Here is a 63,181-nt window from a genome sequence, read left to right on the forward strand (position 1 = left end):
CTCCACAAGAAGCAGGCAGTCATTACGTTATTGATCAAGCACTTTAACCACGCATTGATTAAATGAAGAGATTGTTTTGTAAATAGAGCATTAAAAACAGAGTTTAAATCTCATTGTTGCATCCTTACTTAACAACCTGTTCATTTCTGTTGAGAGACATGTTTATAGAGCGAATATCAATAAATTTTTCAGAGCTATACGTCTAATCCATATCAACAGAAACCAAATTTATCTTGAAAATATAATATTTCATAATTCGCTCATGATTTTTTATTATCAAAGAAAATCATGAGGCACGAACCTCATTTTTTCTCGCCTGTTTCCAATTATGGAGGTTAACTTTACCTTTGACCACATTGCTATGACCTATTTCCATCGATATGGTTCATGAGAATAGGAGGAAATCATTGAGTGCATCAATTGCCACCTATTCATATATTTCGCTTCCCAGCTGGCACCTTGGAACCTATCAAACCACAGACTTGGCTGCAAAATCGTGTATTAGTTGCAGAATCATTGTAATTCAGTAGTTGAAGTAAACATTAAACTAAATAATAAAGAACATTATTAATTTATGAAATACAAGACAATTGTATACCTTCCATGTCATAATATCTATAACTTGATGCCCAATGTGTGATTATGATGGCCAAAAATAAATAGATAGAGTGAAAAAGAGTGTAAAAAAGAAACAATTGTGAGGCTTAACAAGGAATCCAATGGTTACAATCTTTGGGTGTGATAGATTTATATTTTCAAGAAAATTTCTTGAAATTTTTTTGGGAAGTAAAGGAAGTTGAATTAAGGGGTATCATAGGGAAACCAGGAAAGATAATCAGCGCTAATGGTATGAGAAAAATTCTGAAGAAATAGCAGTGGGGTGTAATTGCACAATTATGCTCACTAAGGGTTCAAACATTGAAATCATCTCTTTCTCCTGATCTCCAAAAATTTTTGGACAATCATTCCCAGGTGTATGAGATTCTCAAAGGCCACCCACCTATTCATAATCATGAACAGGTGATTCATTTAATTCCAAGAAATTTTCCTCCAAACATCAGACCCTACAGATATCCTTATGCCCAAAAGAGTGAAAATGAATGTATGGTTGAAAAAATGATAGAGACTGGTACACTTCAACCTAGTCAAAGTTCTTTCTCTGCTCCAGTATTATTGGTGCACAAGAAGGATGGATCATGGCATATGTGTCCAGATTATAGGGAGCTAAACAAGATCATTATTAAATATAAATTTCCCATTTCTCTCATTGATGAATTTTTGGATGAATTACATGCATGAATTTACTTCACCAAGTTGGATCTTCATTTAGCATATCATCAAATTAGAATGAAGATTGAAGACCGAAAACAACATTTAGAACTGATGAGGGTCATTATGATTTTTTTTTTCATGCCTTTTTTCCTTACTAATGCACCTTCCACATTTCAAGGTTTTATGAATTCCACTTTTAAACCCTTCCTTATAAAATTTGTGTTAGTATTTTTTGATGATATACTAATCTACATCAAGTCTTGGAAGGATCATATTCAACATGTTGATAGGGTGCTCAAACTATTGGCGAAGAAACAATTTTATGAAAAACCCTCCAAATGTTTCTTTGGAGTACAAGAGGTGGAATATTTGGGTTATATTGTATCTCATGAGGGTGTTAAGGTAGACCCTAACAAAATTACATCCATTAAGGAATGGAAAATCCCCACAACCATAAAGCATCTTCGAGGACTTCTTAGGTTGACAGGGTATTATCACAAGTTTGTTAAGAATTATGGGAAAATAGTGGCACCTCTAACATCATTACTAAATAAAGATGCATTTTCTTGGAATCCAGAAGAAACAAATGCCTTTGAACATATTAAAGACACAATGTGCCAAGCACTGGTCCTAGCTACGTCAAACTTCACAAAAACTTTTATCGGGGAATGTGATTCTTTAGGAAATGGAATTGGTGTTGTTTTAATGCAATAAGGAACACCCATTTCTTTTGAAAGTCATCCAATCAAAGGAAAGTATTTACACCAAAATGTTTATGAGAAGGAAATGATGGCAATACTACATGCGCTAAAGCAATGACGATCTTACCTAATGGGAAGACACTTCAAGGTAAACACAGATCATGATAGTCTTAAATAATTTTTGGAACAAATATTATCTTCATAAAAGCAGCAAAAATGGGTGAAAAATATGTTGGGTTACGACTTTGAAATCATCTACAAAAAACGGAAGGAAGATGTTGTTGTAGATGCACTCTCAAGAAAGGATGAGGATGTGGATGCATTGCTTTGTACCATTTATATTATCCAACCTAAGTGGATAACTAAAGAAAGGGATGAATGGAAGAATGATGAAGAGGTTTGGTCACTCATTCAAAACTTGCTGCAATATTCAAGTACATCTAATAGATTTAGCTGGAAAAATGATTCATTACGGTTCAAAGATTGCTTATATCTTTGTAAGAATTTCCAACTCAAAAAAAATATTATTTTGGAATTACACACCTCTCCCTTAAGAGGGCACTCAATATTTTTAAAAACTAACCATAGAGTCAAGAAGAAATTTTTTTGGGATGGCCTTAAATCTGATATTCACAAATTTGTGGCAGAATGTTTGGTTTACCACCAAAATAAAGTTGAGACAGTTAAGACCCTGGGTCTGCTACAACCTTTAGCCATTCCAAGTTAGCGTTGGGAGGAGGTATTAATAGATTTTATCACAGGTTTACCCAAGTCTGAAGGAAAGAGTGTCATCATGGTGGTAATTGATAGACTTTCAAGTATGCCCACTTTGTGCATTATCTCATCCTTTTAAACCCAGAACAGTTGCCACTGCATTTATGGAAACAATTCAAAAGCTTCATGGAAATCCAAATATTATAGTAAGTGACAAAGATTCCATTTTTACTCAAAAATTTTGGATGAAATTATCTTCTTTTCTTGGCACTCAATTAGCTCATAGCTCATCTTATCATCCTCAATCTAATGGGAAAACTGAGATAGTGAACAAATGTTTGGAAGGATATCTTCATTGCTTTGTATCTAACAAACAAACACAATGGTTCAAGTGGTTACCTCTAGTTGAATGGTTGTATAACACTTCCTTCCATACTACAGCAAAAATGACCCCATTTATGGGACTTTACGGATAGCATCCACCATCCATCACATCATATTTAAGAGAAAATTTTAAGGTTCAAGCAGTGTAATATCACATTGAGCATCAACAATAAGTTCTCCAACTCTTAAAGGATAACCTCACTATGGCATGGAATCAAATGAAACAACAGGTAGATCAACATTGCAGTGAAAGAAGTTTTGATCTAGGAGACTAGGTATTTTTACGGCTAAAACCATACAAACAAATGTCTCTCAAGAAAGCTAAGAAGGATAATAAACTATCACCCAAGTAATATGGTCTTTACAAGGTGTTGCAAAAGATTCGTACTATGGAATACAAGTTGGAGCAGCCTGCATCTTCCCGAGTACACCCAATTTTCCATGTTTCATGATTAAAGAAGGTTATAGGTGACAAGTTTCTAATTCAAACAGTGTTTCCAAAACTTGACAAGTAAGGAAAAGTCATATTTTACCCTAAAGCAGTCACGAAAACAACAACCCGACAGCTACGGAAAAGAACAATTTCAGAGTATCTCATTAAGTGGAAGAACTTACCCGCTGAAGATTCCACATGGGAGGATGAGAATTTTATACATAAGCATCCAGAACTACTCAAGCATTGAGGACAACACTTTTTTGAAGAAGAGGGGAATGTTAGGTCCCTATAATACAAGTGTATCCCCCTTATTATGATTGTTGCACCCATATTGTTATTATTGTGCCCCATAGAACCCCACTATTGTTATTGTTATGCCCTTACATTATTATTGTTATGTAGGCTCTGATTATATTGTAACCCCTTAGACTCCTATATATACAGGGGAGGTTTTTTAATTTGTATCATCTAATAATTGTTCATTTATGTAATGTAAAGTAGGTTTCCCCCTCGAAGAGGATAATTTTTAAGTCAATGATCTATCTATTTGTGATATGGTTGCATAACATAGGTGAAATGTGCTTGGCTTCCATACAATACATTGATATCATCCATCAATGACACACCATGAGAGGTTGTTGGGAATGGGATCCCCCAAGGAAAGTTTTGGCGCTTAGAGCCCATATTTTGGTCCAATTTTGTAATTCCACTGTAAAGACTCCGCATTTTGTGGGCGCAGAGCGCGTAGTTGTTAAAGAGTCATAGGGCTGTACAGCCTTATTTTGATGATGTAATGTTAGCTGCAGAAAATCTACCCATGGTCCGCGGACCATGGGATTGTATAAATAGAGCTAAGCTCTAAGTAGTTAGAAGAATAAAAAAAACAATTTCTAAGCAATGAAGATGTATGCAAGATAGCTCTGAAGTGTAAGTCTAAGTTTTGGGTCGTAGCGTAGGTAGAGGCTCTGCAGCTGAGTGCGTATAGGCCTAGTAGTCCGCAGCTGAGTGCGCAGAGGCCTAGTAGTCTGCAGCTGAGTGCGCTGACCCCTACAGCTGAGTCTGGAGGGCAAATCGAGTCTGTAACCGTCAGGAATCATTGGTAAAGAGAAGTTTTCTATCATTCTGCATATTTATTTCCTATTTATGCATCTGTTATATTGGGTATGAATTTCACTTCTAATGCTTATATGATGTGTGAATGTGTATAAATATATTGGTTAAGTGAACGCAAGTAAGAACATTTGTTTACATGAAGCTAACTAAGATCTGCTAATAAGATAAGTAAGATACTTAACCTAGTTTGAGAGACAACGCAGATCGTTGCTCTAGCAGCGTGAAAGGACTGCAGCCCTTGGTTAGGGCTGTGCAAAAGCCAATTGTAACACTTCGAGAAGGTACTGAAGGATAGAGCAGAGAATGAAGCCACATGCATGAAGGTAGGTATAGTTGGAATTAACTAACATCACAACCATCTCAAGAGTGTCGAAACTTGGTTCCAGCATCCCCCCATACTGCTTCAGGTGAGACTTCAGTCCGCGCTCCGTGGGCTGATGCCGAAAGGGCCAGTAGTGTAGGGATTTTTTTGGCTAATTAACGCTGAACCTGGGTCAGGCCCCCTCAAGCCAGCAAATTGTTCCATTGTCAGGACTGAAATCTGCATAAGAGATGTGCGATGTCATATCATTGGAATCCAACTAAGAAAGAAATCGAAGGCTAGTTGGACAGAAGAATTCATGAGTTCGCAGCAAAGGAAAACAGAAACCCGCAACTGTCAAAAGAACAGTGGTTAGATAGCTACCTGTATATGGAGATCCATGAAATCTTTTTCATGTCCTTCCCTACTGAGCTATACGAGTGGATCGCGAAGCTAGTAGATAGCCAAGGAAGGTGGAAACTTGATGGTCCTATTGTGTGGACCCCAAAGCTAGTGTGAAGATTGGAAGCATCAGAGGATAAGATCATGCGCGTCATCGATCATTGGCTCGATCACATTATAGGAGGATTTGTTACTGAGTTCATGGTTGACACCTCAGTTAGCTACAATGAGGCAGAGCAACGCTTTCTCAAAGGACTGCGAGGTAAGTACGTAAAGTCTTTGAATAATTGGATTAAAATGTTGTTGTGCGAAAAGTGGGTTATGAAGTTACCTTGATGTTCACGGCTACGCAAAGTGGAAAGGTTTACAGGAACGAAGGAAATAAGGGTCCAAAAAATAGCCCCTTGAATTCACCTCTGCGAGGGGACGAGGAAGAGCTCGCGAAGGTCTCTCTGTGAAGTGCTATCCACCTGATAAGACAAAGAATCCCGCGAATCCCACTTTCTTCCATACCACCACTGGCTTCACCACCATCACCTCCATCTTCACCCATACCACCTCCACCACGACCGCAATTCAATATTGCGAGCACAGTGAAGTTTCCTTTGTTCAAAGGCTTGGGAAATGAGGATCCGGACCAATTCTAGTTCGTAGTGAAGGTTGTATGGGAAGCTCAAGGTGTTACAGATGACCATATAAAGAAAGAAACATTGGTTATCACCCTACAGGATCGCGCGTTGACCTGGTATATTAGGTACTCCAACTATAACCCGAATGTGAGAGTAGCAGACATCGAAGCAGCACTGAATAGGGAATTTAGTAGGCCTAAATCTAAAGTGCAGTCAATTGTTGTATTCAAAGAAATCATGATGCTACTAGGTGAGATGCCTTGGGAACTAGATCAGAGGTTGAAATGTACGATTCGTGAAGCAAACATGAATCTAACAGATGGACAACATAGCGAGTGGTTTATAGCTTTGCTACTACCACACTTGAGGAGTGCACTCTCGCAGCAAAAGATAACAACTCAAGTAGAGGCCCTAGATATTTCCATCAGACTACATGAGACCCCGATGCAAGATCCTAATCTAGGAGTTCAACAGATTCATGTGCAGCTGAAGAATTTGTGCCTTGAGATGCAAAGCTTGAAGTAGGATAGGACGGTTTGACCAGAAGTGCACAAAGAAGTATGGTGCGTGAAATGCAAGAGTCAGGGTCATGAAAAATACCATTTCCCGATCTTCACAAGTTACCTTCTAGGAGGAGGACCGATGCCTTAAGGCCAGAAGCTCAAGTAGGACCTAGCGTGGTGCCTGCTTTTTGGTGCGCTATTTGTCAAGTAGCTGGAAAACATGCCATAGATAACTGCCACTTGTTACAGAAGTATATGCAAACTCCGCAATAGTTGTTCTGTAACTTTTGTAGGTTGGTGGGACATGATGAGCATACTTGCAGGAGCTATGAATTGATGATGGATAGAAAACCTGCCTACAGAGCTCAGGCCGAAATGCGGCCCCTTGAATAGAATGCAAGAATGGCACGGACAGGATTTCAGGGGCACGGAAGAGGCCTACATGGAGGAGGATCTGGTAGAGGTCGCAGACAGTTGATTTGATACAATTGCGAAGGGCCAGGACACTATGCCATTGATTGCACTATTCCAATGCACTCGTCGTGCAAGTATTGCACGTTGTTTGATCATGAGACAGAAGATTGTCCTACGTTAATATCTAGGATCTGTGACAAAGGAGCGCTACCACCTCCCCCGACTCAGAATCTGCAAAAGATGAGGTCTAAGCTGTGCGAGGAAGATTCGAACATAAATATAGTGCTCTGAAGGGGAATCGTGATGGGAGGTGACAAGGGAAACAACCGAAAGACAATACCTAGGTTCACAAAGCCCCGACGAAAGAAGCTAAGCTTGATTTGGAGCACGCTCGAGAAACCTTCATGGAAGCTAAGAAGAGCTTCGCTGAGGCCTCCACGTCAGGAAGCAAAGATAAGCTTGAGCTGGAGATGGATCCCGCCATGCTCACAACTTTCCTGGAAACCTATATGAAGTTACTGTGCAACAGTAAGGTTGTGAAAGGGTTATAGGAACTTATCAACATATGTGCTAGGACCGCACCAAGAGAACCGTGTGTAGTCTGGAAGATCAGAAAATATAAAACAAGGACGGGGTGTGAAATGAGACTTACCGCGTAGATCGGAGAATATGAGATGGATCAAGTCATTCTAGATTTGGGATTAGATGTAAATGTTCTACCGAAGAAGACATGGGATAGAATGGGAAGACTCATGCTACAATGGTCTCCAATTCAGCTGAGAATGGCGAACCAACAGAAAATCATACCCCTGGGGTGATTGTAGGGAATAAATGTGGATATTGAGGGAGCGAGCGTGCTGGCAGATTTTTAAGTGATAGAGATTATTGATGACAACAATCCCTACCCCGCGCTCCTGGGAATTGACTAGGCCACTGATATGAATGGGGTAATTAACCTGAAGAAGTGGAAGATGATCTTTGAGAAGAAGTCACTGCGTGTAACAATACCCCTGGATCCTACTGAGGGATCGTACTATACAGAACCGATCCGCGACTATGAGAGTGATGATGATCAGGACTGCATCTACAAGATAACAGCGTGAGACCAAGACTGGGTGAATCCCACCGCGGATAGGTGGATTGCATGGGAGCGCGAGAGTTCCTGCACTTCGGATTCTGACGAAGAAGTAGAACAATGGCATAATTGGTTACACGAAGTAACTATGTTGAATTGCAAAATGATGACCCAATCGTTGCACTGCATATCGACATAAGGGATCTGCCTACTTATGATGGTCTAAATGAGGTAGATACGTTCTTGGATGCATTTGAAAGGGAGGTGCTAGAAAAGCAACGCTTCCAGGCCCAGGATTGGGTACTACGCACTACACCTGCAAGATGGTGGGGTACGCACAAAGGAAGCTTTGATGATTGGCGCGAATGTAGGAGAATGATGCGAACACAATTTGGGAAGCCTAAGATGTGACTGACAAACAAGTATGATGGGCAGGATAATCCATGCACGCATTCGGCCAAGTGGATGCAGGTCTATGAAGAAAATCCCCAACCTGAGCAGGTGCACCTGTACTCCGGGCTAAAGTACTTGGTCAATACGCCTGTGTTGGGGGGGCGAATTTGCAGATGGCTTTTATTGTTCCAAGAGTATGGCTTTGAAGTTGTTGTGAAGCCTGGACGATTGAAAACAGGACGATCACCTGTCGCACATAGAGACAGGGGAGGAACCTACCCGTTTGGAGGAAGGATTACCTAATGTGCAGCTCGTTGTTGTGCACGTAGCGGATGGACATTTCAAAGATATAATACACTTTCTCACAACAGGAACTGTTCAAGAAGCATACTTTGTCCAGCAAAAGAAAGAATTAGTGGTAAGCGCAGTAGATTTCTCGTCATTGTTGGGAATCTATATAAGATGGGGAATGATGAAATACTTTGAAGGTATGTACCTAAGTTTGAATGAAGCAGCATCCTCACAGACTCTCATGGGGGCACCGTGGCAGGACATTATGCAGGAAGAGCAACTGGGCAGAAGATTCTACGCATCAGGTTGTGGTGGCCAACCCTTCATTAGGATTCAAAAGCATATTGCAAGGCATGTGATGTATGTCAGTGGACAAGAAGGCCATCGCGGAGGGTTGAAATGCCTTTGAATCCACAAATGACATTGCAACCTTTCAAAAAGTGGGAAATAGATTTTTTAGGACCTATTAAACGTCAAGGAAAGACAGGCACGAGGTATATTATCACTGCAATGGATTATTTGACTCGTTAGGCAGAAGCACAGCCGGTGAAGGATTGCATGGGCATGACTGCCACGAAATTTCTATTTGAACACGTACTGACGTGATTTGGATGTCTAGAGATCTTGATGAGTGATCATGGTACACACTTCCTGAATGAGATGATCAGCACACTAACGACGGAATTTCAGGTGTAGCATCAAAATAGCACACCTTATCACCCACAGGCTAACGGATAGTGGAGGCATTCAACAAAGTGCTTGAAAACGTGTTGACCACTGTATGTAATGCGCAGAAAAGTGATTGGGACCTACGCATACTCGCAATGTTATGGGCTTATCGGATGACATGCAAGAAACTGATGGGACAAACACCTTTTAGGCTTGTCTATGGAGTGGAAGTCGTAACGCCTATGGTATACATCCTGCCTAGTTTGCGCACAATAGCGCTTATAGGTATGATGGAACAGGGAGCCCTAGAGGAGAGGCTTGCACAGTTGGATAAGCTTAAAGAAGAATGATTTTTGGCTGGATTTAACCAGCAAGTCCAAAATTAGCGTGAAATGGCATGGCACGACCGACATATCAAGTTGCACACATTCAAGGTAAACTATTTGGTTCTTTTGTATGCTAGTAAGTTTGATCAATTCGCAGGAAAGTTCAGGATGCAGCAGGCACAGGCGCTCAAGGAACAGGTGGATGCGGCTCGGCATAAAGAAGCGGTCTTAAAAGCGTGCCTACAGCCATGTATTGATGAGGCATATACAATTACATCCTCCATTGAATCAAAGCTCGTGCAACTGCAAGCAACTCAGGAGAGGATTCATGCTAGCAGTTCAATAGCAACGGTCACTGAATAGTGCATCGAGGAAGTCCAGCAGGCAGCCGCTCAGTGCTCTGCCAAAGTTGCAGTGATCCAAACAGAGCTGGGAAGTCTTCATGCTAAGATCTCTGCACTTGTAGAGTGACTCGAGGGCAAGTCATGATGTTTGTGTTGGGGGCCTGTTGGGCGCGAGATCCCCCAAGGGAATTTTTGGGGCTTAGAGCCCAGATTTTGGTCCAATTTTGTAATTCCAATGAAAAGACTCCACATTTTGTGGGCGCGGTTGTTAAAGAGTCATAGGGTTGTCTGCCCTTATTTTGATAATGTAATGTCACTGTAGAAGATCTACCATGGTCCGTGGACCATGGGATTGTATAAATAGAGCTAAGCTCTAAGTATTTAGAAGACTAAAAAAAACTATGTCTAAGCAATGAATATGTATGCGAGATAGCTCTGAAGTGTAAGTCTAAGTTTTGGGTTGTAGCGTAGGTAGAGGGTCTGCAGCTGAGTGCACAGAGGCCTAGTAGTCCGCAGTTCAGTGCGTGGACCCCTACAGTTGAGTGTGCAGGGTGAGTCGAGTCTATAACCATCGAGAATCATTAGTAAAGAGAAGTTTTCTATCATTCTGCGTATTTATTTCCTGTTTATGCATCTGTTATATTGGGTATGAATTTCACTTATAATTCTCATATGATGCGCAAATGTGTATAAATATATTGGTTAAGTGAGCGCAAGTAAGAACATCTGTTTAGACAAAGCTAACTAAGATCTGCTAATAAGATAAGTAAGATACTTAACCTAGTTTGAGAGACAACACAGATCGTTGCTCTAGCAGTGCGAAAGGATACTTAACCATCTCAAGGGTGTGGAAACTTGATTCCAGCATCCCCCCATACCGCTTCGGGTGAGACTTCAGTCTGCACTCTGCGGGCTGATGCCAAAAGTGCCAATAGTGTAGGGATTTTTTTAGCTAACTAACGTTGAACCTGGGTCAGGCCCCCTCAAGCCAACACAGGTTCATTAAAAATACGGTGTTTCAAAATCGTTATTGAGTTCTATTATATGATTCCAAGTTCAAGGATTTTTAGGGAAAGACCTATCCCAGGTGGTTAGGTCCTTATGAATTGAATAGGGTCTTTGACAATGGGACTGTTAATATGAAAACTATTGACATATAACAAACATATTTTCTTACCAACAAAAACCATATTTAGTTGTATCATAAGCTATCTTCTAAGTATTTATTTGTTCATATTGTCTCATATTCAAATCTTGAAATTTTGGGGGAAAGGATAATCTTCATGCACCGTCAACCACTTAATCCTTTTTTGTTCACTTAAAAAATGAGACAAATAAAAATAAAATAAATCTAATGGTGAAAACCCCTTTGGGGCATGGTTAGAAATGTATCGATCGAAAACCAACTTACTGGTGATCAATACATTACATCTTTTCTTAGCAGTAAAAATTTCATATTTTCAGGTGCTAGTACATTTGTTGTTGTTACAACTAATTTTCATATAGCTACTAAGACTAAAGACCACATGTTGTTGTTTATGTTGATACTTTAATCAATAAATGTTATTGATACTATCATTGAAAACTAAGTGTGGTTACATTTGCTATTACATTTTCTCAATTCTCCAATGGAAATTGCTAATGTTGAAGAAGTAGCATTGCTACTGCCACTACAACTGCACAAAGGGACCCACCAAATATGTCTGTCGTGAGCTCTACTAGTGTGCAATCCTAGTGGATTCAACATTTTTCTAATCAGTCGTTGTGTCATCATGATTAATAAGTACTTAACATGAACTATCTCTCATTACTCATAATATTGTGTTTAAGTCTGACATGAACACCCTTCCATAGTGGTCGAGGATGACCTCCATTTTAATTGTGGGTGGGGGGAGGGGAAGGAATAGCATTGTGTTGTCATATGATATACTATCAACACTAGAAATTGACATGATGGATAATTAATTCTTGTATACACAACACCATGTACAAAAACCATCCTTCACTCACCACATGTCATTGCCATCACTCCGCCATGATTTTTCAAAATTAATCCATATATTTTGGACCACCTTCCAATTATGGAAACTCAAGTACCAATTAACACTCTATTGCAGCTAACATGCCAAATTTTTCAAAATTCAACATTCTTTTCCCAAAAATCAATTGCATGTTACAACTACTGCACATATAAAAACACTTTGCATCAATAGCTAAAGCTATGGGGGGGCTGGTTGTGTGTTAAGAGTTTAACTCAACTAACGCATTGAAAGATTATCCAAAAACATATAGAATTTTTCAAAATGTATGATTGTTTCCATATTTCAATAGGATGTGTGGATTTAATGAGGATATTTCTATGCAGTTTACACAAATTTTTACAGAATAAGGCTCAATTGTGAGGGGAATTCAAGTAGTAGTTATAGAGGAGGTCCTTGCTAGGGTGACAGCCTTTCCTTGAATAAGGACACCATGGTTCATCAAGAAGACCTTTTTCCCAGCAAAAAAAGTTATTTTTCTACAAGAGGGTGAATAGATAAGAAAAAAATAAAGGGGGTGGACATAACCTCACTCTATTGTAGCAATTAATGCACGGGTGGTGGACAAAAAACCCTCTCAAGTTTCCCAGAAACTAAGGAAAACAAAGTCAGGTGACTTGAAATTGTTCATAGATGCATGCAAACATATCATGTTAATATAGGAATTGAAATATCAATAGAGAAGGATTGCCTACTAGTATTTAGCGCAAATCCACTGGATTTTTTAGTGTGACAGAGAAAGGATCCTCAGCCAACTCTTAGATCACGACCTACACATAAAAAAGACATGAAGTGACCTTCACATCATATGAAACTTTAACAATATAATACATCAACATATAACAACATATAATAGAGTTAGCATGCATCAATGATAAACATCAGTCTCACCATTGAACCAACATATACAAAAATAAGGTATCAATATCATCACATAGACAAAACAGGAGAAGATCTATATTATCAGATGTGAGAAGAATGAATAAAATCATGATTTCTATATCAAGTCTACCCTTAGCTCCTAGCTCCTCTCTCTCTCTCTCTCAAAAACTTCTCGACAACATAACAGTGCAGAATTGTGATCCTAATTATTGTGGCCAAGCTCCAATTTATAAGCAATGGGATGCTCAATCCTTGCCAATTTCTTCGTAAGTTTTTTTTGGGAAAAAGGTAGATGTTGCCTCTACTTTATTGCTCTTTCCTTCTTAGTTTGCTTTTGTTAGGATTGGAAATTTCCTTTGACAGGTCTGAGGTGAATGTTTCTGAATTTTTGGAGTCGACATTGAGTGTAAGATGGAGTGTCAGTGAGTCAACTCACGTTTTGACATTCCAAAGCTCAAAAAAATCGAGTAACGTGGCTCTGTAAGAAAAACAGAGTGTTCATTCCTAGGTTAACATGTTCTTTTGGGTAATCTACCATGTTAGCACACTTTATACATGTTTCTAGGGTGAGTTACCCTGGAAAATGGGCCTATAACTTAGGTTTTCTTCCAAGCCAAAGTGTTCTTCTCCTCTGAGATGATGAGGAGGTCATTTTCGCTATAACAGATGCCCCCGAAAGTGTGAGGTCGGAGAAGAATATAATGGCCAAAAAAAAATACTTCGCAAATTGTAACTGAAGAGAGAAAGCATCAAAGCTTCGAAACTGAGGGATTCTTGAAATAAATAAACATATGTTAGAAATATATAAACATGTCCTGAGTCAGGCATTCCCATGTGTAGTATCAAAATCAGAGTGATTTCCATAGAAGGTATGATGTCATTTCCACCAATAGGCATAATGTGGAAGCTTGTCATAATTTGATCAATCTAATGAGTTGTTTGTTGGTGTCCAAGTATGAATCATGCAATTCACCCAATCCACATTTAATTTTCAACCTGGGGTTCTTCCAGTTATTTCAAGGCTATTGTACACTATATGTGCAGGCCACAGTTTCCCTACCCATCAGTGAACATTAACTATAAATTCATTAATGTGTAACAACAAGCAATATTGTAACAGCAAATAAGAGTAACAAAAGGTAATAATTGTAACAACAATAAGAGTAATAGCAATAAGGACTCACATAAACACATTGATAAACATTCACAACAATAATAAACTCACATAAATAAACCTAACACACATCTAATCCAGCAGCACCTGGTCAGGAGAGTGGGCCCAACTCCCTAATCAAGGTTGTGGCGAGATCAACGAATCACGATATGCTTAGAAGATCAACTTGTCATTAATAAAAGAAATATTACAAGTATGTTGTTACAGACTCAAAGTTAGAGTATTTCTCTTGTAACCTTAATGACTCTTAACAATGATAGCTTTCACAACCCACAACTCTACTTTATACAATTTGTCAATAATACAGCTCCTAGAATTATGGCACTATCTACCCTTAATTACATGGTGGTTTTTAGAACGAAATAGAATGTTAAAAGATAGCAGTGTGTCAATCAAAATATTGATTCACCATTGCAGCCAGTATTCAAGGATAGTATTTCCAGCTTTGATAGCGTCGTTCAATGAATCACGGTCCTAGTCAATCTCTCTTTAAATCTGCAAAAATAACTGAATTAGTAATCCACTTAGGTAATAATCCCCTATGACTATGCCTCATTGACCAATAATCCATAAAGACGTGACGAAAGGTATACCTGTGCATTTTAAGATATCAATTAACCACTATTGGCATGAAATGGATAAAAAGAATAGGGTAAAAGGGTGAGTAAAGTATGCAAATCTAGCCACCAACATCTCCCCCCGACTGGCCTTACTGCATGTCCTCATGCAATTCGTCGCCTGCGCAAGTCTGGGTTAGAGTTGTGATGATTAGCGTGAAGCTATGAAAGATCGTATTTTTCAAACTTGTTCTTGAAGGCTTATACCCATCTGTTTGGATGACTTATTTCCGCCAATCCTCACTTACCTCATAATTTGGAGTGTATTGATAAGCTAGCAGCCAAATGATGGGAAATCAAAACCTCAAACCCATCCATCGGAACCTAAGAAGCCGCATACACACAATATACCAGGGTACCCTGTTTAGAGCTTGACCAAAATTGGGGGCCCCAAAGGCTCACATATCCTGACAGCTAATGACAAGAGCATCCACCATTTCTGGCAGTTGTCCTGGGCCTCCTCCTGACAAGTGAAGATCTGTTTTGTGCATATATCAATGCACCATTGCTGAGTTTCCAACATCTATTCTTTCCATCCCTCAATCCCCAAGAGGGTTTTTTGTCTGTTGTAAACATTCACAGACTGACAATTCTCCATCTGAATGACAAGTGACCTATTTGCCTGATTTTCTTCAAACATATCAAAAGCCTTTTTCCATTTAACCTAGTTGACTGTGTAGGAGGTAAAGGCTCTCAGTTGAATGTCTCCTACATATGGCACTAGGTTAAATGATTGATCATTTCCTAGGAAGTAGTCATGCATGTACAACTCACACATCAAATGCTAATCCAAAATATTGTGGCATCTCATGATGTGTAGAAACTGCATTGAATCTTCCATATCATGATTGAGCTCCTGGTAGACACTTTCTAAACAAAATAATAGATATTGTTCATGGAAGAACAAGGCATAGCTATGATAAGGAGGGAGGCAATCCATTGGTTGTTCTACCACGGTAAACATCTCTTCCTTATCGGCCTTCAATAGCTTCACATGTTCTTCCAGTCCCTCAATTCACTTTTGTTGTTTCTCTTGCTTCCGCTTTTCCTTTTCTATCTGTTCTATGTAGCCAGAGACTATTTTTGCATCTTTCTCATGAATTTTCCTTATTGCTTCCCGGTGTGCTTCTAAAGGAATTCTCCCTCATTGAAAGCGAGTTGTTGTAACTTGTCACTTCTAAATTTCTGCAGACATGACAAACTCTCGTGCCTCGATCATATGCAAAAATGACTATGTCTGTGTATTCATTGAAGTCGTTGGCCTATCTTTGGTCTATGTTGCTACTAAAACAGTTTCAGGCCAGGACTTCACAACATTTTTCTTATTCTTTCTCACTTTTCTTCATAAGCTGATGAGCACCAGTATTGCAGCAAGAATGTTCCAACCCCTGGGGCTACTAACTTTACTTATTCAACCTGGGGTTCATACAAACTTGGAGGTGACAGTGTTGTATACACAAGTAGATGCAATGGGTCCACTCTTTGTCACTATTGAGCTAGCGATAGACCACTATGGTTTCTCAAACTAGCCTTCTATTGATTTATAAGAAGTTTGATTACCAATGGAGAAAGGGGAATTTTACCCTAATTGAGAGAATTGAAATATTGTCTACTGCAGTAATGAAAGACTAAAATAAATGCTTTAAACACCCCACTCATCTAACTATTTTCTAAGAGATCTTGCTTCAGAAGAATTCTAAGCTAACATGTGTGTAATCCTAACTATCCTAGGCATGCAATCTGAGATAATCAAACACTTTACTGTTGTGCATATGAATGAACACAATAACCTTTTTTCCTTTTTGTCCTTTTTGTGAAAATATGAATGCTAAATCTTCTTGGTGGTATGGAAGGTGGGTTAGAGATGGTTGTGAAGGGTCAGATGGCTTGGGAGGTAAGCAGGGGTCTTCTCCTAACTTTTTGGATGCATTTTTCATAAATCGGCCTCAAAACAGGCCACTACAGGTCGTCCTACAGGATGTCCTAATGCACCTACAGGATGTCCTATATTCCTATAGGATCTGACTGAAATTATAAGGAGGGGTTTGGAATATGTTATAGGGCTTAGTGAAGGTGAATGATGGAATAAATCAGGCAAGGGAGTGGCTAGAACTTCCTCAGAACTCAAACCAAAGTTTGTAAGATGGTTGGATTTGCTCAAAAAACATGGAAAGTTGTTCTTATCAAATGATAAAATGGTTGGTGGACTTAGTGGATTTTGGTGATCATGGATGGATGAGGTTAGGTTGGGGCTACTGATATGAGATCTTCTTGCACTATTGAAACTCCTTCAATACACACATCACTGGCATTTACCCATGAATCATGTCAAACAAGAAAGATTCCCAATCAATATAAGAAAACATAATTCCATTATTTAGTTGCCTAGTTCATGCATGGAAATACTTGTAGAATATTGGGAAATACCATGAGATCTAATACAAAATTGGAGATATCAGAAATAAAAACTAAAACCTATTCTTGGAAACTGAAAGGATGCTGGCCTAATTAGCAAAAAACCCTAAATTCCATAAGAAATCAGAATTCTGTCTTTTTGGGGATGAATAGGAGTTTTTCCTCAAACCATGGTCCCTGAAGGGAGGAGTGAGGCCATATCTACCTGTTATCTTCCTTTTTGGTATTCCTTTATCTCTATAAAGCTATTGCTAAAGCTATGCACAAATGGAAGCAAACTAATCAAATTCACCACTACTTGCAATGAAACAATGCCAAAATCAATCCAACAATTAATCTATGAAATAACCTAAGCATACAAGTACAATAAGAGGAACCTCTACTACTAGGGTTGGGCCCTAACCCAAGATCTTCATTCTCATTATCATATCAAAAAAGTACATAACAGTGTTTTGGCACAATCATTTAACTCGAAAATGCTTAGTGCTCTTACATAAAAAATCCGAACCCTAATGAGCATATAGGCCTCCTTATTTATACAACTGAAGTCTCCAACAACTTCCTTAAATCTAGGAAGGCTTGGCTCCCAAACTCAAAATGAACTGGTTCTTAACTATCACTGGCTCAGCTTCCAATGGTCTCCATGACTCGGCTACTTGCAACTCCGAGCTAGTGTGATTTGATTGAGGGATATTCGAATGACTGAGGATTTAATGAGGAATATCCATCTCCTATAATCTCTCCTTCTTGTCTCATTCGAGTTCCTGCACCTTAATTATCCAAAATTGCCATGATTTGTTCCCAAAAACCTGCAATCAATGCACATTAGACCACTAGACATAACATCTTACTTTTATTCATCTCATTGAGAAAAATACAATTAAAACATGTAAGGAATTATGATAAGAGTTGATTTTAGTAAGCTTGGAGGTGTATTAAGGTCCATATAGTTACCCAATGATGAGGCTTATCATAAGCACTGCAATCGTTTCCTCAATTTCATGATTTCTATTTTCAACTACATATTCTCTATGAATTGTGCCTGATATCTTTCCTTAAGAGGGGATCTCCTTCTCGCACATTGCTCAATAAACTCTTGTTTCACAACTACTTATTCCATAGGTCTCACAGCTAGTCTAAGGCCTGGCAGGTTGATGTTGACAAAATCATCAACCGATTCTTGTTTTACTCTGATTTCTTTCATTTGTTCCTCGACTCGGGGAACAATCCCGCCATCTCCTTCTTCAGGTCTCAAGACCTCTACATCTTCCCTCTGTGCTTCTAGATTCACTACAGGGTCTTATGGGGTAGTGTCTTTGACACCCTCCTCTTGTAGTTGCTCTGTTGCCCGACCGTCCTCTTCCACCTATACAGGAATAGTTCCTAGACCTTGCAGGCTATTTTTGTCAGTAACATCCTCTTCCTTTTTCTCAGGAATGGTTTCTAACCCTACGAGTTAGTTTGATCAACAGCGTCCTCTCCCATATGCTCAGGAATGGTTTCTACCCCTTGCAATTTAGTCTTATCAGCAACATCCTCCTCCATCTACTCAAGAATAGTTTCTAACCCTTGCAGGTTAGTCTGATCAGCAGCATCCTCTTCCATCTACTCAGGAATAGTGTCTAACCCTTGCGGGTTAGTTTGATTAGTAGCATCCTCTTCCATCTACTCAGGAATGGTCTCTATATAAGTAGTATTAGCCATAGATTATTCATTTTTTCCTTCAATCGGCACTGGTTCTTATGTGACAATGCCAACCTCCAACCCTTCAATTTTCTCAATTCTTTCACCAATCGACACTGGTTTTTGAATAATCATGTCGATAATGGTGCCCTTAGCTTTCCCAACAAATTTCAGGATTGGGGGAGAAGCTTCTTATTTCTCCATGTGTCTAGAGGAATGGGTTTTCCTTGCCCCTCTTAGAAAAGATGCAAGAAAAGGAGAACAAGTAATAATTTCATCAATTTTTGTTCTCTCAATGCCTATTGATGCAAGCCATCCTTCCTCTTATTTTATGTTCACCGGTTGTTCTATGCTCCCTTTTTCTCTTCTTGCATGTGCCTCTTCCAAGTTGTCCTTCTACCCAGCAACCAACATTGTCTCTTGTGGAGTGGTGCCGACTGCGGCCCCTGTTTCCCCCAAAGGTTACACATTCATTTGAACAGGTGGTGCTGGTTCTTGTGTGACAACACTACCTATATTTTCAACCATAGGTTCTTCAACTGTTTGGATAGGTGGTGCTAGTTCTTTTGTGTCAGCACCACCTACATTTCGACCAGAATTTCTTCAATTGCTTGGAAAAGTGGTGTTGGTTCTTGTGTAACAACACCACCTACATTCTCAACCAAGAGTTCTTCAATTGTTTGAATAGGTGGTGATTCTCCTCTTAGATTGGCAGTCAACGCTGGTTCTTGTGGAGCAGTGTCAACTGCACTCTCTTCTATCTCCATTGCATCTATCTCTATTGGGCCAACGGGCGACGCTGGAACAACTTCATCTGTGGCCTCTTCTTCCATTGTTACATCTCTTCTTCCTCCCCTACAGGCAACATACCCGCAAGTTATTCCTCTGCCAGCTCGGTGAATTTTGGCCAAGCCATAGAGGTTCAAGACAAAGCATGCACCACCAATAATCTAGCTAACCCATGATTTCTGAGAACCACTAATGGTTGTCGAGACCGTCAGGCAGATTGCACCATTATGTGGAGGCTGCTCCATAGGAAGCATGGGATGTCTAAAGCATGAACCTACGCATGTCAAAACCAAAGGCGTGTAAGGAGTTTGAAATGATACTTAAACAATGTAGATAAATGACCTTCGCAGGTAACATACCTCATAACAAAATACACCAACTCACCCCATGGATATGGTAGAGATTTACGATCATACCCTCTTCCTTTATAGACCATTGTCTCCCTAGCTTGCAAAAACAATTCCGGAAACTTCGGGAGAGGAGAATTCTGAGATAACCATTTTCAACCTGCTCGTTGTAATCCATTCACAATTGAAATAGCTTCCTCTGTGATAGAAATATGCAACCCACGGACTCTAGAATGATTTCCTTCTAGGTTTAATGCAAAATCCACTGTGATGGTTTCATTAAATCCTTGTAGTCTCTCAAAATACACATGCCACCCTACATCCAAGAAGACTTGCCTAACATCTACATTGCATCGAACTTGCTCTGTACTCTCTGGTTCATGTCTCATAGCCTGTCCAGCCATTCTATAATGGTTATGTAACAGCACTTCGGAGTAACAATATACCGTCGAGAAGGAGCGTTGGAAGGTAGATTTGCAGTGAGAGTTGTGATAGCGATGGGGTGCAGTGAGAGTGAAAACTAGGAGGATAACGGTGAAATATGGAAAAATCATGGTGATAATGGATGATAATGGACGGTAATAATGGTAATTACTTCGTAGTGTTGGAAAGGATCGTTCATTAGTACAACAGTACTAACTTCAAGTCCCAATGCATATGGGTATCGTGCGAAGTATGGTGGAAAATCATGGAGTGAATGCGCTTAGCACAAGGTTTAATAAAAATAATAATGAGTCATTATTATAGTATCTTTTCATTCATTATAGTACCTCCCCTAAGGGATGACCATTTGCGGTCATATCGAGCCATGTCACATGAAGTATTAATCAAATCCACAAAGTCAATCGGGGACATACCTGGCGACTTACCTTGACGGAGTAACAGCAGCGGACGTGTAACAACATCGGAGGGAGTAACATCACCCGAGGAGTAACAGCATCAGAGGAGTAACAACATCTAGAGAGTAATAGCACCCGAGGAGTAACAGCGTCACTTGAACACTTAGTTGAAATCACGACAGAGTAACAGCATCGGTGGAGTAACAACACCGGAGGAATAACAACACCAAAGGAGTAACAACATTGGGATACTTAAAGGAAATCGCGATGGAGTATCAGCACCGGAAGAGTAACAACACCGGAGGAGTAACAACACTTAAATACTTAGACAAAATCTTCATTGCCATGGAGTAACAGCACCGGAGGAGTAACAATGCTAGTGAGGTACCTGCAAGAAAAATATTGATAGAGTAGTAACAACATTTTATTATATTATATATATATATATATATATATATATATATATATATATATATATATATATATATATATATATATATATATATATATATATATATATATATATATATTATTATTATTATTATTAAATCAGGGGTGCAAAGGAGGAATTCTGTGTACTAATAACTTCTAAACTAGAGTTATCAGAGAGATATTTAATAAAGGAGTCCCTTGGAGTTGGACGGTGATATAATGTGAGGCGATGTCCATTCACGATCAAAGGAGTATGTGCCTCATCAATTACGATAAGTCTAATAGTCCCATTATCAAACATCGTGTCAACTTCATACGGTCCCATCCACCTGGGATAGAGTTTTCCCTTAAAATCCTTGAACTAAGAATCATAGAGTAATGCCCAATCTCCTCTTTGAAACATGTTTTTCTTAATGAATTTATTATTCCATTTGGTTCGTTGGTGCTAGATTGCAACATTATTCTGGACTTCTACCAAACGAATTTCATCCAACTCATTCAACTATTCCAGTCAGTATTTATGGGCTTCTGAAAGATCTAAACCTACTTCAAGGGCTATCCTAAGCGTCTTAATTTCAAATTCCACTGGAAACAAAGGGGATTTCCCATAGACAAGCTCATATGGTGAAAACCTGGTTGTGTTCCTCCATGTTGTGCCATAAACCCATAATGCCTCACGATTTTTTTTAGCCCAATTCCAGTGATGGTTTGTTGTAGTCTTTGTAAGAATATTCTCTAGTACCTTGTTTGTGCTTTCGACTTGACCATTCGCCTAAGGGTGATATGGAGATGTTACCCTATGCTTGATTCCATATTTCTTCATGATTCCTACTATCAGATGTGATGTAAATTGTGCCCCTCCATATCAAACTATCTCTCTAGGAGCTGTGTATTGTGCAAGAGTTTCTTCAAATAAAAAGACTGAGACAAGACATTCCTTTGCTTTCACAACAGCCTTGGCCTCTACCCACTTTGTTACGTAATCCGTGTAAACCGTAATGTGAACTTTCCGCTATGAAGGCGGATTAAATGGCCCAACAAAATCGATAACCCATTTCTCAAATGGATCAAGAGTTAGTTGGGGGTGTAACAGTATTTCATCTACCTGACCAGGCTGACCCATCCGCTAGAAACTATCGCACCCTCTAACATATTTCCTTGCATCATGAAAAATAGAAGGCCAATAGTATCCCATTTGTAACACCTTATGACCTGTCTGCTTATCTGCAAAATGTCCCCCACAGGGGCCATCATGAGCAGCTTTTAGGACATCATAGATGTCATCTCCACTTATGCAGCGTCGAATTCACTGATCAGATCCTTTGTAAAAGAGATATTACTCTATCCATAAATAACGAGCACTGTGATGGATAATCCTTCGTTGTTCTCTATAAGACAAGTGTTGAGGCACCTTTCCTATAGCAAGAAAGTTAGCAATATCTGCATACCACAGAGTGTGAGTAGAAATTGCAAAAATATGTTCATCTGGAAAACTATCCTCTACAGGTGTACCTTCATCACTAGTATCCATCCTAGACACGAAATCTGCGACTACGTTATCTTTCCCTGGTTTGTCTACAATGGTAATATCAAACTCTTGAATTAACAGTAACCATCTTGTAATGCAACCAGGGGTTATTGTTTTGTTCATTAGATACCTGATAGTTGTATGATCAGTGTGCATGAAAGTAGGATACCCTGTGATATAATGTCAAAATTTATTAACAACATAAATGATAGCCAAGAACTCCTTTTCAGTTATCATATAATTTAATTCAGTGGGGGTCAAATTCTTGCTGACAAAGTAAATTGCATACGGCTTCTTGTCCTCCTGTTGTCCCAAAACTGCCCCAATTGTTGTTTGAGAAGGATCAGTAGAGATGTGAAATGGGAGTTTCCAGTCAGCATCGCATAATATCAAAACCTTGCAAACTAGTTATCTTATTTCTACAAAAGCTGCTTCACATTCATCTTTCCACACAAATTCTGCATTCTTAGGTAAAAATTGAAAAAGTGGGAATGTTATTTTAGAAAAAAAACTATGAAAAGCCTATAATAGCAAGCATAACCAATAATGTTGCGTACCTGTGTCAGTGTCTTAGGCGTAGGAAATTTTAATATTACCTCTATCTTTGCAAGATAAACCTGAATTCCTGCAGTTGAAAGCAAGTTTCCCAGCACTATCCCTTCTTTCATCATCATATGATTTGACTATACTTGGAGAAACATGTGTTTGCTTGCACCTTTCAAGTACTTCCTCTAAGTTTTTTAAAGCTTCTGTAAAGGAATCCCCATATGGGTTAAAGTCATCCATGTAAATCTCAATACTATCATTAACTAGATCAGAGAAACTTCCTAATATTTCCCTTTGAAAGGTACCAGGTGTGTTACAAAGGCCAAATGGAAGGACTCAGTAGGCAAAGGTTCCCTAAGGGCATGTGAAGGTAGTTTTGTCTTGATCCTCAGGAGCTATTTGTATCTGATTGTATCCACTAAATCCATCCAAAAAGGAGAAAAACTCCTTCCCGGCTAATGTATCAAGGACTTGGTCAATAAAGGGTAAGGGAAAATGGTCTTTCTAAGTTTCTTTGTTTAGTTCCCTATAATCAACGCAGATACGCCACTTTCCATTCTTCTTAGGAACAATGACCAGTGGGGAAACCCATTGACTGTCTGATATCGGATAAATAAAACCCACATCTAATAGCTTCTGCAATTCATCTTTGACAATGTTTTTTAAGGTAAGATTCATTCTTCTTTGTGGCTTCCTAATAGGTCGACATTCCTCTTTAATGTATATATGATGAGTACATAAATCAGCAGGGATTCCTTTCATATTGGTATACTCCAAAGCAAAATCTTCTTTATGCTCTCGAAGGAATTTTAGCAGTTGTTCAGATTGGGAGTGTGAAAGGTCAAGCTTAATATTCAATGTTTTCCCTGGTTCAATTTCTACAGGAACACTATTACGAGGTACAATTTCAGGTTTGTTTTCTATTTCTAATTCTGGTTCAATATCTTCTTGAACATTGTAGCTCATGACATTTTCTAACAGCTGGCGGGTTGAATCAGAAACAGAGTCAGGATTTTTGAGAAAGGTGCTAATGGCATCTTCCTCCATTTCATATTTAAAATAGAGAGCCTCGATGATGGTAAGGGTGGGTCTACTTTCTTCATCTTTAGATTTAGGCTCTTTGGTAGGTAGAGACTTTTGAATCAAGGTAAATCTGGGTTTATTTGATGAAATTGGTTTTGCAAGGGGGTAAAGGATAAGGTTCTTTGTAACTTCCCCATTGGATATTACCATGTTTCTAGAAGGACACCCAATATAAGCATCTACGGTTGTGAGCCAAGGTCTTCCTAAAATCAAAGGGTGCCCACCGGCTGGGGATTAGGTATGTAAAACCAAAAGGTCAATGAGGTATTGCCATGAGTCTACCGAAATAGTGATATCTTTCAACTTCCCTATCAGTCTAATAGTAGACCGATTTTCCAATTCTAGGACGGTGGGAGTTGGTTTAAGGTTCCGCAGACCCAAGGTAATCACAGTTGCAGAGGTTATAACATTAATCGCTACCCCCAAATCTACCAGTACATTTGGGATATCCACCCCATTAATCTGCACTGTCAGAATCAGATTCCCAAGATCCCCGTATTTGATAGGTATAGATTTCCCCAGCATTATATCTGATAATTTACCCATGACATGAATAGTAAGTGGGTCCTTTGGTTTTCTACCAAGTTTCTTAGAACAGTATTCTTTAATTGTCTTAGCATAAATCGGTATGTCATTCATAACCTAAAGTAATGGAATTTTAATGAATAAATTCTACAATTCTCCCAAAAATTCAAATTCAGGATGATGACTTTGTTTGCTCAAAGATAATATTACAAGATAGGGTGGACCAGTCTGACACCCTCTAGTAACAATATTTTGTGAAGGGGTTTTTGGCTTTATAGGAATCTCTGCTATCTCAACCCCGATCGTTCTTTGTTCTAGTTTTGAGACTTCATCATTGGTATGCTCAACAATTATAGGTGAATTCTGAGTATTAACCACCTAACCAGATTGAAGATTTAATTCATTACATTCAATAGTGGCAATAATATATGCAGGGAGGTTGAGTGTCTCAACCTGTTGAGCCCCTCGATTATTTGGATTCGGCTTGGGTTGGACAGGCAACTGAGGAGGAAGAGGAGGATTACTAGTGGGCACATTAGCAGGCAGTTGTAGCTGATGTTGTGTCATAGGTTGGGAGAATTTTCCTAAAGGAGGAGGAGGAGTTCCACACCAATTCTGGGACCATGAAGAATTTGGACCAGATTGAGGATACCAAGGTTGCCAAGGCATTAAGTATTGGCAAGACTGCGACCAAGAAGGTGAAAAGGTACAGACTACTAACCAAAATTCATATTATTAAAATGTTGAAACGGGTCTTGAGGCATACCTTGATTTATATTCGGCGGTCGTCATTGCCATGGTTTCCTCAATCCCATAAAATAATGTTGTTATGCTTCTTCATTCATTACCTAAAAGGCTTCCTTCAATCCAGGAAGAGATTGACAAGTGATCATGGAATGACTTTGTTCACATATCGCACAAGTCTCCACAGAATTTAATGGACATTCCTTCAACAAGTGCTTCTTCCTGCATTGAGGGAACAAAATAGACATGGTCTTCTCTGCTTCCATCTACTTCTTCTTTGTTTACAACACATCTAGATGCGATGATAATGTGCTCAGGATATTGGTTCTCAGGTTTTCCAGCAAATTCCCAATTTCATCCTTTGTAACTCCACCACTAGATGTTGAGAGCTCGTATTCCCTACCTCTGTCTTGCAGCCCCTCGTGAACACTTGATGCATAATTCATAGATGGTACCAAATTCCTTCTTTGATATATCCCCTTTCCCTACTACATTCAATATCTCCAGAGATTCGTCCCTCAGTTCCTTGAGAAAAATGATCTTCAAGATATTTTTATCCAAGTCACTATGGCCTGATCTCTGCAAACTATACTAAAAACGTTCCACAAAATATTCCATATTCTCGTCCTCTTTCTGAATAATCTTAAAAATTTCTTCCTTTAAATCCTGGGATTTGCAGTAGTCCTGATATTTCTCGAGGAAAATCATCTTCATATCATCCCATGTAGCAATAGATTTTCCTCCCAAACTCATAAACCATCTTAAAGTTGTGCCTTTCAATGTAGCAGGAAATATCTTCAATTTCTGAGCATTAGAAATGTAATCATACCCAAGACAAACAATGTCAAATTCAAAAAGGAATGTGTCTGGATCCTCGGAACTAAGGCCATGGAAATTGGGAAGTGTTGTCAAAGGAAGAGGCTTCATAGGTGCATCACCTTTGACATCTCCAATTGGAAATTCAATTGAAGAAGTTGCAGGAGCCATGAATATCTACCAATACTCACTTGGAATTTCAATAGGTTCTGGCTCTGGCTATTCTATAACAAGTGATGGAAGTTGTTTAACAACACTCCCTTGATAAAATCGTGCCAATAATTCCCTCAAATCTTCTTCTTATGAACTTGCAATATGTAGTTCCTCAGATCCTCTTATTTCTACTTCTTCTTCCACGAATTGCACTTCTATTATTGGAGGAGGTTTTGGTTGTGAAACTGATTTTCCTCCAGATCGCGTATGATATCTTACCCTAGCAATGGCTTGTGACAATGCTCTAGACTCAACCCTTGAGATGATCTTTTGGATGTATGTTTTTCTGCCCAAATCAAACACTTTTCTTTTCGGGGGTCTCCCTCTGCCCCTTTTATTGGTGTCTTTGTTCATACAATCAGGAAATAAAATGGAAACGTTCAAATAAATAAAAATCTCAAGACCTAGAGAAGGATAAGAACTTACTTCCCCAGGACGAGAGAGTGGCCCCAAAATAAAACAAAATAAGAAAATAAGAAAAATCACAGAAATCAAGCTCAAGACCTGAAACAGGGTGAAAAATAAAATGTCCCTTCCCAGGACGAGAGAGCAATACTTATGAAAGCATAAACAAGAAATCTAAAGCTCCAGACCTGGAGCAAGGTGATAAAAACTTCCTTCCTCGGGACAAGAGAATAATCCTACAAAAACAAGAAAAGCAAGGAACCAAACAACCAAACGATCTAATATTCAAGACCTGGAGCAAGATGTAAGCTTCCTTCTTGTTGTGGCCACCAACAACCCCCCTCCTTATTTAGTATTAACAATAACACTAGATAAGTGGGGACCCTTAGTAAAAAATTCAAAAAATTCAATTAAAACTCATGTATTTTACTCCTTAAGAAAACATCGCATCGCACGAAGAATGATAGGAAATTTCCTTATGAGTAAAAATAATAAACTGCGAAAGTGCGACACGAATTCCATCGCATCGCATGCATTAAGAAACACTCACATTGGAAAACTTTAAAAATCGTCGATATCCGATATGCGATATCGCAAATCGCAATGTCACATGAAAAACACATAACTATTTAACGATTGTAGCGATCTGCGATCTTGCGATGGCGCGATCTTGCGATCTGTGATAGCACATCTTAATGAAGTTTGTGATGGCGCGATCTTGCGATCTGCGATAGCATATCTTAATGAATTTTGCGATAATGCGATATGCGATGCTGCGATGCGAATCGCAGAAACACTCCATCGCAGATTTTCACCGGCTCAACATTCAAGAAAAGCTTTCCATAAACCAAGAACTGGATACGCCCTTTAATGATAATTAATGAATGATATGCCAGTTGTTAATGAAAGACAGTTTTGTGTTTTTCGAAGAGTTAGTTCACGTCAGGTGGCATGTTTTTTTACATCCGTAGAGCTTAAAGCTTCCTTGTCGATTTTTATTATCATTACTCTCTCCTCATGTGTGAACTGCAGGAACGAAAAACAGAAGTAACACAAAGCAATGTGCAGGAAGCCATGAAGGAAAGGGGTAAAGTTCCAATGCTCATAGACAGAGAAGAAATACCCTCATAAATGGATACCACATGCAGCAAAGCCGCAGATTCACAGAACACTGCTGAGCTATCCATTACAAATCTTTCATTCACAGCCATGGTTGAATGAGTAGTTGAACAATGCTGATATCAACAGGCGGTTTAACGCTCAAGGTCAGAAGCTCACGAAAGCAGTATGTTTACAAATTTTGAAGCTTATACCTGGTGAAGGAAAAGGCGCTAAAGGCAAAAAATGCATCAGAGAGGCCTGGATCAAAGAACGGAGGCAGTTTCTGATGTGCGATTAGCGCCTAGCGCTAATCGCACATCACTGAGAAAATTGCTCAAAAAGCAAAGCCTTTAACTGCTCAGTTACTTGTAAGTCTGGAAAACGCAAGAAAGCAATGGTAAAGAACAAACTGGAAACATAAAGCTGAAAGAAGAGGCAGAAGTAATTCGAGGATTAACCAAGTGGAACTTGGATTATTACTGGGCATACACAGTAAATCCACAAAGTCAGAGGATGACTCTCGAGTATATCATTGATTTTGCTGAAAATATGGTGTCAGCTCTTACCATTTTTGTTTGCTTAGCTTAACCAAAAGTGGAAGAGAGTCAGCCGACTCTACCCAGGCAAATATTGAATTCTCACAACATTAAGGAGCAAATGCAGAAATAGTTAGATATTAAATTTAATTTTTAGAAATAGTTTTGCTTAGAAAAATGGCGTTCATTTAAACCGTATCTTGAATCTATCTAATTAAGTTATTTAGTTAGTAGTATTTAAACCCTTCTCATGCATTTAGAGAAGGGTCCAGAAATTTATCAAAAACTTGTCCTCAAAACATGCACTTTTGCACCCTCAGAGGAGGTTTTGGTGAATCAACGGATCAAGATTTGTTGATGTTTGCATTTGATATCTGCTATTGATGTTGCACTTCTGTACTCTTAGTGGATGTTAAAGCAAGGAGAGATAAATCATTGTTGCTTGAAGCTTATGAGTAGGACCAGTCATAAATGGTACTTTTATCTCTTGACCATTTCTGCTTATATGTTAAAGTGATATACAGTTTTTAGTTGTTTATGTATTATTACATGAATGCTTGAGTTATCATTTGGCACTTTTGTACGGTGATAGCTATTTATTTATGTCTAATATATGAATAGCTCATTATGCGATATGTTGTTCACAACTGTTTCCTCTAACTTTTTATGCGAAGTGGTTCATCTTGATTGATTTCTTTTCTTATAATTGCTAAATGATCTTTATTACCATTTGTTATTTGAAATCTCTTTAGATCGCATAATAGAATAATTACATCCCGGGTTAGTATAGATTTAGATGTGTTGTTTATTAGATTACAATAGCATAGAATTAGATTAAAGTTTGAATTAGAATATCTTAGATAGGAACCGTTAGATCAACAACATCAAATTACACACACACACACATAGATTGGGAAACTGGTCCCATTATCCCCAGTCGAACCTGCTATACCAAACGGATAAGGAGCTACCAACCAAGGTCCGGACCGGGCGGGTGTCCCCCTTGTTGTCGACTCGATTTTCGGGGCTTCAACACTTCCCTAGAACGAGAGATCAATTCTATGGTCAATGATGGTTGTACTTTCACTCCTTTAATATCCTCCCTGGCAACTACGCCAAAATGTTGGTGTCCAAGTATGAATCATTCAATTCACCTAATCAACATTTAATTGTCAATGCGGGGTTCTACCAGTTGTTTCCAGGCCATCGTACAATGTATGTGCAGGCCACAATTTCTCTACCCAGCACTGAAAATTAACTATATCTTCATCAATGTGTAATGGCAAGCAATACTGTAACAACAAATAAGAGTAACAACAAGTAATAATTGTAACAACAATAAGAGTAACAGCGATAATGACTCACATCAACACACTAATAAACATTCACAACAACAATAAACTCATAGAAATAAACCTAACACACATTTAATCCAGCAGCACCTGGTTAGGAGAGTGGGCCAACTCCCTGATCAGGGTTGTGGCAAGATCAACGAATCACGATATGCTCATAAGATCAACTTGTCATTAATAAAAGAAATATTATAAGTATGTTGTTAAAGACTCAAAGTTAGAGTATTTCTACTGCAACCTTAATGACTCTTAACAACGATAGCTTTCACAGCTCGCAACTCTACTTTATACAATTTTTTAATACTATAGCCCCTAGAATTACGGCACTGTCTTACCTTAATTACATGGTGGTTTTTAGAATGAAACAAAAATTTAAAACATAGCAGTGTGTCAATTAAAAGATTGATTCACCATTGCAGCTAGTATTCAAGGATAGCGCTGCCAGCTTTGATAGCATCATTCAGTGAATCACGGTCCTGGTCATTCTCCCTTTAAATCTGTAGAAATAACAGAACTAGCAAGCCACTTAGCTAATAATCCCCTACGACTTCATTGACCAATAATCCATAAAGACATGACAAGAGGTATACCTGTGCATTTTAAGCTATTGATTAATCATTATTGGTGTGAAATGGATAACAAGAACAAGGTAAAAGGAGTAAAAGTATGCAAATCTAGCCACTAATACTGTCTTCGAAAACAATAGTTGTAGCATGAGAGAGGAAACAAATATGGATGATGTAAGCCTTTACCCAAGTTCTTGGTCGTCGCTTCCAAAACAGCATATTTCTGCACATGTGAGTAAAGGAGTTTTAGTTAAACATGTGAGAAACTATTTGATTACCATTTAATGATGAAAATTGTTAATAGACAAGAGGATGGGTACCAATAAGGATGATGGTATCCAAGATGCACAGTACAATATAGTGAGTGTGAATAAATGTGTTGACGTTGAACACTCGTAGAATTTTTCAACAGAGAGCCAATGATGAAAACCCCCAATCAAACATAGGGTAACCTACCACTAAGGACTGCAAGTTCCATGGTACTGAGATGTTTCTGAATCTACTTCCTAGATAAGGTGTTGAAGGAAATAGGAACATATCTGTTAAAGGTAGGCAATGAGGTGTCATGCATGAATTAACATGAAACATGACAAGAATGATTGTGTTGGAGATATTTTAGAGCAATGGGGTAAATAGACTAAGGGAAAATAGGCATATGAGTGAATGGTTGATACAGGAAGTAGAGAGTAGGCAGGTCCCTTGAACAATAGTAGGCACGACATTAACATGACTAGGCAACTTAGACTCAAGAACACCAAAGAGTGTTAGGATACAAGGATGCAGGGACATCAGGGTATCAAAGCTAAACTCATAGGATGGTAGGGTTCAAAGAGAAGCTGAAAAAGGAGGAATATGTTGAGGGGGTGCCATGTTCAAGGGATTGACAAGAATATTACTATAAAAATATCCTTCAAAATATAGATAGTGGAGCCATCATTCTATCCAATTTTTTCCCAATCTCATTAATTTTAACAAGTCCAAAAAGGCTAAACTCGGTTGTATTTCCACATTTAGAGAGTCTGAAAAGAACGTAAAGACAACTATAGGGGGGTACCTTTGTCATGGTTGACGACCAGGTGTGACAAAGGGTTAATGGTATACCCAGAATAATTTATTTTTAGTAAGTTAGTTCATTGATTCTAGATAAAGTGAGAAACCTATGCTCAATAGATGTCTTCCTCATTTTGTTACGAGTACAAGGGGATGGAGTAAACTTAATAATATTCATAAAATTTGTTAACTGAGCCAGATGAAGAAAACTCGAATTATCTTTTTCTATTTAAAAAGTGAGAAAAAGAGATCAAAATAATTTCTTAAACCTTCTTCATATGAGCTTTACAAGCCTGAAGAAGGTAACTTAGGCGTTTTTCATTTCAAGATCCAGAAAAAGTCCCAAAAATGAATATGCTCATACTGAGTCAAGGGTGGTCAATTTTGTAGAGAAGCACTTAAAAGTCACCATATCATGTGCAAATATTGGTAGAATAGTTACACGATGCATTTAGAAACAAAGCGAGAAAGAACTACTCATAAAATAAGACTAGCTGAGTTGAGTCATACCTCCACAATAGTTATAAAATGGCAAGCAGACCCTCATTTGTGCCAGTTGAAGTTGGTGAGAGTGCTCTGGAGAGAAAAAGGAGAAAAACTTCCCCAAGAAATTGTGAGCACACCGGGAAACCATTCAACTTCTTGTCAGTTCTAAGTAAGAGCATTGGTCCTGAGCTTTCATTTTATTCATTAATTTATGTTTTTTACTGGTAATTTTAAGTTTTAGGATTTCCCTAGATGACTTAGCTGGTTAACGCAGACACCTAGACTAGGTTTCATGCTAGCACACTCTTCCCGCAAAGGAAGAGCGTGTTAGCATGCTCAATGCAGTGAAGGATGACGTGTTAGCCAGCTAGGAAGTAAGAAAAAAACTCTTAATTTCCAAGGTAAATTTTATGGCAAAAGAATAACTAAGGATTTTTGTGATGTAGGAATTAGCTGCTCAAAATGAGTCTTTAGATAGAAAGATCTCATGACCAAGAGGAAGTACAAATGTTAAATTATCCAGCATGTTTTGCTGCTTTGAGACAATGTGAGATACTGAAGTATGCTAGACTTGATCTAATGAAAGGTTAAGAGGATCTCTTGAGTTGGATAATCTAACAGTGGGATGAACAATAGGGATTGCGAAGGATTAGGGATCATGAGCTCTCTATTGAGTGAGATGAAATCTATTTTCTCAATTTTTTTATCATGCAAGGGTGCATGAGTAAACTTAACAGGAGGGAGAGAAGACCCTAGGAACATTGTGGATTTGATCCAAGCACATTTCATAATACGAAATCGACCGGTCAGTAATAGAATTGCAATAGAGCGGGTGGCATCAACACCAATAAGGTTTATTATATGGATGATAGTGTGACTGGAAAGAACTAAGATTCAACATATGGCTACAAAATCCCAATTGTTACTGACGTTTGTATTGCTTGCAGTCACAAGTGTTCAACTGGTGTGAGGTAGTCCTCCGTCAGGTGAAAGAATAGTTAACAACGTGCAAGACTCAGGCCCAAAGAGAGTTCGGGTATGGTACATTGATTGTCACCTTCATACTAAAGAGAGTGCCCATTATGAGGCCCCAGGTGAGTCTGGTCATAGCCGGTCCAAGGGAACCCAAACACGATTGGTGGGAAGCCTTTGTACTTCGAACAGGAAGTGGATCAATCATGCATTATTTTGATGATGACTTCCTTGAGTGGCTCTGAGGCCATATTCCTAATGATCAAGGACTTCCCATATGTTAGGATGAACTATACAAGGGATCTGGAGCTACTTTTTCCACCCAACACATAGTGGGGGCCACTAGGTAAGAGGATAAATCAATGACAAAAGGTATTTTTTATTTTTTGAAGTTTATGTAGTTTTTTTGTTAAGGGTGAAAAAAATTTGACACGAGGCTTGGCTTGACATAGATGTGGCTCTTGTTTATCATGTGGGCATACCCTTCCATGTGAGGTGCAATGATCAACTAATTGGGGTTGGAGAAACAACATAGGCCACGGAAGTCGCCGAAGAGGCAGATGAGACATAGATTTTGTGTGGGGTTGTTATGAATGTCGAAGGGTTGAGCATGGGTGTGTCGCCACTTCCGATGAGAGGGATACTGATACATGTGCAGTAGCACAAAGTGGGTGTACCAGAGAAGTTTTTGGTGCCTCTGAGGAGGTTAGCTAGAGAAATGATATGTTACCATGAACAGTAGGCTCAGCAATATTAGGGGATGGCCATAGGGTGTCAGAGTGAGGCTTAGTGAAGCCATTTTTATTAAAAACCCAAGTTTTAGCAATTTTTTGATGTAAAAAATTGGAAACAATAGATATATATATATATATATATATATTTACACACACACACACACATATATATATATTGGCGATTTTGTGGTGTATTTGATGTTTTTAATGTAAATTTTATAATGAAAATGTACATTCATGTATGTGACTAAAAAGAATGTGACAAATGCCAATGCAATACATAGTTTTCCAATGAATCAACAAGTGCATTATATTCTCTTTGAATGTGTTCCTAAGTAATAAATTCAAACTGACGTTCCAAAATACTTACTCTTAAAAAGTGATGCAATAAGATCGGATTACAAATGTGCTAATGATTAGTAAAATGCATAACTATCGGTTGAGAATATAACTTGACCACTAAATTGGAGATGTCGAGAGATATAGATTTAGTAAGGAATTCAATGACTGACATATACTCAACATTATTATTGGTGGCATAACCAAGGAAGACCCCACTGGAACCAAGTAGTTCTGACTCAAATGTGTAAAGAACCCAAGCAACTTATGCAATGTATCATGTGCGATGACTGGAACCATCCGCATATCCGATGTATGGCGAGAGTGAAGTGGACATATTTGCAAAATAAGGCACATGCATGAGTCAAATAACCATTGAAATCCAAAAATATCCACACACACCAAAAAGAAACAAAACTTATATACATAAAATTACAAATCACATGCTTAGTAGAACACTAGGAAAAATATTTTTTGAGATAGAGCCCATTACAGGGCTCTGTGAGTGGGATTCCATCACAATCCTGAAGTTTGTAGGCTTCTCTGGAAAGAACCTTAATGACAACATAGCCACCGATCCATATTAGTTGAAGTGTTCCTTCCCCCAAGAGATCGTTTTTTTTACTACAAAGTAGGACAGGATCACCCTCTTTGTAAGAATGAGGCTTGACATGTTTATCATATTGAGCTTTAAATCATCGCTTGTGTGCTCTGAGAGCTAGTGCAACATCTTGAAGAGTCTCATCTAAATGATTAAGTGAGAGAAAATACTCTTCTTCAGTAGTGGTAGTGGGTAGGAGCTCAACGGCAAGTTTAAGGGATGGAATTTGACACTCGATATATAGAACCACTTCCAGGTCGTAAGCAAGCTAAAATGGCACGAAGCTTGTAGTAGTTTTTACTAGCATCTAGTATGCCCAAAGTGAAGAATATAACATTCTATGCCATCAGGTTTTTTGATATCCTACTAGTTGGTGGATCATGGTCTTGAAGAAGTTGTTAATGGCTTCAACCTGGCCATTATCCTGTGGGTAGTAGGAAGAAGAATGATCTTGGTGAAAACCAAGCATAGAAGTTAAGTCAAACATCATGTGATTCTGAAAGTGTGAACCATGGTTTGTAACAATTGTGTGGGGCACACTGAAGTGAAAGATGACCTTATTGAACAGGAATAAGGTGACATTCTCCCCATCATCCCAAACCGTGGGAATGGCTTCATCCCATTTCATAAACTAGTCCATGACGACATCAATGTAGTCGTGACTGTCACAGGAAGGGGGATTACAAGTGACGAAGTTTATTCCCCATTTAGAAAAGTGACCAACAGAGACAACCAAGTGTAGAGGGGAAAGGGGCACACATATTTTCTTTGTATAAACTTAAAAAGGATGACATTGTTGGACTGCAGTAATACAATATTTGAATAAGGTTGGCTAGTAGTATCTTATGCACAATATTTTCTAGGAAGTATTCATGCCCAAAAGATGATCGCTACATGCCCCAGCATGGGAGTCATTAAGAAATTGTTCTGTGTCGGAAAGGGTAAGACAATGTCAAAGAACTAATTCAGTGCCATGATGATACAAACTATCTTTGAGTGTGACTAAGTAGTGCTTAGCGTGGTGGCAGATGTGATGACGGTCATCTGATGATAAATCTAAGCGGAAACACTAGGTTTGGAGATAGACAAGGATGTCTCTGTAACATGGATCATTAGATTCAACCCGATAAAAATATTCATCTAGCATATGGTCATGGGCTACTTCATCTGGATCGACTCTGAGAAGGTCTGACAATAACTCTGCGAAGACTAAGGATTTTTTGCCTTGGTAGTTGTGAAGACCAAATTGAATTTCTAGAGGATGACAATCCACTTCAAATACTTTCCTACAATAAGATGAAGAGACAAAATGTGCCTCATGGGATTCTTTAGGGCAATGACGGTTCATCTGTCACACTCATTCCCAAAGTTGTAGGCATTATCGCACAAGTGTCATCACAGTTGTCGCAATGTATCTTTAGTGTCAAACTTGTCATAATTTTTCACACTAAGGTAAATGTGTTGTTGATGTGTCCTAGATGATATATGTTGTTTTTCATCAAGTGTTCTAAGTTTGTGATCAAATTCAAGTCATATCACTGATCACATTAGTTTCGTTGATCCCACACACAGCCAAATTCTAAAAATTTAAAGTCACTTACCCTCATACGGCCCTCCTAAACTATGCATTACATAGTTCTAGCCCTCAATTTGTAACCCTACCTCTTTACATTGTGCAATGCACAGTTCTTGCCCCCCAGGATAGTGCAGTGTGCAGTCTCTGCCCAAGCCTAAACCTTAACATCCAAAATTGTGCAATTCAACCGTCTAGCTTGGCCCCAACTACACATTGTGCAGTCTCTAAGCTCAACCCCAACCCTTGAGCTCCTAAGCGGTACAATTGCGTAGTCACCGGGTCTTCTCTGCCTCCCAGAACTAGGCAATTGGCTGAAACCGTGAAAAACCCCTCAACTCGGCTCACTTAGTCTCAAAAGTGTGCAATATGCATGCCCAATCTAGCCTAAACTATGCATTACGTCATCTAAAGGCTCAAGCTTCAACCCTGACTTCTTAAGCTATTCAAATTCGTAGTTATTGAGCCTCTCCCTCAATCTGCAACCCAATTCTAGCTCAGTTAGTGGATCAACATGTAGCATCTTAAACTAGGGATTTATTGGAATGATCTCACCTCATTATGAGTTGGTTATGTAAGTTGATTAATCAACACAAAGCGAAGGGACACTAGTTTGTGATCACAACTCAAGACTTGATATCATTGAAAACTCCTCACCTCTAATCCAAATGGGCGTAGATGGAAGAACATATTCAAGAAGACATATAACAAGGAGTAACAAGAATGGCTTGACATTGTCATGTCATCATACAGTCCATGTTAGCAGTGTCATGTCATGTGATGTCATGAGTCTTCATGTTCCACATCTTTATTTTGGATTATGTAATTTACTATTCCAAAATGTATTGTAAAGTGGAAGTCCAAAGGACAAGTACAGAAGATGAAGAGTCATGTAAAGTTGAAAAGTCATAGGAATTCAAACATTCATGAGGGTATTCAAGGAGTCACAAGCAGGTGAAGCATCACCCCATTGGTTATATATACACCATTATTGCATGAGAAAAGGACTTTTCAGGTTGGCTACTCCTGCAAGGCATTAGAGAGACAAGCTAGTTCTTTTGAGAAGTAAGTGGTGGCTCCAACGCTCCTCTATTGGAGCTAGTGGTGTTCAATGTATACATGTGTCTTGGGAAATTTACTTAATATATGGTTCCTGATGGTCGACACGTTCTTCATGCATGGATTATGAATTTTTGTAAGATTGTTCTATTAACGTTTATGATTCATGTTTGTTTTCACCTGTACTAAAGTAGTTGCACTATTTCAATTATTTTAGTGCTTATCATATTGAGAATGTGTTGTAATGGTTGAAATACTCATCGCATCTTTGTGGACTATTCTGTTGGATGTTAGACAGATATCTCTTGCTTTTGTTTCTTTCTACCAAAGTGATATTATTACCTCTCTCTTAGAGGCTCACTTTCCTTCCCCTCCATAGTAGAAAAACCTTGACACACCTACAACCAAACATTCACCATGCACACTTATTTTCTTTTCGAAGGCACACCCGTGTTCCTCTCTCTTGCTGATGGTTAGAGCCAAGTAAAATCTTTAATAAACCAACAACCGAGCCATATTCTGGATGGGGCTCCTATCCCAAACACTGTGAGGTCTAATTGGGACCACATATCGGGGAGACCCCTTGAATGTTTGCAGTTCCAACACTCTCAACAGGTTGGTTGATGTTTCCTCATATTCTAAGAGTTAAATTCACTTGCTTATAAATGCTCATTCCTCAAAGAATTCACAAGTGCACTCCTTTTGATGCGAGCTTACATAGGCATTTGGCAGCTCTTGTAGGTAAGGCTTGTGCAATTATGAGTGATAATGATTTCACAATCCGTAAGCACAATGTACTGCACAATACATGACGGAAGTCAGTGCACATTCTCCATTGACAATATTTATCACTTTGATTGCAATTACACTTCTATTTCAGTGAGTTTTCTCAAATTTCACTTTGGCACACCTTTGTTTTCACAAGTGTCGCTTTCACATTTGTGACTGTCGTTTTTTTTTTACTTTTACTTTAACAAGTTCCATTTTCATGTTATCTTCACACTGGCATGTGTCTCTTTCACTTTCATTAAGCCTTTGCAAATGTCATTTGCACTTTCCTCTTACTTTCACAAGTGTCCTCTTATGGTTATGGAAGTGTCACATCTAGTCAAAGGGAATCATTTGTACATTCTTGAAGGGAATTTTTTATGCATTCTCCTAAACTATTGTGTTCTATCTATCATAGAGACACGCATCAGACTCATTTCCCAAGTCTGGAGCATTGTTTTTCTAGTGTCATCACTTGTGTTGCAAAGTGTATCTTAGTGTCACACTTGTAGGTAACTATTGTACTATTGTCATTTCAATAAGAACATGTTGATTGTGGGTGGTAAATATTTCCTTGTCAAGTGGTTGATATTCTATAAATGAGTGATCATGTTCAAGTCATGTTTTCGTTCCATCTCTCACCTCTTGGATCCCACACTTCGTCATTTTATGCAATTGATCCTTATTCAATTAAACTCCTCCCAAACTACCTCCTTGAATTATGCATTGCGTAGTCTTCAACCACAAGAAGCCTGCCTTGCCTCTTGGAACTGCAAAATTTGTAGTCTCCACCTCCAAGGATTACGCATTGCATAATCATAAAGCCTAAGAATTGCCTCCCACCCTCAGAAACTATGCAACTTGACTCCTCAGTCAACCTCTTTTTGTGCATTTCTCAATTGCATCTAGTAGTCTATCTCTCTACCTCCATGAACTATGCAACTGCACACTCTAGTTACCCAGTCTCCCTTGAAAATTTTGCATTATGCATTTATTGTGGCAAAGCCTACCTCACTTTGACCCTAAACTACATAATATTGATTCTCAAACCTCCAATTGTTTCACATTGCACAGTTGCAAGCTTCAATCCCTCACTCTTGTCCTCTAGAAATACACACTATGTAATTCCTAAGCCTTCCTCCCGGTCTAGTACTCAATTCTAGGTCAATCAGTGATTTTCATGAAAAAAGTTAGACTATGATATTTTCGGACTGATGTTGTCTTTTCATGATTGAGTTTCATTTACAGGTATCATATCTTGACATGACAAGATGATGCTTAAGGAGGATGCTTAGGAGATCATACGAGAAGACACTTGTGAAACTAGAATGATGAAGAAGTCATTAAGCAAGAAGATGAAGGGATCGCATAAAGACTCCATATCAATCAAACCCTTGGAGGATGAATATGAAGCACATGTAATACCTTCCATGAATATATGAAGGAAGCAGTAAGAAGAGAAGCTTGACATTGACACATCACTAAGAAGTTCCATGTCATCAATGCCAAGTCATGTCTTTTCCAATTGTCATCACAATTTCATATGTGTCAATGTGTCTTGCCACATCATTTGTGGATGTAATTATGTATTTTCAAGAATATGTCAAAATGTAAATGTGTGGAAGTCCAAGAGTCACATGTGGAATATGAAAAGTCACATGTAGACTAAAGAGCCACTAGGATAATTCCAAGAGTCTTGTAGAATTTCAAGAGTCACTTGGAAGTCCAATAGTCATGATGGAAGCTCAAGAGTCACAAGGATATGAAAGTTCATTCCTCTTGTTATAAATACACCCCCATAACTCAATAAAATGGCTTTTGGAGGCTTAGCCTTTGGAGAGCTAGCTTTGATTTATCTAGCTTGGCATAGGAGAGAAGATCATCCTTTAGAGAAGCAAGGAGTGACTTAATGTTCCACCATTGGAGCTCGTATCTCACCATTGTAACCGTGTACTTAGACCTTTCACCTAATAATAAAAAATTTCATTGAGCCAACACATTTTCATGCATGTATCGTGAATATTGTAATACTATTGTTTAGATGTTTGAGGTATATGTTTTCTTCATATGTACTAAGGAAATTGAACTAATTCATTGGCTTTGGTACTTATCTTGTTGAATGTGTGTTGTATTTACTTTAATGTTCGTTGTGTTTATGTGAACTATTTTTCTAGATAAATAATGAATATTTCCTTGCTCTCATGTGCCTCGCTTAGGATAATACTATTACTTTCCTTCTAGAGACTCACTCTTACTTCCCTCTCGTGAAAGTATTTTTTTACGCATTACAATTGGTGTTTCACAATGTCAATGTACTTTCTTATTTCAAAGGATATGTACATAATCTCTTATGTTATTTATTGCATCCAAGAAAAATCTTAGAGTTATGGTAGTCGGGTCGATACTCTGTATGGGGATCCTACTCCAAACAGTCTGAGTTCTAGTTGGGACTTCACATCGGGGAGACCCCCTTGGTTGCAATATTTCCAACATCGTCAATAGTTGGCAGTAGAAGGAGGGCCAAATGGAAATTTTTTCCCATTGATTTTGTTTTGAACCTCTTATATTAAATGGCTCATCCCCAAATCATACTCCCATGGTGTTTTTCCAATAGATCCAATGGCAAATGATTTATTTGTGATGAACCTCTTTATGAGTTGTCTCAATTCAAGTTTGATGATGATGGTGATACATCCATAGTCGAGCATGCATCTCTTTTTCTTAATTTTTGAGAACATTATGAAATCGGTTGTGAATATGTGCTTGTGTTCTTCTCTTCCTCACTCTTGAAGGTCGAGTTAACAGATGGTGTCATACCCTACCACATGTTTCCATTCATTCTTTTGAACACTTCATGAAGGAGCTTAATTTAGCCTTCGATAAGTCTGATTATCAGCATGTCCTTAAAAGAATTAATCAATTAAGAATAAATCCTATTGAGTCAATTAATGACTTTTCTAATCGATTCTTTCACTTATGTTATTATTTTCCTATAGAAGATACGAATTGGAAATTCTTTAAAATATTTTGAACATTTGGTTCAAATCTCTTTACATTGTGAATCTAAACCCCTTGATTTTTTTTCTCCCCCAACTTTTGTAAATCGTGAGACACCTCAATTTCATAAGAGGAACCTACTAGTCCTTTGGTTCCTTGTCCTCCTCCTTTCTCAGTACAAAATTGGGTTCCTCTTGATGATTATGTTGAAGTTTGGAAATCTGGGAATCAAACTGTTGATCTGTCCCTTCAACCTTCGTTCACTTTCCATGATCTTAATCCAATATAGGAAACCTTATAATGGTTTATGGAGCCTAAGGTGAAGACTAATCCCTCTGTTCCTAAAGATGATATTAACGCTCATAATGTTTTCCTTGAAACTGGATACCTGTGATCCTCTATCACCTCTTTCTCATGATCCCTTTCTCCTTAGTCATCTTTATCAGTCTCTTCCAAATCCAAGTAGTGATCAGGTGCAAGGTAATCTTATTTCACAGGTAGAGGAGTAGAAATATGAAGATTATTTCGATCTTTCTTAATTTTTTCAAAGTCCTCTATGTCAAGATAATGTTTCTTCATTCTTGGCTGATTTAGAATCTACTAATCTTGATAGTAAATCAAATGAAATCAATTTTCCTAATAAATCTAAAGTCTTGGGCATTCTGATAATGATGTCTCCATTGGTGTATATGATGATGAAATCCCAAGTGCACCAACAGATCTTTCAGTTTCTTAAGAAAATTTTGTTACAAAAGATTCAGATCTTAAATATGATTCGGGCAACGAAGGTTCTCTTATGAACACTTCTTCCTCTTCAACTCACTTTTCCTTGTGTCCTATTGTTTGTAATGAAAATATGCCACGATATCCAGATTCACGAGCTAATGAGTTGAGCCTTGAAATGACACAAGGTAGTGAAATTATTCATGATGAAGAAGAGAGCAATGAAATCATAGAACATCCATTCCATTTCTTGCAATCTCCTATTTTACATGAAGATAACCCTTCAAATTAGGTTGCTCGTGAGTTTTCTCCGATTTATTCATCCCTGGATTTTCAATTAGAAGAATATTATGACCTAAGTAATCTATTTGTTGAATTTGAAAAATATGATCAAACTAGTGATGTAGATGTCTTCCATCCATATAATAGTGATCTTGTTGATTTAACTAATAGTGGTTGCCTACATGAATTTTTTTATCTAACTGAGTTCTCAAAATATTGTTATCTCTTCAGAACTTGTCAAGGAGTTGAGGCACTTCAACTTTCATTCAGGGTTATGTCTGGTTCTCACAATCCTAATGAGATCCCCGAACCATGTCAGATATAGATTTCCTCATAGAAATATCTCCCCCGTGTATTTCCACCATATGTTAACTCTTTCTTGAAATATTTTCAATATTTCAAATGCAAATTTTCTATCTTTCAAGATTTAGTTTTTGATTAGATTGACCATTCTTCTTTAGTTTATTCATCCCCATACAAATCTCTTGTAATTAATTTAGGTTTGGAATGTATATCTTTCATGAATGCCCATGCCTATGAAGCCTATCATTCTGATTATCATAATAAAGAACATCATTGGCCGAAGGATACAAATCTGTCAAGTGTTTTTGTAAACAATCGACTCCTAATCTTAATTGTGAATGTTATTAAACTAATAGTTTTTGTTCGGCCCAATCAATCCTTTGGAGTAGCATACAAGCCTTGAATCGTTCAGTGGAATAAAACCCCCATGATGACATGGATTCTAGATATGATTTGACATATTCTTCTAACCTTTTGTCATTGTGTTGTTTTAATTGGTTTCCCAGATTTTCAAGGCTATAAATTGATTTTAATTTCCCAAGCTTTGATATTACTGGTCTGGTTTATAATGAGATACAAAGGGAACCAATGGAGAATCAAGGATATCATATGCTAATTCATCAACCGAATCTTAAAATTTGTCCTAACAATTGTCACTCAATGAATCATTTTCCCATTAGCACATCTGATGATAGTTGTCCTACATCGGTTGATCTTGTTGAATCTCCTTATAATTTTAGTACCCTGACTAAAATTTCATCATTCCTAGAGTTTCATGGTTTTCAAAAGGATTTTTTCATATTTAATGACTGAATCTATGATCGGTTGGAAGCATCTTACTTAGCAAACTCTTTTTCAAATAATAACATTCGATATTTCTTGATGTTTTCCAAGCAAGACTATACAAATGGAAGTACATTCATGAGAAGTTTTCAAGGTTTGTATGGTTGTTTTCCTCATCGAAAAGGTAAGTTTTGTAGGTTGGTTAAGCTCAGTTGTTATGACGCATCTTTCTACCTGTACGCAAGACCTTCAACCTATTGTGAAAGATATTTAAGTTCTTATATTTTCTTTTGCACATTATTTTATACTTGTTTTAATCTCTTGTATCTTTGCGCATCTAGGTGGAGAGCATTTACGGTGGATACATTGTAAATTCCATTGCACTTAGCCCTAACCTTCTAGTTGGTTAGGTTAGGAATAGTTCTAGTTGCTTTCTAGTTCCCTTTCATACTCATCATGCACTTTCTCTCCATCTAGTCTTTGCTTTTGTTCTATTTTCTTATTTTGTTGTGCATGTTGTTTTTAGTTCAGTTATTCATCTGCTTTGTTCTTTCGATCTTGTTTTTTGTTTTTTTCATGTCTTTTATTTCATGATTTATTTAATAAAACTTTTCATGAAAGGTACTCTTGTTTATCTCAAAAGACAATGTGGCAAAGATTAAAAAGGGAAATTGTGATGACGAACAATTCTTGGCTAATTAGTTACCCTCTTCTGTATTTTGTTTTACATATCTTTAAATTCAATGATGTCTAAATGGAAAATATGATCCATTAGAATGGAAAGTCATAAGATGAACCATGATTACCACATCTATTTTAGCATCATCATCCCTCGACATGGTATTGTAATTGAATGGTGTTTTCCTTGATGATCCAATCGAGTAGAGAAGGGAAAGGGGAAAATCAATAGTGATCAAACCAATATCATAGATATATATACTTGTTTCTGAAGGAACAACCTCTCCTACTCTCAATAAGTTGGGATCCCTCTTCTTTCCCAGTGAAATAATAAGTTCCTAAGCACAGTCCCATAAATAAAATAAATAAAGGGTGAAAGAAGAGAAAAGCTTCCTACGTAGAGAGGTGAAGCAAGTAACTTCGTCAGGGTACTATTCAAGATCACTCGCAGAGAAGCGATGCTTGTGTTCCTATAGTGACTTTTTCGCGGTATTGTCAGGGCCTGCTAGAAGCATAGCAACACCAGAGAAAAAAAATAAAAAAATAAAAAAATCATACTCTGATTATATTTAACTCATATTACTATATTACCCTGTCCTAGATCAAAACAATTATGATTCCACAAGCCCTGTAAATGTGTTTACCCAAGAAAAGGAATAGAGGATATTATATCTATAACCAGGTCAAATAGGGTCCAGGGTAATCCATGCAATGAATCAAATACTTCTTGAAGGACTTGTTAGGGTCCTATAATTTATAGGATCTCAAGGTAATTGAGTGTTATATCTCAGGCATCCAATTTTGTAAATACTTTTCAATCTGCAAATGCTTTCCAGATAAATAAAAAATAGAATAAAAAATGAAAAGAGGGTATAAAGAAGAAAAATAAAGAGAAAAACAAAAATATTGAAAAAAAAGAAAGATTGAACCCCACCAAAAGAAATAAAAAAAAAAGAGAATAATATTCAAAGTGTTGCAAGTCTAAATGCCACTACTCATAGATAGTATTTGCTTCATTTCTGTAAAATAAAAGTTGTGTGCATCTTGTTCGAAATTCTACAATCACTAGTTTTAGTTTAATCATACATTTTAATCATGATTAAATTCCTTTCAATTTATGTAAATTAGATAGAGAGTAAAGGTTTATCCAACAGTTTAATCTGGGTAAATCATTAGTTAGGTAGAAAATGACATTGATCCAACTATTTAATTTGGGTCAATAGGAGAAATAAGGGATAGTTTAGTTATTTTTTTCATTATGCATAAAAGAAAATAAAATGGGTTTGCTAGTCTAAGTGCACCCTAGAGATATAAATAAAAATGTTAGTCTAGCTAAGGGTAGGTAGATTACGTGATTTGGTAAATATTTGCCTATTTAAATTTTATTCTAAGTTTGAGGATATGGCAAAAGAGGAAAATGTGCATGCTATGGATAATGTGTTTCAAAATGTTTCATTATATATCACTTATCCTAAGTTTGAAAAGTTGAGTGTGCGTGCTATGGGTAAACTATTTCATACTTTTCATGATCCATCCTTATCCTAAGTTCAAAAAGCTAATGATAAAAAGCACAAAAGGACAGATATTCTTTCTCACTTGCAATTAAAGTTCAGTCGCATTCAACACCCTAGGATCTGATCCCCTGCTTCATCCATGGAATTCGTCTTTTCGCAGCCCCCCCTTTGCATTGTGCCTTTATCATCGAGGGATTCTAGAAGATGGTTTCTACCACTGGGACCTACCCCTTACATGCAGCATCATGGTGATTTCGCACCCGCACCCCGCTCCCCCCCCCCCCCCCCCCCCCGCGACCGATACCACTTACTGCCCCTAGCCCCTTCGGAAACCGCCTTTCCCTTATCTGTTCTGCCATGCCCCACCACTCTTCCTACACCACTCTATGCCTACGACCTGTCAAGACCATTGGGCCAATTAAATGCATTCCTAGCCAAAATAACCGTTCGTCATTTATTTTTATTTTTCCCGGGTAATCGTTCAGCCTAATGGTCCTACGCCATTTCCAACGGGACTTTGTCACAGTGTTTAAATAAATCTAAGCCTATCATTCTCAACTTTTCATTCCTAATTGTTTCTGCTATTTACAGTTTCCTTCAACGACCCCCAGTAGAGCTTATCCGTGACCAGGACTGCGACATGCACTGACATTCCCTTTCCTTTTCACCTGACAAACTGTTATTTCTTATGAGCTCAATAAGCCTCCTCTACATATTCATATTGTTCAGAAATCTTTTACAATCATGCCTCCTAAGACTAAGAACAAACACATGACCATTAATCCTTTAATTCCCCCTTCTATAGATTAAGATCATACACCTTTAGCTGATAGGGATTACAGAATTAATGAAACCCAGTGTGATTGTGATTTCCTGGAATTATATTGCTAGTTAAAGGATAAGCACAGAGACAAGACTGATGAGATAGGACTCTAGGAGTCAAACCTCCCCCATTATATTTTTCCCTTGACATTCCAAGCCCCAGAATTTACCAGAAGATGTCAAGCATGCTATGTCCCTTCCCAGAGAGCCATTATTGCCCCTACAGGTGACATTCTTTTCACCATAACATCCAAATCCATTGACCAGTGATGTTGGCCCCTACTGTGGAAAATTCTACCCTTTCTCCCTAGAAGCCCTCACCCAGCTTTATTAAAAGCTAGAATTTGCCACTAGAGCGAGAATGTTTGAGATTTCTTGCCAGAGAATGCTCAATTACCCAAGAGGAATCCTCCATATCCTTCTTCCATTTGCCCTAATCAGGCCAAATAGATTATTTCCATCATTTCTTACATTTTAGGCTATCATTCTGATCAGTGGGTAGATGAGCCCTTTTAGGATTCCTCTCCACATTTTCCACAAAGAGCAAGCCGTCCATTATTTTCAATTTCAATCAATTCTTGGCTGACAATATCCATGAGAAATTTATTAAGTTTCCTACAGAGCAGGTGCTCAATTACACCTCTGTTTTGATTTACATGTTCATCTATTATTAAGCAGACAAGTTCAGTTTTGCATTGTAGAAGCTGGATGATGCAGGGAACTAGCAACCAGTGATATTTTGGACCTAATTGATCATGAAAGAACAATAGGAAATCACCTACAAGCAATTTATTGAAGAATTTGTTCATCCAGCTATAAACATTCTCAACAGTGCAGTACAACCCAGAATTAGTGAGGAAATAAAGAGAATTTTGCATCTATCAAACCAAGAAAATATCGGTGATTGGTATCTATATCAAAACTACACAGAAATTAGAGTGTATGGCTGTGAACTAGCCCCTTATAAACTCCCCAAGTACCTCCCAATGAGGATCTTTTCACTGGAGTAAATCAGGCAGATGTCAAACTCAGATGATATTCACTTTGTAGTAGCCAAGAATAAGGCACAATTTAGAATAAAAACACAGGTGGGCCCATTTGTGTGAACACAAGGAAAGTAGGTGAGGAGGAAGATAAAATACTAAAGGAGATGAAGTTCAATTTGAGCTTCATATGGCATTATGACCCATGTGGCATCATCTCAAAGCTTAGTGTGGAAAACAAGAACACTCCATACATTCATACTTCAAGGCCAGACATAGAAAAGTATGCCAATCAGCTGGAATGGGAAAAAAATACCTTACAGGAAGCTGAAGAACAGTTTGTTTCTACTTCCAATTTGCAGACCATTGTTCCTCAAGAAAAATCAAGAAAAAGGAAGAGGGAGGAAGGATCATCATCTACTACTAGAAGTGAAGCCAGAGAATTCAGAATCAGTTATAGAAAGAGACCCAAGGTAACTCACAGACCAGAAGTAGAGAAAGAAACTGAAGAGCAGGAAACCATCATCATCACATATTCACCACCTGCAACCACCAAGTTCACTACATCTCATTATGAACCTTCATCTTCACAAGGTCATAAGGAGTCTGAGCTGGAATCACAAACTATCCAAACAAATAAAGAGAACACAGTTTTTGACAGGTACAGGGAGATAAAGCTTAGGAATGAAATTCTCAAAAATAGCACTTATAACCAATTCTGGAAGCAGAATTCCAACTCACAAAGTAGATTGTTGTTAGTTTTTGATACAGATCATGGTAAAATGTAGATGGCCTTTCTTGAGGCCCAGATTCCACAACCCAAATCAGCAACAGACTACAGGAGCAACACCTTTTATTTCAACGCAAAGGACATACATCCCATTGATCAAATGGAGATGCACAAGCAAACTGGTGAGATGATATCCTCTACTCTGACTAACACTCCCATGTCCTTATCCAAAATGCAAGTTTCTTTTGCAAATGTCTAGTCATAGTTCAAGATGGAGAAAGTCTCCTCCTTGGCCAAAGATAGCAGGTTCAAGTCTTTGGAATATTTGGTGATCAAGATAGGGTATGACCCTAAAGACGTTAATGTTGTTGAGGAGAATATTAGAAAGAAGAACTTGGACATCACAGCATTGAGGAAGCAGCTCAAGCTGCCAGCCACAGAAGATCCCATGACCAAGGACATTGAAGAGGGTGAAGCACAGAAAGCAGATATCATGAAATTGATCAGAGACCAAAATATATAGATTAGGCAGATGGAGCCAAAGTTGGAGAAACTAGTAAAGGAGAAGGAATATAGTCTAAATATGGCCATTGTCCCCTTGGATGTTGTACCTCTTTCTCAACTTCCACCATTAGTAGAAACCACTATACCTACTTCTTCAACTCAAACTCCCAGTGCTAAACAGGTCACACAAACACTTCAAAACATGTCATTGCAGTCAAAGGAAATTGAGATTTTACAGGGCCAACTCAAAGCTTTGGAAGTCTAAAAGGACAAAGCTGAAGCTACTCGGACTGCTGAATTGCAAAAATCCTAGAGACTGTTGGAAAAGTTGTGCCAAGTAGAGAGAGACACTTCAATTGCTAGACCTTGACCCAAGACAAGGAAACTATTAGGATGAACATATTAGACTCTATGAATGAGATTTGGCCTTCTATCCAAATCATATTCGAGCAAAAAGATCTTATAGAGAAGGCAACATAAACTATTGTGAAAGGAAGGGAAAAGATGGGAGAGATGCCAACAGAAGTTTCCAATATAATTAAGTTCATAAACTCAAAGTCCAGATATGAGTTGAAGGAAGTAGGAGTCAGTGACAGAACTACCACCATTCAGGAAGTCAAGAAAGTCTTGACAAAGGGAAATCTCATTGATCAGTTGGAGAAAATGTGTGAAACCTTAGAGTTACAGGTAAGCAAGTTTACAAATAGTATTGAAGTCTTAATGCAAAAAGGACTACCTAGTATCTATGTCACAAATGAAAAGCTGATCACTCTGGAAGACTATATCCTGAAGATGAACTAAGTGGCTAAAAGTAGTGTTAAGCTCAGTGGAATTAAAGGAAGTATGATAGCAAAGGCATTCTTGGAGACCATGTCAAACGATTTCGATGTGGAGAATGAGGTAAAACATATTTTTATCATAAAACCAACTTTTTCTAAATACACAAAGGTAGATGAAATTTACCGCAGGGTAACAAAGTTGATAGTACCAGATGAAAAGAGATGGGAGGAGTTGGTTGAATTAATAAATTGAAAGATAACTCAGGAGCAATAAAATGACTTGGGCTGCGTAGCCCCCAGCACAATGGTCAGTTCAGCATCTCAACACTATTTTGGGATGACTCAGCAACCGAAACCATCAAAACAGGGCTACCGTTCTCTTCAGCAGCCTACATGGCCTATCTTTCTGTCAGGATTAGATGATAAAGTTTGTAATTAGGCTAATAATACATTGTTAGTTTGACAAAAAATTTGGAAAGAATTTTTGTAATTTTACATTATAAATACTTCTCTATTCGAAGTATTAAGGGTTGATTTCCTAATGTAATTTCCTTCTGCATATTGTAATTTTCAAAGCACTGGAGCATCAATAATACAAGAACCTTTCACAGGATTCATGTGGTGTGTTAAATGGTCATGTGTTTCTTCTGTCTATTTATTTAAACATTGTTATTTCTTTCCTCTGTTTTCTAAATATCTGAATTAATCAACAGAAACTGTGATAAATAGGATTCGTTATCTAGAGTGCCCTATTTTGGTTTTTGTTAATTTTAATATTTTCCACTGAAGTTAGGTCAAAGAATTCTTAATTGTTATTTGGTCTCTACTAAACCTTACACTTTTTATTTTCCACCATCCATTTAAATTCTAAAAAGGTCCATTTACTACAACCTATCTTGCCCTGTGAGAACTCCTCTAAAAATTGATGCAAAACTCTAGTTTAGTTTAGAGACTCCATAGCCCAAGGTAATTATAACACTCAAATCAACCAAACCTTTCAAACAAAACAAACAAGTACGATCATAAATACCCTAATATTCATATAAAAACAAAGATAAATTAAATAGAGAGATCCCTCTCTGAAGCTATCAGGGATAGATCCCAACTTCCAAAGTGGTTTTGATGATGTCCAATATGTTTACTCCCTCAACCTCAAAAATACAGAACGATAACATAGTGGCGACCATACTGGGGAAGAATACTTTTTAATCCAAAACATTATTATTCCCTGGTGATAATCAATATTTCATTAAGCAAATTTTATATCATTATGAAATACATGATCTGAAGTTGTTATTTTGTAACTATTCTACTGTGCCATTGATCTGATTTTATTTGTGTGATGATTTTTAATAGACCTGGCTCCTAAAATTATTTTCACTAGATTTCAACCTGACCCTAATCTTGTTGAATTCATAGATAACCCTAAGAAGCTGGTGAGAAAGAAGAGTTTTACAGAGAGTCAAGGTAGAAATAACCCATTGTCTAGATTCAATTCTCTCCCTCGAGATATTCCTTTGTCAAGTTCTAATTAACTCCCAGAGAAATTTGAAACTATACAAGATATAGAGTTTGATTTTCCTTTCCATCATAGTTTGTTTAGATCAAAGTTTGAGGCTTTTGTAGATCAAATTTTCATTGATAAAGCCATACTACAACCATACGTACCCCAAACCCATCATTTTGAAGTTGATCCTGACCTAGAATCCTTAGAGCAATTTGACAAATTACAAGGTCTAGTTTCAGTGTTGGATCAAGCTATTGAAGAAAATTTTATTCAACAATCTGTTGAATTTTCTACTTTGACAGTTGCAACAGCCTCTTTATCTAGTCATTCTTCCCATTAATTTCATCTACAGCCTCCCAGTCCTACTCATTCCATAGTTTCAACTTTCTCACCTGTGATTTGTCAAACTATTATTGCTATTATCCCTGCAGTTATCAAAACTACACCTCCATTAGGTCCATCTTCAAGTCAATCTTCCAGAACAATTATGGCAGGTAGGTATGCACCTTTGGTGTTGCCAAGATAGCTAAATGATATGCCTAGAGATTACCAATCTAAAATTGTGAGCTTTGATAACACTGGTGCTTATACTGCTGAGTAGCATATGGAATGGATGAATGATGTGTTTGACCTCCAAGAAGTAGATGAAGTTGATGTTAAAATGAGATTGTTTGCCCAAATTTTAGGAGGCGATGTCAAGAAATGGTTTAGGGGTTTACCTGCAGGAGGTATAGCCAACCTTGATTCTTTCCATCAAACTTTTTTAGGTATATGGGAGATCAAGAAAAATCCACTTCAACTCCTAAATGAATATAAAAGGCTGAAAAGAAAACCCAATGAAAGTGTGGAAGAATATTGTGAACGGTTCAATATTTCTTACAATGCCATTCCACAATACATCAAGCCCTCCCCTGGCCTAGCTCTAATTTATTTTCGAAATGGTTTCAATGTAGATATGGAATATCAACTTAGAGAGAGACCTAGCAACTTTGGAAGAAATGCAAGCAAATTCAATTAAATTTGAAGCTAACATCTTGGCCAAGAAAGCCAAACTGAAGTTTGCACGCAGAGTTACCATAGAAGAAGAACCTTCTACTTCTGTTGTTGATCATAAGATTGATAACTTAGTGAGAGTAGTGAATTAGATGATGCAAAGAGTAAACATTAATGACTAAACTCAAGTAAGAGAGAACCAAAATGCCCCTCAAACTAGAAACCAAAACTTTAGAAGGAATGTTCCCCAAATTAAAAAAAGAGAACAAAAGGGCCATACCAGTAGGTTCAGCCTCCTTTTCAGGAAAATTACATTGATGATGAGGGGAATATTGTGTAAGATTAGATGATAATCAAATAAATTTGATGGGAATAAGCGATCAGTTTTCCTCACTCAATAGGAGTGGGAACTTTTCCTCCTAGCCAAACTGAATTGGATTCCGAAGAGTCATATGAATATAAAAAAGGGTTTGAAAATGCTATAATGGAAGTCCATAAGCATTACAACCTTAGGAGAAAAAATAATTCAAACACTCTCAATGCCAAAAACTGAGATAATCCTGCTAAAACGTCATTTGAAAATGAACTTAGGAAAACCATAGATAGTCTTCCTAAGAAAATTGTGGATAATTCATGTAAGAAAAAGATAGAAATCCATGTCAAAAATGTTGTTGGCAGTGTTTCGAAAACTACTCAAACAAATGCCCCAACCACCAGTCAACAAAAAGAGCCTATGACAAAACAAATCACAGAACAATATGAACTTCCCAACTCAATTAAGATTCAAACATCATTCAACATTGAGAATGAACTGGAAAAATTGAAAATCCCCATTCCTCTCACAGAGTTAATGAGCAAAAATATGTACAGACCCCAAGTAATGAAATCCTTAAACATTGGGGAAAACACTGACTCTATAAATCTAAATGATGACCAACCTGAACTCTTATTCAGACCGGAAGTTGAGGGTAAACCACAGGAAGGAGGAGTTCCTCCATTCTATGTTAGCCTGAATATTCATGACAAGATTCTCCATAATGCTATGTTAGATTCAGGTGCATCCCATAATTTAATTCCTAAAGTTGTGATGGAGAAATTAGGACTTGACATTACTAGACCCTACAAAGACTTGTACTCCTTTGATTCCAACAAATTTAGATGCATAGGTCTTATCAAAGACCTATGTGTTACGTTAGCCCAAATCCCTGCTAAAAGTCTACTAATGGACATAGTATTTGCAGACATTCCCCCAAAGTATGGCATGTTGTTGTCACGATCATGGGGAGAAAAATTACAAGGTACCCTACAAATGGACATGACCTTTGCTACCATACCAGTATTTGGCCAGCAAAGAAGACTGTATAGGGAGACCTAAATGAAATTCATGGTGAGTATTCAAGACAAACCTAAAAACTATCCACTTTATTCTGTTCATTCAGATTTGGATTCTTTTATTCTTTACAATGACATGGATATCAACACTCAAGAAATCAATGCTGAAACTAAAATTTCTAAAACAGACCCAGCCCAAACACAAATAACAAGGCTAAAAACTCCTCTTGAACCTCTTTGGAACATGAGTTTTGATGGCTCTTGTAGCTAAGATGGTGATGGAGTAGGAATTTGGGTGGTTAACATGGGAATTAATCATGTTTAGGGTCACTCATACAGGCTTAATTTTCAATTTACTAATAACATAGCAAAAAATGAAGCCCTTATTCTAGGATTGCAGTTGTTAAAAAAGTTAGGTGCTAAAAGAATCTCCATTCAAGGGGATGCTGAATCAATTATCAAACAAATTAAAGAAGAATATTTGGCCAAACATCCTAAGATGAGAGCATACAGAAATATTGTGCTTGACTTCCTAGAGATTTTTCTTGAATATTACCTTTCTGCAATTCCTAGGAAACAAAACATCATTCCAAACAATCTAGCTTTTCAGATAGCTCTTGTAAAATGCCTTATCCTAATCAAGAATATGTACTGGAGGTAAAACACCGACCAATTGTACCTAATAATATGATATATTGGCAAGTATTTGGAAATGATAAACAGATTGAAAGTTTCCTGCAATCAAAAGATGAATTTCAAGATGAAAATATTGATTTGGAATCTGAAGTAGATAGTCAAATTGTTGAAATTCTGATCCAGAAAGGAAACTAGATAATTTAGATGTAAATACACCCTTAGATAAAGTTGTAAATAAATTATAATTTCTTGAAATAGACCAAGAAAAAGAAGAGTTTGAAACACTCAACCTTAAGAATATTGTTTTGCCTAAAGGTCTAGCTCCACTAGAAGATTTATTTGATTTCAATGATGTGGCTAAAAAGCCTAAGATTGAGCCCTCAAGAACAACAGTTGAAGATTGTAATTTAGGTACTGAAAAAGACCCCAAAATCATAAAATTGTCTAAATCAATCCTAGCAGCTGAAAAACAAAAATATATTGCTTTATTCAAGGAATTTAGTGATGTTTTTGCTTGGAGCTATGAAGATCTTAAAACATATGACACAGAAATTATACAGCACAAAATTCCAATTAAGGAAGATCAAAAACCCTTTAAACAAAAACTTCGCAAAATAAATCCAGTTCTAATGCCTTTAATTGAGAAAGAAATCAAAAGAATGTATGATTCCAAAATCATAGTTCCTCTTAGGTACTCTAAATGGGTTTCCAACATTGTGCCAACTAGGAAGAAAACAGGTGAAATCAGATTGTGTATAGATTTCAGAAACCTAAACAAAGTTTCCCTAAAAGACAACTATCCCTTACCTAAAATGGATCATATTCTGCAAAAGGTAGTTGGATCTTCTAGGATTTCTTTATTAGATGGATTCTCAGGTTATAATCAGGTCTTAGTTCATCCAGAGGATCAGGAAAAAATAGCCTTTACCACTCCATGGGGTACCTTCATGTATGTGAAGATGCCTTTTGGATTAATGAATGTTGGAGCCACATTTCAAAGAGCAATGGATATTGCTTTTGCTAATGAAATTGGCATATTTATTGTGATCTATCTAGATGACATAACTGTACATTCTAAATCTGATGAGAGCATCTCATGCACCGAAGAAGAGTTTTTGAAAAGTGTAGAAAGTTTGGGATCTCATTAAATCCTAAGAAAACAGTGTTTGGCCTTGAAGAAGGAAAACTTCTTGGTCGCATTATATCTAATGAAGGTATTAGAATTGATACTAAAAGGATTGAAGCTATTATGAAAATAAATAATCCAAGAAATATTAAATAACTCTAGGCATTTATTGGGAGAATAAACTTCCTGAGAAGATTTATCCCTAAACTTGCATAACTTCTCAGAAATATCACAAACATGCTAAAACGAGATTCTGAAATTAGGTGGAACATTGAAGCTAGGAAATCATTTGACCAGGTTAAACAGGCATTAATGAATGCACAAATCCTTATTAGTCTAGATTTTACTGAAGATTTTATAATTTTTTTGTTTGGTTCTGAACATATTGTTGTAGTTTTCCTTTTGCAGAAAAATGTTGATGGGTATGAACAACCCATTTCTTTCTTTAGCAAGGCTTTAAGGGATGTTGCACTCAAGTACAACATAATGGAAAAACAGGGTTTTGCACTAATACAAGAAATTAAAGATTTCAAAGTATATATCCTTCATTCTCATATAATTGCTTATGTACCAAATGTTGTAGTTAAATATATCTTGACACAGAATGGACTAGATGGCAAAAGAGGAAAATGGATTGCATCATTCTCGAATATGACATGGAAATCTAGCCAACCAAGCTCATGAAAGGACAGGGATTAGCCAAATTAATTGTTGAATCTAATTTTAATTCTTTGGATATCAACTTTGTAGCTGAATTGAACGATCAAGAGGAACAGGCGACTCCACAACTGGATGAGGCTTTCATGACCTCCCCCTGGTATGTAGACGTTATTTATGTTTTATTTAATTTAAATGATCCTCTTGGTCTAACAAAAACAAAGGCTAGATTTCTGAAGCTAAAGGCAGTTAAATTTTGAATCATAGAAAATGTTTTGTATTGGAAAGATGATGGTGGTCTTCTACTAAAGTGTCTAAGTGATGATGCAAAATGAACAATGCAGGAATTCCATGAAGGTGAATGTGGTGGCCATCTTTATTAGAAAACCACTGCCAATAAGATCCTTAGAGCTGGTTTTTAGTAGCCTAAACTTTTTCAAGATGTTCATAAGAAGGTAACCCCTTGCCACAAGTGTCAAATCTTTGAGGGAAAAAGAAAACTTTTGCCTTTACCTTTAAATCCCATATCTATTGAAAGCCCTTTCTAACAGTGGGGATTGGATTTCATTGGAGAAATTCATCATCCATCCTCTGCTCAACACAAATGGATCATTACCGCTACTGACTACTTCGGCAAATGGATTGAGGCCACTCCTTCTAGACTAGCCACAAATGTTGTGATCATCAAATTCTTAGAAACTAATATTCTGTCCAGATTTGGCTTCCCAAACAAGCTTATTACAGACAATGTTGTAGCCTTTAGGTCTAAGAAAATGATAGACTTCTGCAATAAATACCATATCACTTTGGGGAATTCAACTACTTATTACCCACAAGGTAATGGGTTGGCTGAATCTTCAAATAAAAGTCTAGTAAATATTATCAAGAAGTTGTTAGCAGACAACAAAAATTCATGGCATAACAAACTCATAAATGCACTTTGAGCTGATAGGCTCACCACAAAGAAATCAATTGGCATGTCACCATACCAATTGGTTTATGGAATGGATGTTGTTTTTCCATCCTCTTTAGGAGTTCAAGTCATGAAGTTAATTCAAGAATTGCAAACTGAGCCAAATGACATTCAAAGGAGGATTGATCAGACAATCTAGTTGCAGCAATCTAGGGAAGAAGTTTATAATAAGGCTCAAGTCATTCATGAGAATATTAAGAAAGTTTTTGATAGAAGGACAAAGGCAGATGATTTCACCATTGGTGATAAAGTCTTGAAGTGGGATTCAAGAAGAGAGGATAAAGGGAAGCATGGAAAATTTGACAACTTATGGATGGGGCCTTATGTCATTTATGCTTTCAAAGGGAATAATGCATTTTTTATCAGAAATTTGGATGGGACAGAATTACCTGGTGGACCTGTCAATGGCAGGATGCTCAAACACTATTTCTTTGAGAAATAGATATTTTTTAACATTTCTCATTGTAAATATCATTGTCCTTATTGTTTGGATTGGGTGACCTATTAACAGAAGTTGAAGCCCACAGAGAAGGCCCTGAGATTCTATTGATGAGTTACCATAAGTACTGCAACAAAGAAATTAGATGTGGATGTTGCTAAAATAACAACTCAAGGCCAATGATCACATGTTCTTGGCACCTCACAGGGAGAGTGCCATCCCTAGCTAGAGCCACTGTTAGGATCCTATAATTTATACGATCTCAAGGTAATTGAGTGTTATGTCTCAGGAATCCTATTTTGTAAGTACTTGTCAATCTGCCAATGATTTCCAAATAAAAGAAAAAATAGAATAAAAAATGAAAAGAGGGTATAAAGAAGAAAAATAAAGAGAAAAACAAAAATATTGAAAAGAAGAAAGATTGAACCCCACCAAAAGAAAGAAAATCAAAAAGAATAATACTATTGAAAGTGTTTCAAGTCTAAATGCCACTACTCATAGATAGTATTTGCTTCATTCTGTAAAATAAAAGTTGTGTGCAGCTTGTTTGAAATGCCACAATCACTAATTTTAGTTTAATCATACACTTTAATCATGATTAAACTCTCAATTTCTATAAACTAGATAGAGAATAAAGGTTTATCCAACAGTTTAATCTCGGTAAATCATTAGTTAGGTAGAAAATGACATTGATCCAACTATTTAATCCAGGTCAATAGGAGAAATGAGGTATAGGCTAGTTAGTTTTTTCATTATGCATAAAAGAAAATAAAATGGGTTTTCTAGTCTAAGTACACCCTAGAGACAGAAATAAAAATGCTAGTCTAGCTAAGGGTAGGTAGATTAGGTGATTTGGTAAATATTTCCCTATGTAAATTTTATCCAAAGTTTGAGGATATGGAAAAAGAGGAAAATGCGCATGTTATGGATAATGTATTTCAAAATGTTTCATTATATATCCCTTATCCCAAGTTTGAAAAGTAGTGTGTGCACGCTATGGGTAAACTATTTCATACTTTTCATAATCCATCCTTATCCTAATTTCAAAAAGCTAATGATAAAAAGCGCATAAGTACAAATATTCTTTGTTGCTTACGATTAAAGTTCAGTCGCATACAGCGCCTCGGCATCAGATCCCCCACTTCATCCACAGACCTCATCTTTTCCAGCCCCCCCTTTGCACTTTGCCTTTACCGTCGGGGGTTCCGGAAGGTGGTTTCTCCCACCGGGCCCTACACCTTACATGGCGCGTCGTGGTGATTTCGCAACCCCCCCCAAACCGATACCACTTACTACCATGACCCCCTCTGGAAACTGACTTTACCTTATCCATTATGCCATGCCCCACCACTATTCCTCCACCACTCTCTGCCCACCACCCGTCAAGACCATTGCGCCAATTAAATGCGTTCCCAGCTGCTGTAGCATCCATTGTCCATTGTTATTTAAGTTTTATTTTCAGTTTTATTACAAAATGGAAGGAAAATCAAAAAATATGAAAAGAATGGTTGATTTTATATCTCAATGTTTTTGAAAGTGATAACCCACGAGAATATTTGGGTCGTCCGATCAACAAGCCACAGATCCAACGATAATCGCATAAGTTGACTAGAATGGGTTTATTTCAGAGATCATACGTGACGGTGTATCAAACACAATTTAAAATTGCTAAAGTCTGGGCCAATCTCAGCTATCCATTGAAAGAAATTGGATCTGATGGATATCAGGTCTTATATCGGGTCGCAATATCGGGTCGAAGAGTAATCAAGTTCCATCTTTTAATTGGGCCCGATAAATCATCAATTTTAGTTTTATTTCCAATCAGGTCTGAAGATTGGATCGGCAAATTCATTGGGTTCAGTCTTTAATATCGGACCGATGAATCATTAAATATATTTTTATGTCATGTCGGGTCCGTAAGGGAGGCAAGGTTCATTGAAAAGGCAGACGCGACAAGTTCTATGAACTAGTGTTAATTCTTTTAAAGTTTCGTGGGCCCACCATCATTTAAATGTTATACAAGTTCAACAGGGGCGATCAAGCGATAGTTTGATAAGCACTTTGAGGTGCGTTGTGGGGAAGCAATGAGCACGAAGGTTAATCAGAGCTCTACCTCCGCAGTTGACCATGAAGTTAGCATCACTGACCGGAATGGGTGGCTAGAAATCATTGTAGGGGTTCAATCTCGTTGATGCTCTCACACACTCTTTAACCCCCGTGGTGCTCCCAAAGCCTTCCGCCCTTCATCCACTACTTGGTTAAGGCTCAAGATATGGTTTCGAACATAGAACGTCCATCATCTTTTAAATTCCATTATTTCCTATTATTTTATGTTCTTTAGAATGAGGTGCCTTTTACCCTCTGTGTAATATTTTGTAATAGCTTTTACTTGGATAGTTAGGGAAATAGTTAAGTAGTTTGATAGTTTTGGAAACCACCAACTGTGTCATAATATATAAAAAGAGGAAAATTTAGAGAGAAGGGGTTCGAATTTTGGAGAACTTGAATACTAGGCCAGTGAATTCCTAATACAACTGTTGATTAATGAAAGAATCAGAAGTTTTCCATATATTGTTGGGTATGATTTTGTGACTTCTCCGTTATGTGTCATCTTATGTTTTCTTCCTTTAAGTATGGTAATGAAGCTACAAGTATTTATTTTCTTATGTAAATGAAGTTAAAATTCCTTAAAAGAGCGCTCCTATACTTGAAGTTCACACCTTTGTAGTTCTTCTAAGTTACATATAGTAGTTTTTGTGTAAGACAACATATTATCTTTAACTTCTCCAAGTGTCACAAATAGTAGATCCTGTGTAAAATAGCATATTGTCTATGACTTATTCAAACTTTTCTTCATTCATCATTTATATTCAACAATCAAATGGCATTATGATATTTCCTTGTCACCCGTATTGAGGGTTAAAAACCAAGTCTCCCGGGTCCTTCATTTGAGAACACAACATATAATTAAGTGAAAAACAAGTGACAATAACTATAAACATTAATTTCTTAAGCACAATTTCTACTTAGACAGAAATTGATTTCTTAAGGTACAACATTAATTGGCGCCATTGCCGGGGAGAGAAGACAAGAACACTTTTCCCTGGGTTTTCAATAGTTTCCTCTGGTTGTTGAGTGAGGAGGAAATTTTTGGTTGTTTTGGATAAAAGCAATAACTATGGCTCCAATAAGACCCCATACAAGATCAGACACCTCACAACAAAAGGTTCAAGCCCTTTCAGATCCTGAAAGGCTAGTTTCTAAGAAGGTTGGAAGGTCTAAAACCCCACTTACACCAATTCCTACACTGTCTACATCAGGCAGCAACTCACACAAACATTCATCTGATCAAGAGTCACTTTTTTAATCATCTTCATTTCAAGAACCTAACTATCAAGAGAAATCTTTAAAGTCTGTTACTTTTCCATTATCTGCTATAATTTTTCAACCTGAACCTATAACTACATTACAACCTCTGCACACTCCATTTACCCCTTAGTTAGTTTCCACATCTGTTGGTAATCAAGGTTCAGTAAATTTGGGAGAAAACATGGCAATTCCTGCATTCTTGATGAATAAGTATGCACCTCTTCAACTGCCACAACCGTTGAATCAAATGCCACAAGAATACCTCAATATTCTTCCTCGTTTTACAGGGGAAGATGAACAAACAACAGAGAATCATGTATCAGTATTTTGTAATTTTGCAGAAAACCTAAATGTTGAACATTTAGATGTTGTTCTAAGACTTTTTGTTCAATCCTTGGATGGAGAAGCAAGGAAATGGTTTAAAGGGCTTCCCAATAACTCTATTCCTTCTTTGGAAGAGATGGAACATCTATTCACCCAGAGATGGAGAGAAAAAAGAGACCATGGGTATTCACTAACAGAGTTTAATGCTATAAAGAATAAATCTAATGAAACTGTAGTTGAATTTGTCAGAAGATTTAATAAATTTTACAATAGTCTTCCAGTGGAGATTAAGCCCCCTCTTGCTGGTGCAAAAATAACTTTTGCAGGGGCTTTTGAGTCAAATTTTCGTTTCACATTAAGGGAAATAAGATCTCCAACCCTTGATCATATCCAAACAGATGCATTAGAGATAGAAGCAAATTTGGTCGCTGTAGGCAAAGCACTAGAGACACAGCCTATCCAAGACAAGGGAAAGGCAAAGATAGAATCCTCTCAAAGTCAAACATTAGAGGATATGAGTAATGTAATTAAAACTTTGTCAGATAAATTGAATAAGTTAGAGTTGGAAAATAAGAATTCTCAAAGACAAACACAATATAATAAGAACTTCAATCCCCAATACATAGGAAAACCTTTGCAAATATTGTAAAAGGAGAGAAAATATCAAGATCAGATTCAAGTACCATTGTATATAGAGGCAAATCCCGGTGAAGTACTAGAGCACCCTGGGGACCATGAAGATCTAATTTCTACATTATATGCAGTAGATGAAGATGAACTTGGTGTTGAAGGAGAAGAGTATTAATATGCCAAAACAGATGCAATTTATGATGAAAATAAAATTGATGAATATTGGGAGGAATTCTCTGATTTTATGCAAGCAGAATTACATAAGAAATATGACTTGAGATCAAGGAAAATATCAAGAAGTCAAGAAAATGAAAGTGAGCAACAGGTTCTAGCTTCCTCACCAAAGGCGACTCCATAAGAATATCAGCCTACAAAACAAGTAAATAAAGGAAAGCAACAATAGAATGCAAATGACAAGACACAAATACTTCAAGGTAAGTCTTCTCAAGAACAAAGTGAAAAAATTCCTTTGGAGAAAGTTGTTTCAATTCCCAAAGTAATTTCTATCATGAAGAAAAGAGAAGATGAAAATGAAAAGAATGCTAAACAGGGTCATTTGTTTAGTCTTACTAAAGAGTTGGAAAAGGTTAGAATTCAAGTTCCCCTTACATAATTAGCAAAAACACCAGTCTATCAGAGGGAGATTACTGAGTTTATTAATTTAAAAGAAAATGTGAATATAAATGACACTATAAATCTGCAAGAAGACAAACCATTAGTGTTTTTTGGTCCACATGTAGAAGAAGTAGATCCTTCAACACCTCCTTTTTATATTTCCTTATTGATCCATGATTTCCTCCTGCATAATTGCATGTTTGATTCAGGAGCTTCACACAAACTTATGTCATTGTCAATGATGAAGCAACTAGATCTACAAGTTACCAAACCCTATAGAGACCTGTGCTCTTTTGATTCAAACAAAGTTAAGTGTACTCTAATTGCACCTGGAGGTAATATGTTCCCTTTTTCCTTTAAATTGGAGTTCGAAGCAACAAAAAATGTAGCAGAATATGACTCCTTGATTATTGCTTTGCAAATAGCTAAACATATGGGAATTAAGTTAATTTCTACTTTTGGATATTCGGAGATGATTATCAAACAAATAAAAAATCACTGTCAGACAAAACATCCTAGGCTTAGGGCATACAGAAATGAAGTATAGAATTTGATTGAGAACATTTTCGAAGCTTTTAACATTCAATTTATTCCAAGGGATGGGAACAGATTAGCAGAGTCATTGGCTATGGTTGTTAGTACTTTCAAGCCTCCTATTAATCCAAGACTAAGATATGAGGTAGAAATGAGGCACAAACCTTCTGTTCCTGATAATGTTAAATATTGGCAAGTTTTTGAAGATGATCAGCAGATTAAAGAATTTTTTACTATGGTTGAAGAGTTTCAAGGCACAGCGATTGATCGGGATGAAGATGAAACAGCAGAAGTTGCAAAAGTTAGTGGTTTAAAAGATTCAATAGCTAATCAAAAAGTTTTTCAATTGAAAGATAATATTTTGCCAAAGGGACTTGTCCCTCTTGAGAGGCTTTTTAATCCCAATGATGTGGTTATTGACTCAGGAAAAATTTCATAGGATGAACACATTCAGGATCATAACATTAGAACTCGGGAAGAACCTAGGCTAGTAAAATTATTCAATGGAATTTCACCTAATTATCAAGAGAGATATATTAAACTTTTCAAGGACTATGTTGATGTCTTTGCATGGTCCTGTGAGGATCTCAAAACATTCGATGTAAATATTATTTAGCACAATATCCCCTTGAAGGAGGGAATTACACCTTTTTAACAGAAGCTTACACACATAAATCCTTTGCTTCTACCATCAATTGAAAAAGACGTCAAAAAGTTGCTTGATGCCAAAATAATAGTTCCACTCAGCTACTTCGATTGGGTGGCTA

General features: G+C 37.5%; 1 protein-coding gene across 1 annotated transcript; it reads right to left on the reverse strand.

Annotated features, from left to right (window-relative positions):
* Nucleotides 1–24,575: 24,575 nt before the first annotated feature.
* LOC149206132 (uncharacterized) lies at nt 24,576–58,374 on the reverse strand. Its single transcript, XM_089397604.1, has 2 exons — nt 58,267–58,374; nt 24,576–24,983 (listed from the first exon to the last, which is right to left on the reverse strand). The coding sequence occupies exons 1-2, from the start codon at nt 58,372–58,374 to the stop codon at nt 24,576–24,578; spliced, it is 516 nt and encodes a 171-aa protein (XP_089253730.1).
* Nucleotides 58,375–63,181: the final 4,807 nt, after the last annotated feature.

Source organism: Pinus tabuliformis, chromosome 1_2, assembly GCF_031772625.1.
Source record: "Pinus tabuliformis cultivar Carrire ecotype Pingquan chromosome 1_2, CPIR1, whole genome shotgun sequence".
Taxonomy (NCBI): Eukaryota; Viridiplantae; Streptophyta; class Pinopsida; order Pinales; family Pinaceae; genus Pinus; species Pinus tabuliformis.

Excerpts from the sequence above, each read along its gene's own strand:
- LOC149206132 (XM_089397604.1), bottom strand. The coding sequence starts at position 58,374 with ATGGATGCTACAGCAGCTGGGAACGCATTTAATTGGCGCAATGGTCTT. Across the intron at positions 24,984-58,266 it reads GGCATGGCATAATGGATAAG|GTTATGAATGACATACCGAT; the intron begins GTAAAGTCAGTT and ends CCATTACTTTAG.